This window comes from Salmo salar, chromosome ssa26 (genome assembly GCF_905237065.1).
Source record: "Salmo salar chromosome ssa26, Ssal_v3.1, whole genome shotgun sequence".
NCBI lineage: Eukaryota > Metazoa > Chordata > Actinopteri > Salmoniformes > Salmonidae > Salmo > Salmo salar.
Window position 1 is genome coordinate 15,551,585 of NC_059467.1, and position 72,089 is coordinate 15,623,673.

General features: G+C 48.8%; 1 pseudogene; it reads left to right on the forward strand.

The window, feature by feature from the left end:
* The first annotated feature begins 2,945 nt into the window (after positions 1-2,945).
* On the forward strand, positions 2,946-58,734 carry LOC106587161 (malonate--CoA ligase ACSF3, mitochondrial-like; annotated as a pseudogene).
* Positions 58,735-72,089: the final 13,355 nt, after the last annotated feature.

Sequence of the window (72,089 nt, forward strand, 5' to 3'; positions counted from 1 at the left end):
GATGCGGAACAGTTGGACGTGGCCGAGGGCTAAACTGGGTCAGAGCGACACAGATGGAGCCAAACTCCCAGTGGGTCACTATCAGCAGAACACGAAAAATAACTGCCTTTGAATCTTGACAGAAATTATCTGTTCGGCTACAAAGTATTTTTCGCTGTAATTTTTAAAATAAAAATCCAGAACGAAACAAGCACTTGAAATCCAAATAAGGTCACCTATCTTGCTAGGGGCGAACCCCAGGCTCCAAAGTCATGTGGATGTCTGGATCTGTTAAATATAATAGAAGATGTGCTTTTGTCAAAATCCTCTACCTGATGTCAGATCTCAAATACATGGTTAATGCAAAATCCTGAAGGAGAAAAAAAAGTTGTTTTGCACTACAGTCGAGACTCGAGAGGTTTCTTTTCATGTTACTTTGAAAGAACACGGCGAGTTATCCTGAGAAGAGACACTGTATTTCCTTACAACTGGTGTGAGTACTCTAATCACTGTAGGAGATGGAAGTGCTGACGTTTTGGAAAAGGGTACAGTAGTAAAGCTCAGGGAATTGCCCCAGAAAGCTAGCATGTGGGCCTTTCATAGTAGACATTTTAATTAACGGTTCAGCATAAACCAAACATGTTTTTGCACAGATGGGGAGCATTAGGCATCAGTGAGGTCCCAGTCAAGTTCCAAAGAGTGTATGGAGCACAGCTATCCAGTCATAGCAAAGAATGTGATACAATTCCTCTCCAGACAGCTCTGCAGGAAGATAAACACTGTGTTAACCAAAGAGAGTGTCTCTTGTTCTGTTATTTATTTCCTTTCTGAGTTGAAAATATTTCTAAGAGCTTTTCTAACAAATGACCTCGGTGCCTCCGCATCGATCATTTTGAAGACTCAAAAGAGAGTGGAAAGGTCATCCATTCACTCGTAATCATTCCATAGCAAAAGATTGAATGCATTTTGTTCGCTTTGTACAGCAAAATCCTCAGCTGGCTTTTGAAAGCATCAACAACTTCTCCCAACAAGAAAAAAAGCAGTATCTCCGTCTTTCGCCTAGAATAAACCATTGCCCAAGGAAACATATCCCAGTACGCTTGGGTACAGCCCAAACGCAGTGGTCCCGGCCGTGGTGGTTAGTATGTGGGTGGCGTGAGATAGTCATATGTTTACAGTGCTGCATCTCTTGGATGGAAGTCAAGTTTGCAGCTGCAGCACGGAATAATTCATCACCCCCTCCACGGCCGGGAGGATCCACAGGTAGTTGATGAAGTGGCAGTGCCAAGCGTCCCAACTGGCGAAGACAAAGCGCAGCTGCTGAGAGTCAACGCGGCCAGATGCCACTGCCGACGTACCATGTGTTCCAAGTGGGGCAAGAGGGGGAGAGTAGAGGCGCTTGCCAAGATCATTCTCACATGGTGCCAACCTGACACATGTTCTGGCACTCCCGAAGGTTTCTTCTCCCAGCTCGCTCCTCTCCTTCCCTCAGATATGAGGGGGGGGTCCTCTCTCGCTCTCATGCGCTCTCTCCTGTCTGAAGTCTTATATGTTTGTCCTGTGCCAACCGAAAGGGGAGTTGTCGCCCGCTGCCGGCCAAGTTGCACGCCCGCTCCGGAGCTCCGTCAAAATGGCAGGCGCTGGCTGGCATCCTGAGAGGAGAGCGGAGTGCCAAGCGTCTGTTCGCCAGGTCACCATGCCCCCCATTGTATCCATCCCAGTGCGTCTCTCCAGAGCAGCTCCATATCTAGTGCTGAGTGGCTGGAATTCCAGATCTGCCTTATGCTATGTGTCAGCAACATGGCTGACCTCGACAGCCGCAAATAAGCCGTTTTAATCCAAACAAACATGGTATTTGTGACCAAAGTACAAACGTAGAAAACAAAAATATGTATCCACATTCGACAGTTTAGGTAGTATCAGTATAGCGGTGTCATCTGTATGAATAATTACTGAGCCAATATTCTGATAAAGGGATGCTCTATGAAGATGATATAGCTGCTGGTGGCATCTTCTCGACTGACGTTTCCTCTGCGAATGGAATGGCTCTCCCTTTGACGATACTACTTCTGAAACTGGAGGGGAGTTTTTCTGAGACAAAGCCTCCAGTTTCATAGGAACATGCCATCCTCGTTTGTAATGTAGGGGTTCAGGGAAGTGAAAACTTTTTGAATGAGTGCCATCTCTGAACAATTCTTATCTGAGGCCCGCGACTGCCAGCTGGTGGCTGAATGTGCCCAGCTCTGTGAGATGATGCCAAGCTAGTTGGCACGCTGGAGAAGTGGCATAGAGTGATCTAATGCCAAAACAACTCTGTGTGGTGCATATCCCACTTTCTCTCCTCTCTCTTCCATCTCCCTCATGCCCCATGTCTCAGTTTGAATTGACACGTGTTCACAACAGAAGTCTTAGTGAGATTCTCAACAACAGATGCCACCAGGTTGAGGCAAGAGGAGGTGGAAAGAGATTCAAGTTTGCAAACTCCACACATTGAGATTTGACATAGTTTACATTAATGAATGGGTTACTCGCAGTCATAGAGGTTATATTAAGAGGTCTGTGAAGTCTTCTACCACTTGATTCCTCACCACTCTTGATCCAGGAAAATAGTAATAATAACATAATAATAGAATTATCATATTGCATAAACATAAATCAATTAAATGTACAACAATCTAGCAAGAGGTTATTGACTCTTTTGTAGCATCTCCTCCTCCTCCACATCTTTTCCTGGAAAGTATAGCCTAACATCATAATAAAGCACAGATACATCTGTGTTTTAAAGTAGTCAAGCATTGCAGTATGAAAATTACTTGTTTGTACTATTGTTTATATATCCTTCCAATTTAACAAAACTCACTCACCTGGATTTTCAGTCTCAGATTGCTTTGTTCCGTGTTTCACAACCAGAACCCTAAACTCTAGCTCCAGTTTCCATTCGGTAATTTTATTCTGACGCACCGTCACAAGAATGACCGGTGTTTGGGTAAGGTGAATATTTACATTAGCAGTAGGTTTGAATTACCAGGTTAGCAAACATTGCGCTCTTTGAGAAAACGGATATCGTTTAAGCATACTAACATCGCATGTTAGAATGTAAACCACAGTCGGCGTTTCTCGCTAAAATCAGTCTTCACCAGCATGAACTAGCTAGCTGCTATTTATGAGCATATTCATTGATTGGTGTTACGTTAGTTAGCCAGTTTGCTGCACCAAAACCCTCAAGTCCAAAGATCAAGTCAGGTGACAGACTGTTTGCTGAAGTTACAGAGCTACTTCACTGCATCTGTAAAAGCTTGACTATACCAAAGTGACTTGAAGCAAAAACCAACACTGCGCTCACACCACAAACTGATTATATTCTGTGCCACTGCCTGTCCCTGAATGATTTGTCCTTTCAAAATAAACAGTGTGGCATAGCAAAATATTTGCCAGCAGTCTAGCCTGCACAGTATTCATAGAGGTGTCACTGCAGATAAAGGCTAACTGCAAGCCTGTCAGAAATACAGTCTTATCACTATTCTTATAACAATTTAACTTAGCCTATGTTAATTATGAATCTCTCAAAATTAACAGGTACTCCAATGTGACCATTGTGTGGCTTGACATCATGAGGATGGACTTTTTATGAGGATAACATTGGTAGCTTTGAGCAGCATAGTCTCCCATCATGTTGTCAGGGGCAGTATGTCACTTGGTCCCTCTGGCTCTCTGCTTTGACTGCTGGCTGGTTACAGTGTGAGGCAGGGCCAGGGAAATGGCTGCTGGGCCAGGGAAATGGCTGCTGGGCCAGGGAAATAGCTGCTGGGCCAGGGGATTGGCTGCTGGGCCAGGGAAATGGCTTCTGGGCCGGGGAAATGGCTGCTGGGACAGGTCTTGAGGAGAGCCTACACCTCCACAAGAGCAAGGCAGGCTGCAGCATGGGACAGTGCCCCTGTGTTTTCCAGAGCCCGAGTGTACGGGGACAAGCTGGCCATTGTGGACGACAGTGGGAGCCACAGCTACAGGGTGTTGTATGGCAGTAGTAGGGGCCTGGCTGGGCATATCAAGGCAGTTCTGGACTGTCCCTCTGGGGACCTGCAGGGAAAGTGCATCTCCTTCCTGTGTGCCAACAATGCCTTGTACACGGTAGCCCAGTGGGCGTCCAGCTGCCCACCAACTCCAGCCTCAGCTGTCTGCTGGAAGCCCCAGAGACCCAGCCTGAGCCTGGCATCACAGACTGGGCCCAGCGTCCTGCCATGATCATTTACACCAGCGGCACCACAGACAGGCCCAAAGGGCTTCTCCATACTCACAGCAACATCCAGGCCATGGTAAATGGATTATTCAGTTGTTATATGCATGAATTGTGAGCATAAGATGAATACTGGTGTTATTCTGTACACTGCTATTTATCATAATGATGTACTGAGGCATGTTGAATATTTGATCAGTCTGAAGGTTGGACTGAATTTTGAAAGCTAAACTTCAGCTTTTTTTCATTACTGATACTAACCAGGTTTCCAGCCAACCTTTTTAGAGTAAAGTACATATCGGATAATAAAATGTCATGACAGTCCTGATGGAAACTATAATTTTACATTTCTTGCATAATTCATTTTACGACACCTTTACCGAAAATAAATTATGCAAGAAATGTAGGTGGAAACGCTTTTATAAGCAAATACTGATATAAATAATCATCATATCAAAGTAAACTTGGAGTCACGTGATGACATGTTGTGTGGTCATCCCACTACAACTCGTTGGGAAAGCATGCAGTTTATTAGGCTACAGATGAAATAAATGATGCTGAACTTCACAGGGTGGTGAAAGTCTTGATGCTGCTTTCCAATAAATATCGAGGATCTTATTCTGGTGACATGATCATCGATGCTTGGCTGCCGTTTGACAAATCCAAATAAATCTCGCTCTTTTTTCCATAATAATCTCATCGTGAAGGAAAATATTTTTGAGACGAACGTCAGTAGAGTTGAAAATGCGATGGAAACCCATTTAACTTAATTTTTTATTTGGTACATGGGAGTTTAACTGCAAAAAATATTTTTATATGCACTCCGTCCTCACGCACAGCCTTTTATCTGCAACAAGTCAATTAGATGGAAACACAACTCATTGTTTTTTATAAGGATTTTATAATACTCGCATGAAAACCTGTCGCCAATTGGATGGAAACATAGTTATTTTTTGATTTCCTGCTGTCGGTACTGTGAACTTCAGAAGTGTTTTTCTCTTGAGGTATTAATAGAGGTTCTGTTGAGACAGTTTTCTGTAGCCCAGTGGTAGTATGTAAGGGTTTGTTGGCGGGGGTTACACATACGACAGACAGAGTGTCGTTTTGCTTTTCTTCCGCGTGAGCTTTCTGAATAATCACCCAAATTATTTCATTACATGGGGCACTTCAGGCTATGGAGGATTTTTTTTGGGGGGGGCGGTACATTTTCAACCACAATTGACCTGCATGTCCAATAGAGTGGAAAATGAGATCACCCTCAATTAAGGAGATTAATTTGGAAACGACAAGCCCAGGGAGGGAGCTCGGTGAGGGAACACGGAAGAGATGGTTCCTGGAAGGTTGAGGGCTTGGGGACACTATCCATTCCCTCTGCTCTTTCCAGCTGTCTGGCCCTGCTCACTAAAGACAGGGGTTTACTCTCTTCTTGCACGGTGGTTACATTAAGTATGTTTGATAAGGAGTGGCAGAACGAAACCTTCAGGCAGGACCACCATGAACGCTTTTGAGTGAGCTACCCATCATTATATAGAAAGGAAATGTCCAAAGAATTGGTAGGAACACATTGTATGACCAAATAGCTCAGTGGATCTCTCATGGCCTGTCTCCCTCTCTCCCAGGTTCAGGTTCTGGTGTCAGAGTGGGGCTGGTCCAGAGATGATGTCATCCTTCACACCTTGCCCCTGCACCACGTCCATGGCATCGTCAACAAGCTGCTCTGACCTCTCTGGGTGGGTGCCACCACCGTCATGCTGCCTACCTTCCAGCCTCAGAAGGTACATTACAACTATCGTACACTACTACTGCTACTACTTGTAACATGCTGTTTCAGTTGACTCCCACCTCATGTCCTGTCTGTGTGCTGTCAGGTATTCTACTGCAGTCTGCCTTGTGTGTGTTAGCAGTAAGTAGTGCTCTGTAAGGGACTTCAGTGGAGGCTGTCTGTCCTCCTCTTGCGGGGATCCACTCCACAGACCTGAACAATGGAGACACACCGGGGCGGGAGGCTGGTGGTGAGTAGAAGGGGGCTGCTGTTCAACCTTATCGGCAAGTTGTCAGCCATCGGCGCTAATTGTGGCAGCGTTGCTGTGCTGAAAGCACCGGGCCGGGGGTGTCAATAACAGAGCCTGGAGCTGGGCTGACACGGACAGGTCCATGATGCCCCCTCTGTCTCATCCCGCCGGGCCGCTGGGGGTCATGGGTGTTGGCAGCCAGGCAGGCAGTGCTCCAGGTTGGCAGGCAGTGCTCCCCCCCAGACTGTCACACTAAGCGTTTGGAGCTGGGTGATGGATTGCCCTGTGTGGCTTTGTATCTGACCACGCCAACTCACAGCACAGGCTTTAGAGCCAGATCAATCGATGAGGTGACATTGAAGGATGATAGTGCTTGTTTGGAGAGGTGGTGGTGGAGTAGGTAAGGGGGGTGGTGTCAGAGGGGTTTTAAGGTCTAGGAGAACTTAATGGGAGTCAAGGGTATGATTGACAGGTAAGGGCTGTAGAGGACAACCAATAAAGAGGAGGTTTACTGTAGTATCAGAGCATTTCACTTTCTTTGTACCTAACCTGACCTTGTGTACCAAACAGACAGCATACGCTTTACTCTCACCCCTGAGAATGCCTTGTAGATTTATTTTCTCATTTTCTTGAAGTCATAATGAGAAATAAATCGATATACTGTAATATATTAATATAGCTCTAGGCTATTTCTGAGTGACTGTCTAATAGACCGGTTGGAAATTGTACTGAGAGTACACTATATATACAAAAGTATGTGGACACCCCTTCAAATTGTATAAAATCGAGCACACATCCATGCAATCTCCATAGACAAACATTGGCAGTAGAATGGCCTTACTGAAGAGCTCTGTGACTTTCAACGTGGCACCATCATAGGATGCCACCTTTCCAACAAGTCAGTTCGTCAAATTTCTGTCCTGCTAGAGCTTCCCCGGTCAACTATAAGTGCTGTTATTGTTAAGTGGCAACATCTAAGAGCAAAAATGGCTCAGCTGTGAAGTGGTAGGCCACACAAGCTCACAGAACAGAACCGCTGAAGCATGTAGCGCGTTAAAATCGTCTGTCCTTTGTTTCAACACTCACTACAGAGTTCCAAACTGCCTCTGGACGCAACATCCGCACAAGAAATGTTAGTATGGACCTTCATCAAATGGGTTTCCATGGCTGAGCAGCTGCACACAAGCCTAAGATCAACATGTGCAATGTCAAGCGTCAGCTGGAAAGGTGTAAAGCTCGCCGCCATTGGACTCTGGAGCAGTGGAAATGCGTTCTCTGCAGTGATGAATCACGCTTCACCATCTGGCAGTCCGACAGACGAATCTGGGTTTGGCGGATGCCAGGAGAACGTTACCTTCCCCAATGCATAGTGCCAAATGTAAAGTTTGGTGGAGGTGGTACATTATAATGGTCTGGGACTGTTTTTCATGATTCAGACTAGGCCCCTTAGTTCCAGTGAAGGGAAATCTTAATGCTACAGCATACAGTGACATTGTAGATGGTTCTGTGCTTCCAACTTTGTGGCAACAGTTTGGGGAAGGCCCTTTACTGTTTCAGCATGACAATACCCCCGTGTACAAAGCGAGGTCGATACAGAAATGGTTTATCGAGAACGGTGTGGAACAACTTTACTGGCCTGCACAGCCCTGACCTTACCCCATCGAACACCTTTGGGATGAATTGGAACGCTGATTGCGAGCCAGGCCTAATCGCCCAACATCAGTGCCCGACCTCACTAATGCTCTTGTGACTGAATGGAAGAAAGTTCCCGCAGCAATGTCTAGTGGAAAGCCTTCCCAGAAGAGTGGAGGCTGTTATAGCAGGAAAGGGGGGACCAACTCCATATTAATGCCCATGATTTTGGAGTGAGATGTTCGACAAGCAGGTGTCCACATACTTTCGGTCATGTAGTGTATGATGATAATTTTGAAAAATATGTTTATCATTGCCTCTAATGGACATACCTGTGGTTGGAATCCTCCAGTGAACTAGATGAAGGATAACCAGTACAGACAAGGAGACAGAAGGGAGGATAGACATGGAAATTGAGTGCTGACTGACTCTAGGTAGTGTGTGTTTGTGTGTGCAGGGTTTTTTCTGGATAATAATGGGGCTTAGGTGGAGGGTGTTGCGGGGCGTGGCCAATGGTGTGGTCACTGATCGGAAATTTTAGAGGCCCTCATGTAGGCCGCAGTGACAAAATGTATCTGTTTTAAATCACATTTTCTGAAATTCTACACGTTTTGCCATGAGGCTGAGAATTATTTTAGCATTTTTAAAGCACATTTCCAGAAATTCTACATATTTGGCCATGGCTTATGCTATCTGAGTGACTCAAACATTATAACAAAATCATTGGGGGCCCCATGCCATGACAAAAACACTCCTGAATGCACAATTGCATAACATTTTGGATTCTGTCCAGCTTTTATTTTGGTGATTGTTACTTCTCAAAGAGGATCTTATTTAAAAATATATATGCCCTTTATATTTTCACATTTTTTTTATATTTGGTTTTAGTTGTTTTAAGTTTAATCTGAAAGCATTTTCCCATCCCGAATATAAATATTTTTATTGGAGCTGGTGGGAGGAGTTATGGGAGGACACGCTCATTTTAATGGCTGGAATGGAATAAGTGGAACGGTATCAAACATATGAAAACCACATGTATTCCATTCCAGCCATTACAATGATATATACTGAACAAAAATATAAATGCAACAATTTCAATAATTTTGCTGAGTTACAGTTCATTTAAGGAAATCAGTAATTGAAATAAATAAATTAGGCTTTATCTATGGATTTCACATGACTGGGCAGGGGCGCAGCCATGGGTGGCCCTGGGAGGTCATAGGCCCATTCACTGGGTAGCTAGGCCCAGGGAATCAGAATGAGTTTTTCCCCACAAAAGGGCTTTATTACAGACAGAAATACTGCACATTTTATAGTGGCCTTTTATTGTCCTCAGCACAAGGTGCACCTGTCACATTTCAGGGAATATTCAGAGGTGGAACCGTTCCGTGAAAATTAACGGGAATATATGGGAATTAATGGGAATATATGGAAATATATGCAAATTAATATTAATAGCATTTAAATGTAGATGTTTTTTGCATTGGATATATTTACAATATCATGTGGAGACAGAAACATTAACATTTTATCTTATCATAAGTAGATTAAAAACATGAGCTGGTGCCCACCCAGAATAATAGCTTGTGTGGAGGTGCTGGCTAACGGCGAATAAACTATAAACTATTAAAATAAAGAAAGTCGCACACTCCAAGTATAATCTCCCAGCAATTTAATGGGTATTTACCAACGTTTTAGCATCACTGTGCCTTCCTCAGGATACTTGAACCAGGTTATGTAGACACACACCGCAATTAGTGTAACCAATGACAGTGGTGAGGGGTGTGTCATAATGATTAAGTTAATTAAAATTAATGAGTGAAACTGTTAAAAAATAGTATATTGCATATTAAATAGAGGTCGACCGATTAATCGGAATTGCCGATTAATTAGGGCCGATTTCACGTTTTCATAACTATCGGAAATCGGTATTTTTGGAGGCCGATTTGGCCGATTTTTAAAAAATGTTTAAATTTTTTCGACCTTTATTTAACTAGGCAAGTCAGTTAAGAACACATTCTTACTTTCAATGACGGCCTAGGAACGGTGGGTTAACTGCCTTGTTCAGGGGCAGAACGACCGATTTTTACCTTGTCAGCTCGGGGATTCAATCTTGCAACCTTACGGTTAACTAGTCCAACGCTCTAACCACCTGCTTTACATTGCACTCCACGAGGAGCCTGCCTGTTACGCGAATGCAGTAAGAAGCCAAGGTAAGTTGCTAGCTAGCATTAAACTTATCTTATAAAAAACAATCAATCAATCATAATCACTAGTTAACTACACATGGTTGATGATATTACTAGTTTATCTAGCCTGTCCTGCGTTGCATATAATAGCTTAGGTACACGTTGCTCCAACCATAAACATCAATGCCTTTCTTAAAATCAATACAAGTATATATTTTTAAACCTGCATATTTAGTTAATATTGCCTGCTAACATGAATTTCTTTTAACTAGGGAAAATGTGTCACTTCTCTTGCAAACAGAGTCAGGGTATATGCAGCAGTTTGGGCCGCCTGGCTCGTTGCGAACTGTGAAGACTATTTCTTCCTAACAAAGACAGCCGACTTCGCCAAACGGGGGATGATTTAACAAAAGTGCATTTGCGAAAAAAGCACAATCGTTGCATGACTGTACCTAACCATAAACATCAATGCCTTTCTTAAAATCAATACACAGAAGTATATATTTTTAAACCTGCATATTTAGCTAAAAGAAATCCAGGTTAGCAGGCAATATTAACCAGGTGAAATTGTGTCATTTTGCATTCATTGCACGCAGAGTCAGGGTATATGCAACAGTTTGGGCCGCCTGGCTCGTTGCGAACTAATTTGCCTGAATTTTACATAATTATGACATAACATTGAAGGTTGTGCAATGTAACAGGAATATTTAGACTTAGGGATGCCACCCGTTAGATAAAATACGGAACGGTTCCGTATTTCACTGACAGGAAAAACGTTTTGTTTTCGAGATGATAGTTTCTGGATTCGACCATATTAATGACCTAAGGCTCGTATTTCTGTGTGTTATTGTATTATAATTAAGTCTATGATTTGATAGAGCAGTCTGACTGAGCGATGGTAGGCAGCAGCAGGCTCGTAAGCGTTCATTGAAACAGCACTTTCGTGCGTTTGCCACCAGCCCTTCGCAATGCATTGCGCTGTTTATGACTTCAAGCCTGTCAACTCCCAAGATTAGGCTGGTGTAACCGATGTGAAATGGCTAGCTAATTAGCCGGGTGCGCGCTAATTGCGTTTCAAACGTCACTCGCTCTGAGACTTGGAGTAGTTGTATCCCTTGCTCTGCATGGGTAACGCTGCTTCGAGGGTGGCTGTTGTCGATGTGTTCCTGGTTCGAGCCCAGGTAGGAGCAAGGAGTGGGACGGAAGCTATACTGTTACACTGGCAATACTAAAGTGCCTATAAGAACATCCAATAGTTAAAGGTATATGAAATACAAATCGTATAGAGAGAAATAGTCCTATAATTCCTATAATAACAACAACCTAAAACTTCTTACCTGGGAATATTGAAGACTCATGTTAAAAGGAACCACCAGCTTTCATATGGTCTCATGTTCTAAGCAAGGAACTTAAACGTTAGCTTTTTTACATGGCACATATTGCACTTTTACTTTCTTCTCCAACACTTTGTTTTTGCATTATTTAAACCAAATTGAACATGTTTCATTATTTATTTGAGGCTAAATAGATTTTATTGATGTATTATATTAAGTTAAAATAAGTGTTCATTCAGTATTGTTGTAATTGTCATTATTACAAATAAAATAAAATAAAAATTTAATCGGCCAATTAATCGGTATCGACTTTTATTCGATCCTCCAATAATCGGTATCGGCGTTGAAAAAGCATAATCGGTCGACCTCTAATATTAAATATATTATGCTATTGTTATCATATAGAAACATAATGGAATATTGTACATCATATTAGTGTCAACATACAGTTGAAGTCGGAAGTTTACATACACCTTAGCCAAATACATTTCAACTCAGTTTTTCACAATTCCTGACATTTAATCCTAGTACAAATTCCCTGTCTTAGGTCAGTTAGGATCACCACCTTATTTTAAGAATGTGAAATGTCAGAATAATAGTAGAGAGTGATTTATTTCAGCTTTTATTTCTTTCATCACATTCCCAGTGGGTCAGAAGTTTACATACACTACAATTAGTATTTGGTAGCATTGCCTTGAAATTGTTTAACTTGGGTCAAACGTTTTGGGTAGCCTTCCACAAGCTTCCCACAATAAGTTGGGTGAATTGTGTCCCATTCCTCCTGACAGAGCTGGTGTAACTGAGACAGGTTTGTAGGCCTCCTTGCTCGCACATGCTTTTTCAGTTCTGCCCACAAATGTTCTATATGATTGAGGTCAGGACTTTGTGATGGCCACTCCAATACCTTGACTTTGTTGTCCTTAAGCCATTTTGCCACAACTCTCCAAGTATGCTTGGGGTCATTGTCCATTTGGAAGACCCATTTGCTACCAAGCTTTAACTTCCTGACTGATGTCTTGAGATGTTGCTTCAATATATCCACATAATTTTCCTCCCTCATGATGCTATCTATTTTGTGAAGTGTACCAGTCCCTCCTGCAGCAAAGCACCCCCACAACATGATGCCACCACCCCCGTGCTTCACGGTTGCGATGGTGTTCTTCGGCTTGCAAGCCTCCCCCTTTTTCCTCCAAACATAACTATGGTCATTATGGCCAAACAGTTCTATTTTTGTTTCATCAGAACAGGGGACATTTCTCCAAAATGTACTTTTTCTTTGTCCCCATGTGCAGTTGCAAACCGTAGTCTGTTTTTATTATGGAGGTTTTGGAGCAGTGGCTTCTTCCTTGCTGAGCGGCTTTTCATGTTATGTTGATATAGGACTCGTTTTACTGTGGATATAGATACTTTTGTACCTGTTTCCTCCAGCATCTTCACAAGGTCCTTTGCTGTTGTTCTGGGGGGGGGCCTCTTGGACCTAGACTTGGCGCTCTGGTACCGCTTGCTGTGCGGTAGCCGAGAGAACAGTCTATGACTAGGGTGGCTGGAGTCTTTGGCAATTTTTAGGGCCTTCCTCTGACACAACGCCTGGTATAGAGGTCCTGGATGGCAGGAAGCTTGGCCCCAGTGATATACTGGGCCGTACGCACTACCCTCTGTAGTGCCTTGCGGTCGGAGGCCGAGCAGTTGCCATACCAGGCAGTGATGCAACCAGTCAGGATGCTCTCGATGGTGCAGCTGTATAACCTTTTGAGGATCTGAGGACCAATGCCAAATCTTTTCAGTCTCCTGAGGGGGAATAGGTTTTGTCATGCCCTCTTCACGACTGTGTTGGTGTGCTTTGACCATGCTAGTTTGTTGGTGATGTGGACACCAAGGAACTTGAAGCTCTCAACCTGCTCCACTGCAACCCCGTTGATGAGAATGGGGGTGTGCCCGGTCCGCCTTTTCCTGTAGTCCACAATCATCTCCTTAGTCTTGATCACGTTGAAGGAGAGGTTGTTGTCCTGGCACCACACGGCCAGGAGGTCTCTGACCTGCCTATATGCTGTCTCGTTGTTGTCGGTGATCAGGCATACCACTGTTGTGTCATCGGCAAACTTAATGATGGTGTTGGAGTTGTGCCTGGCCGTGCTGTCATGAGTGAACAGGGAGTACAAGAGGGGACTGAGCACGCACCCCTGAGTGGCCCCCGTGTTAAGGATCAGCGTAGCGGATGTGTTGTTACCTAACCTGGGGGCGGCCCGTCAGGAAGTCCAGAATCCAGTGGCAGAGGGAGGTGTTTAGTCCCAGGGTCCTCAGCTTGTTGATAAGCTTTGAGGGCACTATGGTGTTGAATGCTGAGCTGTAGTCAATGAATAGCATTCTCACATAGGTGTTCCTTTTGTCCAGGTGTGAAAGGGCAGTGTGGAGTGCAATAGAGATTGCGTCATCTGTGGATCTGTTGAGGCTATATGCAAATTGGAGTGGGTCTAGGGTTTCTGGGATAATGGTGTTGATGTGAGCCATAACCAGCCTTTCAAAGCACTTCATGGCTACAGACGTGAGTGCTACGGGTCGGTAGTCATTAAGGCAGGTTAAGGCTTTTACAACTTGGTGAAAGAGCGCAACACATACACACTGAACATTACTCAAGCCTGCTCTGTGGTGTCCACACGGTCCGAAATCCAGTCGACCGCTGTGAGGCGTCCGCATGGTCCTGAAGCACACCTTTGCCACATTTTGTATCATATTGCATTGATAAAACTGGGGGGACAACAGTTGGGGAATGTTGAACTTTATACTAATACTCAGAGAAATCGCCTTGCTATTGACCAATCGAAGCTCACTATAGTTTCCAGAATACTGGATTGGCTGTTGATACCTAGCACTACCTAGCCTGCTCGCTAGCACCAACATGAGGGTGAAACAAGTGTGGCAATCCAAATGTACCTGTTAAAAGGATCTCGCCTATATCTTCACAACACACTTCTCCCTTCTTGTCTCAACATTTAAATTATACTCAAGACACATTATCTTCACACATATTTTAGATGATTTCACTGACAGCCGCAACTCATTTATCAAATTGGCCTATTGCCATGTGCGCTGCCCAAATTGCGGGCTTCTCAAATAGGCATAGTCTTATAAGCTTGTGATTTGAAACAATTCACATAAAAAATGTTTTTGAAAAAGCTAATGATTTTGAATGATTTTATTTATGTCTGTATAGACAGGAGTAATTAGGCCTATATAGCCTAATTTTGGCAAATGTATTTGTTTTCATATCAACCTTCTTTCCTTGTCCATGCAGAAGTCAAAGGTGCAATCCTAGTCATATTAGCAAACCATCCTAGTTGTTGCATCTTTAGATTCCCCCTCTTTCTAAGTTTCTAAGATATACGGAACAGCTCTCATCAGGTGAACTGTTTAGAATGGTGTTTTACGACGAATTGCATTGGCTGCTTCATTACAGGAGTTGCATGTTCTGTTTGGATTACCATAATCTAAATGTGATTTATTTCATTCTGCGCACCGTGGGTGGACGACCTAATGGGTTACGCAACAAATGCATATGGGTTTGGTAAATTTCTCAAATGGTGGGTAAATACAAATATTCCCAGTTACGTTGTCCTGCGCAGCATGTTCCTGACGGAAACCCTGGTGTGTCTGTGTGAGTTGATGGAGGGATGGTTGGAGGTCCCTGTACATGACTGTCTCTGACCCCAGATGAAGGAATGCTCTGTTCGGTCGATCAAGCAGAGGAGTGGGTGTGTGGCTCCAGCAGGCCCCCAGTGTCCAGTCTGGTGCGTGAAATCTCGAGATCTGCTGGTCGGCTACTGTGTAGCAACCTAGCAGTACCAAAAGCCCCGGTCTGCCTTAGACAACCTATGTAAATTACGATCGCCAGAACGGCCAAACAAAAACAATTCCGACCCCCACGGTGAATCATTTTTTTAATTCGCTACAAATCGAGATATATTTATATTCTGACGTCTACATTTGTCAGCACACAGGATCACGTTCTGACAGACCAATGGGCTGGCAGGCTATGAGGAGGCTCGCGCCCTCATGCCGTAGACATTATTAAGGTTGACTCTCTCGGGCAAGATGAAAACGATTACATCGGCCATGATCCTTTGCTAGTTATGGCCACTTTAACCATGATCCTTATCGATTTTTTGGTGGGTACCATTCAGTCTCATTCAGCAATAATGCGCGCTTCAAATACTTCCAGCTTCACGCGCCATCGGGAGTTTTCCATAGGAATACGTGGATGACGTCAACGCGATCACTATCTAATGGTTTTAATGTCCATGGGCTCCAGCCATGAGTACAGTAGGAGAGATAACGAAACATACCAGGACTGGAGTCACGGACCAAAGGCCAGGAGAGCAGAGGACCAGAGGTTAATGGCTGGGAGTTCATGATCCATCCTCACAAAACTGAACTGCATCATTGTGTGGTGGTGGAGAAAAGGTACTGGCTACAGGGCTAGTAGAGAGTAGCTGGATGCTGCTGGGTTAAGGGCTGTTTGGGATGCAGGCTGCAGCCGAGGGTCTCCAACATACACTCCCCCAGGTGGAGGGCAGCTCTTTGACGGACATAAATTGGCTTTTCCCCCCTCCTGAGTGGCTGCTGGGGGAAGCGCTCCACTGCGCTTGATAGACACGGCCCAGAATGCCCAGAACAGACACAGGAAATAATATTCCCCTCTGAACCCCGCTATCTAGTCTGTCCGTGTGTGCGCGCGGTTGTGGATGTGTGTGGCTGAGCAGATAGATAAAGTTTTGTGAGTTTGTGTGAATAGATGAGTCTCTGTGGGATAGTCCACGCTTCTGCCTGTTTATTTAATAGACACATCATTTTTAAACCTTAATCTATTTTGATATTGCAATATTTGGAGCTTGATGAAGGGAAGAGGAGCGAAAGGGCGGGGTTGATAAAATGACGAAGCAGGTAAATTGAGAATGGGAAGAAAGCTAAAGGGAGTAGGCAGTAAAAGAGGGTGATTTAAGAGGACAGGGAGGAGGGGAAGTTGAGGAATGGGTAGCAGATGAGGAGGGAATCGGTGTGGGGTGTGATGGAGAGAGGGACAGGCAGAGGAAGACTGATAAGAGTAGGGGCAGTGAAGCAGGAAATTATGAAATGGAGAGAGTGAGGGTGTGTGAGAGAGGATGAGGGAGAATAAAGGAGGAGGTTCTAGGAGGGAGAGACGTGCGCGTGCCTCCCAGGGGGGACGGAGCCAAGGAGAATCTGTCGTTCACCTTCAATTAATTCACACTGTCCTCCCACAGTGTGTTGGGGGTGCAGCCAGGCGTGCCGGGGGTGTGTATGAGGGACTCGTAATATGTGTGTGTGTGTGTGTGTGTGTGTGTGTGTGTGTGTGTGTGTGTGTGTGTGTGTGTGTGTGTGTGTGTGTGTGTGTGTGTGTGTGTGTGTGTGTTTGTATGTGTGGGTACTGTGAAAGTAGCTTTGTCCTTGCGTGAGTGTATGCGAAGCGCTTATGTATAAATGTGTAGCCATGTGTCAGTCTCTGTTTATGTGCATCCGTCTCTGTGTACGACTGAGAAAGAGGAGGAGGGCGACTGGCTTTTGGCTCCTTCACAAATGCTCTTGGAACACATTTTGTAAAAATAAAAAATATATTACAAAAAATAGCAGGCCAAAGGTATTTTTAAAAGGCAACGTGCCCCAGCATTATGACTGACCTCAATAACATTCCTGTTGAATTCCTCTTTAGGAAGCTGTTAGACAGACCTTTACCCGATCCTGTCAACGTTTTTGGAATAAACTAGCCTGTTGACAGTTTTCATCTTCAACCAGGCCCTCGCATCGCTCCTCATTCACTGTAAATAATGTACACACAATACCATGGCACCCTGTCCATCTGCTTTACATGTTGTGATCTCACAATACCATGGCACCCTGTCCATCTGCTTTACATATTGTGATCTCACAATACCATGGCACCCTATTCCATCTGCTTTACATATTGTGATCTCACAATACCATGGCACCCTATTCCATCTGCTTTACATATTGTGATCTCACAATACCATGGCACCCTATTCCATCTGCTTTACATATTGTGATCTCACAATACCATGGCACCCTATTCCATCTGCTTTACATATTGTGATCTCACAATACCATGGCACCCTATTCCATCTGCTTTACATATTGTGATCTGGATGTAATGATTTTGTTTGCATTAACATGGGGTAGATATTCCATCTACGTACAATGTAAAATACTGTTTCTGACTCCCTCCCCCTCAGGTATGGGAGGTCCTGCTCAGCTCCAAGGCTCTTATGGTGAATGTGTTCATGGCTGTTCCAACCATCTACTCCGAGCTGATCCAGCACTATGAGCAGCACTTCACCCAGCCACGCGACCAGGAGTTTGTCAGGGCTGTCTGCAAGGAGTAAATCAGGCAGCAAGAACCTTATAGTCTAATTATACAGGTATCAATACCACAGGAAATGAGTAGATCTCCATCATTAGCAGTATCATAATATTCATATAACTGGACGAATATCTTTAACAAGCTCATTGCTTATCTATTGTGATGAAATTTCTTTCTTAAAATCTCTGACAAGACATCTTCAGAGCGAATGGGTTCTCATGAATCTGGACAGTGGTTTCTCATTCCGTCAGAGAGTGAAGAGATAGTTTGAAGGGGAAGGGATATGTGTCAGATGAAAGGGATGGGTTTTAAAGAGAGACGGGGCTTTGTAGTGAGATGTGACAGATGCTTTCTCCAAATGTACCAGGGCTTATGCTCAAGAGAGAGTGAAGAAAGCAGTGGGACGCGACAGATGGAATAGAGTTATAAACTCTATGTAAAGCCTAGCACTTATGTTACCACAACCTACAGTTGCAAAGCTACCGGTAAATTACCAAAGTGACCTGAATCTTCGGTAATTTTGGTAATTAACAGGAAATGTATGGTAACTTTTATAATTTATAATTGAATAACTTTTAAAAACTGTTCATATAAAATATAAATGTTTTATGTTTCTAGTGGATAGACCATATGGCTCAAGAGAAAATTGCCTAATTAATGGAAAAAGCATCTAATCAACAATGGCATTGTTTTCATTTAACTCTGCGACTCTTCAAACTATTGACTTTTTTCACAGTTGCCACCAGTTTGGCGGCAAAACATTTACAACAAAGACATATTGAAGGTTTGACATTGGATAGACTATCTCTGAGGCTAGTTAGGGATCTTCAAATAAATTACACAATGTAAATAGGACAATATTATCATGTGGCACATTAAATGCTTTCAATATTGTAAATGTATTTCTACAATTTATAGTTGGTTTGAGGTTTTTAAGTAATTGAAATTTGGAGCTTTTGTCATTTTAAAATATTGTTCCATGTAATTTATTGATGCTCCTTCACTAGCCCCATAGGGATATTGAACGTCAAACCAAATTGGCCATGGGCGTTATGATTGGGTCGCGTGCAGCTGTTCTCTGAATTGATGATTACTTGGGTGCTGCCAGCTGTGGGCATGTGGGCAGGATTAAAATAAATCCAACCCACGGAAAACTCGTACAGTACCCTTCATTCTGTAACATACCATTTTATCCTATCATCTCGCAAATCTTCGTTTTAGATGAGACTGACTTTATGACCAAAATGATCCTATTTACACTTTGTAGTACATTTTGACACTAGAATAAATGTTTTTAACTCATATTGATGCCACATAGGCTGTTTTCAAAGCGAGAAGTTGCTTTTCAGGGGCAGTCGCTCTTCAAACACCAATGGTATTTACTAAGTTGATGGTTTATATTTAGGCCACAGGCTGTTATTTTTTTTTTTGTGGATGGTTGGGGGGCGGAAACATAATTACAAATCATTTGTAGACTGCAAATTGACCGCAAGTAACCCAAAAAGATATAATATTTCACTAAAACATAATAATTTTAAACCTTGGTTGTGGGGGGCAAATAAAACCACCCACGGGCCAAATTTGGCTCATGGGCCGCCAGTTGGGGAATCCTGATTTAGGATAATGTTTTACAGCTTTGTCATAATTTGATAAGGCCACACAGGGCCAGAGATAATTAGACACATGTAATAATCTGAAATACCCCAAAAGGCCACTAGATGTCATCTTGTAAAATTCACCCAAAAACCTGAAAGTCACCAAAATTCTGGTAGTTCACTGGTAAACTTAGAAAGTTTATAGTAATATACCCTCCCTTTGCAACCCTACTCCCACCTGAAGCCACTCAAGTCAATGCTAAGGGCATTGAAAAGAGATGACTTCATCAGAGCCTGGTCCTTTACTGAGTGTGACCCAGACTGCCCCCTCTAACCCCAGGCTGATGCTGTCTGGCTCGTCCGCCCTGCCTCAGCCTACCCTGCTACGCTGGGAGGAGATCACAGGACACACCCTGTTGGAGCGCTACGGCATGACAGAGATAGGCAGAGATAGTCATTAGGCTCTGTTGGAGCGCTATCTTTTTGCCCTGTCTGACAGTTGTCTCAGTTGTCTGAGGAACATGGTTGTGATCAGACTATTTCTGTCTGGTTTACCTATGTTCTTATTCCAGGTGGTTTAGTATCAAAGCTCTATGCTGTTGTTGTTGTTTCTGGTTCGATCCTCAGGTGACTGGGGGCTGTGTTCCTTTCTTTAGTCTTTCCATTCCCCTTCTAGTCTTTTGAGTGGAGGATCTTCAAAGCAGCGTTATGACAAGGCAGGGTAATTTGACTGTCAGTAGCCCAGCTAATGCGGTGTCTGTTGTTGTGAGCGCTTGTATTGAAATAAAGAGGCAGGTTCTATTTAATCCTGGGAGGTGGTTATTAAGACCAGCTCTGAGACGTTGCAGTCGTATCGACGTCTTTCCAGCAGCAGTCTATGAGACACTTGTGGAAAAGCGGGTGCGATGCCGTCTCCTTTTAAAGTAGGTAAAACAAATCAATAACAACCATAGAGCTCTCAGAAAAGAACACTCCTGCCCCCCCCCCTTCCTCCACGGCAGTCCACCCCTTCACCCCCCCTTCCTCCACGGCAGTCCACCCCTTCACCCCCCCCCTTCCTCCACGGCAGTCCACCCCTTCACCCCCCCCCGTCATCCTCCATGGCAGTCCACCCCTTCAAAACAACTGTCAACTGCTAACTAATCAACTTGTGTTTTATTATGACTTTATTTATGACAATCTATTAAAGACATGTATCGTTATTTTATGAGTGAGTATACACACAGTTGTGTAATAATACAAGAATAGTGGTCATATTTGTATCATGTTGGTGGTTGTAATTTGATTCATGTTTGGCTTCACACTGAGGAGTAGGCTATACCCTAAAGCTATGTCTCTCTCTTAATCTATTCATCTCCATCTCATTTGTATTTTTTTCTTTCATTCTGTTTTTTTCCCCCTCTTTTGTTTTCCCCCTCTAACACCAGCCCTGGCAGGAGACACATGTCCCCTTTCAGCAGAATGACTTTGAGCATCTCAACCCCCACCCTTTCACTTCACACCCTTTCACCCTCCCCCTTCTCTCCTCTCCCCTTTCCCCCTCTCTCTCCCCACTCCATCTCACTTTCTCCCTTCCCTGTGCTTTGTGTTGTGGGGAGGTTGTGGGGAGGTTGTTGGGGGGTTTGAGTAGCAGTGCTCCAGCAGGGCTCCAGGGGGCGCAGGGCTGTCAGCTCCCCAGGGCAGCCCAGAGAGAGCACAGCGTGAAGGAAGGCTGCTGAATTATGCATGTGGAAGGCAGGCTTGGAGCTGCACCGCACACGGCTCTCTGCTCCCCTCCCTCCCTCCCTCCCTCCCTCCCTCCCTCCCTCCCTCCCTCCCTCCCTCCTCGCCTCTCCTTTTCCTCCTCCTCTCTGCCTGGCTGGTCTCATTTGAAAACTCTAGCTGGCTGGTTGAGTGTGTGGCTGGCTGGCATGGCTGATGCTGCAGTCGTAATTAGAGGTTCAGATGGGCCCACTGATGGAGCCTTGTTAATGGGCCTCTGTGCAGTCAGGGGAGCCATTGTGTTTCTGACAGGGCTGTCGCCACAGGGCCGGCTACATTCCACTACACATACACACACACACACACACACACACTTACTGTATATCTATAAAGCTATATTAATTCAACTCTGCTTTAATAGGCATGAAGAAAAGGGCAGTAATGAGGACATCATCATAATAAGATGTTATCTTATTCCTAATACCACTGGAATGTTGTTGTTGTTATTGTTTGAATTGATTATTTCTGCTATTTTCGGCAGAGGGCTGATGTTGGCCGTATCAGTTCATTAGCCATTTCCAGCTGTCACTCAACGACCTTATGTCCCTCTCAATGCTGTCCTCATTCCCCTGCATGGTTAGTAATTGTTCCCTGTGTGGAATGTGGGTAGAACACGGCTCTGTAATCTCTATCTTCTATTTTGAGTTTCTAGTCACTCGTTTAGCCCTCGTCCCTTTTTTGTAATTCCCCTCCAGTCTTTCTGTTCTGCCTGTAGCCTTTGAAGTGGCAGTCAATCTCAATTCTCAGTAAAGTAACGGTGACTTGAATGTTACATGGCTCCAAAATATGTCTGGCCTCCTTCCTGAATGGAGAGAAAAAGCGAGGGAGACCAAGAGGGGAAGAGCAAGAGATTGCTCGGGCTCAAGTATAAATGGATTTTGGTTAGTTTTGTGATTGAGGGGAGAAAGCTCTTTTTATCACCCCGTCGTTGGCAGCTTTCTGCTGTGTTTGGAGGGTGAGGAGGAATGAGGACACGCTGACGATTACCCAGCTCACTGGGAAACAACCCTGGGAGAAAAACAAAAAGACAGGCACTGAGATGGACGTCATCCTCTCACACAAAAAAAAACCCTTGAATGAAGGGGACGGTGGCAGGAGGGATAGGACAGGAAGTGGCTTTAGAGAGAAGACTGACTTGACAGAGATAAACTAGGCTGGTCTGGTTTTGAAACGATGGGAAGAGAGTTTGTATCTCTGTGCTTCTCGCTCTGCTGATGAAGTGGAAACGGAGTGTGTTTGATTGGCATTGCCAATCAGGGCTAAAGTTGATTAGATCAATATGAAGCAGGGAGTTATTTTGTAATCATGGCCTGTCTGCCCTGCTCTTTATTGGGAGAGCAGTGGCCTGTGAAATGACATGGCGCACAGTGTCACACAGAGAGAGAGAGAGAGAGCAGGCTGCACAAAGGTTTCCTTCTCTTTTGGCGGAGGCAGTCATTAGAGCTTATCGCTCTATAGGTCAGACAGAAGGAGAAAATGCCTCAGGAGAGGGGAATGTGTGTGCATTCATATGTGTAGGAGAAGGATTGTCATTAAATCACTATATTTTCAGTTGTATTTGTTGATGCAAATATTTTGAGCGTGAAAATGGTTTTCTTTAAAACCATTTGCATTAATTGTGAGAGTGTAATTAGTTCCATTGTGTATGCATGATGTGAGTATTTAGCATTGTTTGTGTGTGTGCAGGTGCAGTCGGTGTCCCTCTTCCAGGAGTGGAGGTTTGCATCGTCATGACGAAAGCAGCCAGCAGCACCGTCGCCGAGGGAAACAGCAGAGAAACTCAGGTATTCAGCAGTCAGAAACACTCACATCCATAGATACAGTAGAACTTCCAGATTCGGTAGAAAAAAATATCTGTCTAAGGAGAATGTTCATGTTGTTAAAAAACATATACAGTTAGCATGTCCAGGACCCTGTCTGTCTTAGCCACCCACTGTTGTGTGTGTGTGTGTGTGTGTGTGTGTGTGTGTGTGTGTGTGTGTGTGTGTGTGTGTGTGTGTGTGTGTGTGTGTGTGTGTGAGGTGTGTGTGTGTGTGTGTGAGGTGTGTGTGTGTGTGAGGTGTGTGTGTGTGTGTGTGTGCGTGTTGTGTGTGTGTGTGTGTGTGTGTGGTGTGTGTGTGTGTGTGAGGTGTGTGTGTGTGTGTGTGTGTGTGTGTGTGTGTGTGTGTGTGTGTGTGTGTGTGTGTGTGTGTGTGTGTGTGTGAGGTGTGTGTGTGTGTGTGTGTGTGTGTGTGTGTGTGTGTGTGTGTGTGTGTGTGTGTGTGTGTGTGTGTGTGTGTGTGTGTGTGTGTGTGTGAGGTGTGTGTGTGTGGGTGTGTGTGTGTGTGAGGTGTGAGTGTGTGTGTGTGTGTGTGTGTGTGTGTGTGTGTGTGTGTGTGTGTGTGTGTGTGTGTGTGTGTGTGAGGTGTGTGTGTGTGTGTGTGTGTGTGTGTGTGTGTGTGTGTGTGTGTGTGTGTGTGTGTGTGTGTGTGTGTGTGTGTGTGTGTGTGTGTGTGTGTGTGTGTGTGTGTGTGTGTGTGTGTGTGTGTGTGTGTGTGTGTGTGTGTGTGTGTGAGGTGTGTGTGTGTGTGTGTGAGGTGTGTGTGTGTGAGGTGTGTGTGTGTGTGTGAGGTGTGTGAGTGTGAGTTGTGTGTGTGTGCGTGTTTGTGTGCGTGTGTGTGTGTGTGTGTGTGTGTGAGGTGTGTGTGTGTGTGTGTGAGGTGTGTGCGTGTGTGTGTGTGTGTGTGTGTGTGTGTGTGTGTGTGTGTGTGTGTGTGTGTGTGTGTGTGTGTGAGTGTGAGTTGTGTGTGTGTGTGTGTGCGTGTTTGTCTCTTTAGGTGCGTTGGAGGTGAAGGAGGGGTAGCTGATGGTGCGAGGAGACCAGGTCTTCACAGAGTACTGGAACAAACCAGAGGCCACCAGGGAGTCTTTCACTGAGGACTGCTGGTTCAAAACAGGTACAGTACAGTACACTGTCTGTCAGGAACACACTGTCATCTCATGATTTATTGACTGGTATGCAGCTACAGGACACAGGCTCATAACTTGAGGGACAGCCTGATGATACAATACTACAAGAGGGCTGTGAAAGACCACTAGCTCATGTGAAATATTGGCTAGGGTTCACCATGTTCTCTCTGCTTCACCAATCACACCCAGAACACTGGATGAGGCACATTGTCAGAACTACGCTTGTCATGACCTCTCTTTCTCCAGGAGCTGTATTTAAACATTTAGGAAGAAGGTGTCTCGCTCCCCTTCAGTGACTGGCTTGTGATAAATGGAGGATGTGTGTTTTTGGTGCTGGGAGGCATTTCTCCTCTCTAAGTGGTTGTGACTCCTCTGTGGGTTGGGGAGAAGAAGAGCAGAGCTGTCAGTGGTGCAGAGGCCGACTAGGCCCTCTCTGGCCCAGTGCATTCCCCCAAGGAGCCCTGCTTTAGAACAGGGCTACAGGGAGAGAGGAGCTGCTCAGAGAGAGAGAGAGAGAGATGGGCAGGGATAAAGGATGGAGAGAAGTGGGCAAGAAAGAGTGGGGGAGGTACAGATGGAGAGGGGGCTGCAGGGGCAGAGAGGGAGAGAGTCAGGGAGAGCTGGCAGGGAGGAAGGAGAGGGGGCTGCAGGGGCATAGAGGGAGAGAGTTAGGGAGAGCTGGCAGGGAGGAAGGAGAGGGGGCTGCAGGGGCATAGAGGGAGAGAGTTAGGGAGAGCTGGCAGGGAGGAAGGAGAGGGGGCTGCAGGGGCAGAGAGGGAGAGAGTTAGGGAGAGCTGGCAGGAAGGAAGGAGAGGGGGCTGCAGGGGCAGAGAGGGAGAGAGTTAGGGAGAGCTGGCAGGGAGGAAGGAGAGGGGGCTGCAGGAGCAGAGAGGGAGAGAGTTAGGGAGAGCTGGCAGGGAGGAAGGAGAGGGGGCTGCAGGGGCAGAGAGGGAGAGAGTTAGGGAGAGCTGGCAGGGAGGAAGGAGAGGGGGCTGCAGGGGAGAGAGGGAGAGAGTTAGGGAGAGCTGGCAGGGTGGAGTGGGTTTAATTGGCTTTTAGGGCTGGAAGGACAGAGTTCCAGTGCGCCGCACGCTGCTGTCACACTCCATTAGGCCCACTGGCCGGATAATGAGAGCCAGCACAATCAGCTCCCAGCAGACAGACCAGCCAGCCAGTCAGTCCCCTAGCCAGCCACTGCTACTGCCAAGCACCCTGCCTGCCTGCCTGCCCACCCGCCTGCCTGCTCCATCCTACATACACATGCACACACACACACACAGTCACACGCACCATCACCTCAGGCAGCCTGCTTGCCATGGCGACCCTGCATCCACCAGCTCCATTGGGAGCTATATCCTCACTACCAGCTGCGGTTGGTGGGAGGAGTTATAAGCACATTGTAATGGCTGGACTGGAATGAATGGAACGGAGTCCAACATTTGTTGGATTTGTTTGATACTGTTCCATTTATTCCATTCCAGACAATACAATGAGCCTGTCCTCCTATAGCTTGTCCCAGCAGCCTCCTCTGCTCACTACAGCACTACTTTACATTTACTTTGACATACCCTATATGCCCAGGCCTGTTCACTCTTTTCTGCTGCCCATCTAGGTGTTAGGAGTGTCAGATCTGATGTCACCTCCTCTGAAGGCTTGTGGCCAGTTCATGTATTTGAATAGGGAGGCTGGAGAATGTGCGCTGAGGGCCTTACTGTAATGTTAAACTCATGACACAGTGTCAGTTTTCACAATGCTATTCCCTGTCCAGTGCATGGTTCTTTGTTTGTCACTGTGTGTGATCTTGGCTCTGTTGGTAGGCAGGGTGAAAAGGTGTGAGTTTCAAGACGAGCACTACTTACACTCTCCCTCACTTCCACCGACGTCCTCTCACACTCATACCCTTTTCACCCTCACACCTACTCCCCCTCTTACACTCTCCCCCTCTCCGCCAGCTCGCTTCTCCATCTAACACTCCTCCATCCCTCCCTCCCTCCCTCCCTTTCTTTACCCTCACCTGAACTAGCTGTCTGTCTCTCACCATCTCAACTCTTAACCCTCTCATCCTCCTATTGGATTTGACCCGGTGTGCTCACCCTTTACCACACACACAGACTCCCTCAGACAGAGGGGGGGGGGGGGGGGAGAGGGAAGAAGGAGAGAGGAAGAGAGGGAGGAAGAGAAAAGAACAGGGAGAGCCAAGAGGTCAACATGGTTTCTGTTTGCCTGGCGGTGTCTTTAATTGGGTAAGTGTGGCCCTGCTGTAGCCTGACTGACACCTCTATGGATAAGCTGTCACCCTGTTGAGCGCTCACTTTGTTCCCATTGATTTTCCTCACTTCTCTTTGTGTCAACTCACTCACTCGGCCTCTCCTCTCCTCCAATCTGCCCTGCTTTCAAACGTACTCCTCAGTAGCTCCCTTTCAGCCGTCTGTGTCTGCTAGATTACCTACCAAGGAGAGGGACAGTGTGTGTCAGTCTCGTTAACTGGCCAGGGACTCCAGGCCACCTTTTGAGCAGATCATTCACACTGGTTTAGAGTTAGTGACTGTTTGACTGGGGTCTACCATGCCAATGGCCTCCCAAGTGTACAGCACTAATGATGAGCCAGTCTCTGGACGTAGTAAGTGGAACCTTGCCTCCACTAGTCTCATCCCTCTATCAGGATCTTAACATCATTTCAACCTGGTGACACACACGCACACAGCCGGCGTGAGGAATCCTGCCAAGGCCTAACGCCATCATGCATTCATAACCAATGTTGTGGATGGATCGTTATCTTCGACTCGCTCCATGAGATATTGACTGTTGTGGTCAGATTTCGTCTGCCTCTGGTGTTTGTGTGCAGGCTGCCTGCCTGCCTGTGTGGTTAGGCTCTTACTAATAAGGTTTTTCCATTGTGCCAGTGGAGTCCTTAAGACTGTCCCTCGTAAACAAGACCATTCATTTTATTAGCGGTAGCGCTACAGAGATAGAAATGGGGAGAGGGAGAGGCTGGGAGAAGTGGGGTTCAGCTGGTCTCCAGCGCTCTAGCAGGACAGCTCACTCTTTTTCCCCAGGAATGATTATGCGCTGAAAAACATTAAATAAATAAATATATCAATAAATAAAGATGGCTGGGAGGGAAAGCATTAGCAATTTTCCAAATGCTGCGTGCACATACTTATGAATAATGGAGGCGTCCTAAAAGTTGCCAGTGCTCGGGTAAGCACTGTTTGGGGACTGCACATTAGCCTTGCTGTGCTCGTAAATAACAGGCAGGCTTGGATGTGGGTGTGCAGGCCACTGGAGGGAGAGGGGAGAATGTTAACTAGGAGGAGAGGAGAGGAGTGGAGCTCATTCTCCCTCAGCTCATCTCAGGGCAGAGAGGAGAGCAGAACCTCTCACAGAGCCAGGCTCATTACCATTACTTTACCACACACACACACACACACACACACACACACACACACACACACACACACACACACACACACACACACACACACACACACACACACACACAAACACAAACACAAACAAAAACAAAAACAGTGCATTCGGAAAGTATTCAGACCCCTTTCCCACATTTTGTTACGTTACAGCCTTATGCTAAAATTGCTTTTATTCCTCAAACGGAAAACAGGTTTTTAGAAATGTTTGCAAATTTACTAAGAATAAAAAACAGATACCTTATTTACATAGGTATTCAGACCCTTTGCTATGGGACTCGAAATTGATCTCAGGTGCATCCTGTTTCCATTGATCATCATGCTGTTGGCATGTTTTTCAGCTGCAGGGACAGGGAGACTAGTCAGGATCGAGGTAAAGATGAACAGATCAAAGTACAGAGAGATCCTTGATGAAAACCTGCTCCAGAGCCCTCAGTACCTCAGACTGGGGCGAAGGTTCACCTTCCAACAGGACAATGACCCTAAGCATACAGCCAAGACAACGCAGGAGTGGCTTCGGGACAAGTCTTTGAGTGGCCCAGCCAGAACCCAGACATGAACCCGATCGAACGTATCTGGAGAGACCTAAAAATAGCTGTGCAGCAACGCTCCCCATCCAACCTGACAGAGCTTGAGAGGATCTGCAGAGAAGATTGGGAGAAAGAGTGGGTGTGCGAAGCTTGTAGCGTCATACCCAAGAAGTCTCGAAGTTGTAATCGCTGCCAAAGGTGCTTCAACAAAGTACTGATTAAAGGGTCTGACTACTTTTTTTTCATACATTTCCAAAAATTACTAAAAACCTGTTTTGCTTTGTCATTATGGGGTATTGTGTGTAGATTGATGAGGGGAAAAACTATTTAATACATTTTAGAATAAGGCTGTAAGGTAATAAAATGTGGGAAAAGTCAATGGGTCTGAATACTTTCCTCATATTATATATATGTATATTTGATTTTTATTTATGATACTTGGAGTTATAGAATCAATATAATATCGTCCCAAATAATATTGCGATACTCTCATTTATCGATTTCTTTCCACAATCAGTCTGTGGTCCGTTGATTTTGTGTGAAGTTTGTTCTATGGCCGGATTTGTCATTCAATCTGCAAATATTTTTAACATTTGTGTGTGTGTGCTCAGTGCGTGTTAGGTTTTAAAGTTTTGTCAGTCTTAACCTCTCAGCTGAGGTGAAACTAGAGTCTGCAGGACAGACAGACAGACAGTCAGCCAGCAGTGTGCCTTATTTTCCAGGCAGGCAGCCATCACTAGTGATTTAAGCATTCCTTCCCTCTCACCCTCCCCAATGTCACATTTCACCTCCGGTCACAATGCAGTGCCCCTCCCATGTCATGTTCCCCTCACGGCTCTACCATTCACCCTTCCCTTGTTCCATTTCCCCTATGGTACGGCTACACGTCCATTCTAATGATATGTCCCAATCAAGGTGTTGACATGTGGGACTCGTGTGCATCCAAATACTCTGGTACAGGTATTGCAATTCAACACAGTAAGCACTTGTGTCTGCAGGATATGTGGTAAACCACTAGTTCTACATTGAAATGCTATAAACATTCTGTGTGCCCAAAGAAGCAACAAAGACTCCAGGAGGACAGCCCACATTAGATGTATTGACCTACTCTACTTTTGTCTTGGCATTGATTTTCTCTTTTTAGTGGAAAGACTGATAGATAAATAGTGAGTATTTTCTGAGCTGGCTGTCAACTGTAGGCATGCTGTGGCTGATGGCAGATGGAAGGGGATGGAGGGACCTCTTTGTGTTGTTCTGATAGAGTTGGCCGTGAGAGGAGAGGATGGAGGTATAGGTAGGATGGAAGGAACAGGCTGTAAGTATTTTTAGACTCGCTGATAAGGCAGGGAAATGCCAACAGTACATTGATAGGCATACCAGCATTACCACCACAGTGTAGGCAGTGTGCTGCCATGTTGATCTCTGCTATGTCTTGGCATAAATGGTTTCGGTTTAGATCCTAGGGTGCTTGCTACTGCACTGGCTCTGCGTGTCAAACATGGCGAACAGTTGCATGCAAACTGTAGTCAAGTAGTTAGCTTAAGTACACGCCAGATCTCCCGGGAGAGGTTATCAATCGTAAAAGTTTGTTTGCTATCTCGCCAAGACGATAATCAACCGCGAGCAACATAGTCAGTAACATTAACATAAAGCAATTCTCTCCCTTTAATTGCATTGTATTAAACAAATTAGATCACTCATCCAAGTGCGAAGCCGCTTTCTTGTACGATATTAATTACGCAAAAAGGAGCTGTGACAAAAGTTAAGGATGATAAATAACATCAGAGCTGGTGATTTTTGTCAGCGGTTGTCTGTTATTCATCCTCATTAGCTGTTCCATTTAGCCGCCTGGGTTTTAATGTTGGCATTAATATTAATGTCTCCCTGCTTTGTGTTGACTGTTGTTCTTAAAGAGAGATGACTGTGAACAGAGTAGCAGACCCCCCTCCCCCCCATTCATCCAGCTCCGATAAGGCCTTCTCCTCTTACTGTGATGCTGAGTGTTCTCACTGAGAACATGGCTACTGGCTTATCTTCATCACTGCGTTACTTAGTTGGTTGATGGCGTCTTGTGTGAGGTGAAAATGCTGACTGACTGATACAGGACCGACTTGGATGTCCTTCAACTGGCACAGACGTTTTTCCATGTGTCCCTCTCTAACACCTAGAGCAGCGGCGCCTGGAGTTGACAGAAGTGCGTGTGACGTTGAGCGTGGCCTTTGTCATTTGTCTCACTCTGCCCTTTCTAGAGCCCCCCCACACACACACCAAAACCTCCTACGGTGTAACCTTACCAGAGCACCCAAAGACAAGTATGGGTGGATGTTTGTTCCTCTGTGTTTTTTCTGGATTTAGGCAGTACTGACTGTCACTTCCTTGCCCTTTTCCCTCTCAGACTTCCAGCCAGGTTTGAGATCATGGTGGCAGGCAGGGGGAGACAGACACTGGGAAGGTGCTGAGAGGAGTGGAGACATGCTACTGCAGACCAGGAACTTTCTCTGCACTCCATCTTCTATTCTATTCCACTGTTTTTCATTTCTTCCGTTCCATCCATCGCTCCCCCCCCCCCCCCCCATGCCTACGAAGGAGATGAAAGCCCAGCGCAATTAGGCTTCTTATCGTTTTAATTAAGAAAGCCACTCGTCCATATCTCCCTCCTCCTCCGCTTGTCCTCCACAACAGTACTGAGACTGGGATGCCAAATCACAAGTATTCTTCAGTGTGTCCTGGTAACACACTTCCAAAAGCCCCCCCTCTCCATTTTTATCGGTTTCTTCTCCAATCACTATTCCCAGTGGTCCCTCATTCCAAACAAGCGCTGTTTCTCTCTCCTTATTTTCCCCTTCCTCAAAGACGGAAGGTCACAACAGCCATCGTCAAGTGAGTACCAAGTGTCTCAAAGTCAGCTGAAGTGTGTTTGACTGTACTGTATGTTAGTAATATGTCTGTCTGCTGTGAGTGTAGACCGCTTTCCCCTCAGACATCATTGAGCAGTAAAGAGGGGTGAAGTGAAAAGCTATGCATATATTCCCCTCCAACCCCATGGCATTCCAGGCATCTGTAGTCATGTAAAACATGTTCTCATTCTACTTTCTATTTACATGAGAACGGGGCTACACGCCTGTGACTAAATTATTCCTGGCTTTTGGGGTTTTCTTCCTTAAAACCGAAGGGAAGGAAGGGGAAACTGTAAATACACTATTACTGATGTTAACACCCATCCAGTTCCTCTCCTCCCCCGTTGCCCCGGCCTATCAGTGCAGAGCAGTGGTCTGTGAAGAAATTCCCAATATCTAAATTTACACACTGTATCAATCTTGTTTAATAGACTGGAAAGCTTATTGCTCCGGCGCGGAGCCGGGAGAGAGGGCAGCGGTGATAAATTGCGGCGTCCCTGCGACAGCCGCCCGTGATGTATAATGAAATATTTATGATTTATCCCGGCTAATAAACTGAAATGAAGTGCGTGATGTATGGGAACAGATGGGCCCTCTATTGATGCTGTGCTCGGCGGAGGCAGGGAGGAGAGAGAGAGAGAGAGAGGAGGAGAGAGAGAGAGGGAGGGAGGGAGGCAATGGGAGAGGAAGAGACACTGTAGAAAGGAGAGGGGAGGGGGGAGAGAGAGAGCAAGAAAGGGGAGATAGAGAGGAGGGGATGGAGGAGTCGCAGTACTGAAAGAGGAGCGTGCTGAAAGAGGCAGGATGGATAGAGGGATGTAGAGAAGAGTTAAGAGGAAAGATGAATGTATTTTGGGAGGTTGAGATGATTAAGTGCGCGAATGATAGAGAGGAGATGAGAGACTGTAACTAAACTGGTTTTGATTTATGCTCAAGTCTTTATCTAGTATTTCCTTACCTTGATACCATATACGATGGCAAGTGTGTACTATGCATATGATAATGTACACTGATATGATCTGAGTCATAGAAGGTAGAGGTGACTATATCGTCTGGTAGAAGTGAGACTGAATAGAAGGTCATGTCGTAGTTCTCTTCTGATGCTGGATCTCTAATGAAGGCAGTCAGAGAGAGACAGAGAGAGAGAGAGAAGCTGAATGACCTTGTGGATCTGTCACCTGCTGCACCTTCCACTTGTCCTCCACCAGTCACCACCCACCAGCCCTGGGCCAGGGCCCGTTCTTCAACACCTGCTTAACCCCCTCACAAATCCTAATACAACCCCACACCTCTCACACAGCCCAATCCATCCCCACCACTCTCACACAGCCCAATCCATCCCCACCACTCTCACGCTGCCCAATACATCCCCACACCTCTCACGCTGCTCACACAGCCCAATCCATCCCCACCACTCTCACGCTGCCCAATACATCCCCACACCTCTCACGCTGCTCACACAGCCCAATCCATCCACACCACTCTCACGCTGCCCAATACATCCCCACACCTCTCACGCTGCTCACGCTGCCCAATACATCCCCACACCTCTCACGCTGCTCACACAGCCCAATACATCCCCACACCTCTCACGCTGCCCAATACATCCCCACACCTCTCACGCTGCCCAATACATCCCCACACCTCTCACACTGCTCACGCTGCCCAATACATCCCCACACCTCTCACGCTGCTCACGCTGCCCAATACATCCCCACACCTCTCACGCTGCCCAATACATCCCCACACCTCTCACGCTGCCCAATACATCCCCACACCTCTCACACGGCCCAATACATCCCCACACCTCTCACACAGCCCAATACATCCCCACACCTCTCACACAGCCCAATACATCCCCACACCTCTCACACGGCCCAATACATCCCCACACCTCTCACACGGCCCAATACATCCCCACACCTCTCACTCTGCCCAATACATCACCACACCTCTCACGCTGCCCAATATATCCCCACACCTCTCACGCTGCCCAATACATCCCCATACCTCTCACACTGCTCACGCTGCCCAATACATCCCCACACCTCTCACGCTGCTCACGCTGCCCAATACATCCCCACACCTCTCACGCTACCCAATACATCTCCACACCTCTCACTCTGCCCAATACATCCCCACACCTCTCACGCTGCTCACGCTGCCCAATACATCCCCACACCTCTCACGCTGCTCACGCTGCCCAATACATCCCCACACCTCTCACACTGCCCAATACATCTCCACACCTCTCTCGCTGCCCAATACATCCCCACACCTCTCACGCTGCCCAATACATCCCCACACCTCTCACTCTGCCCAATACATCCCCACACCTCTCACGCTGCCCAATACATCCCCACACCTCTCACGCTGCCCAATACATCCCCACACCTCTCACGCTGCTCACGCTGCCCAATATATCCCCACACCTCTCACACAGCCCAATACATCCCCACACATCTCACACTGCCCAATACATCCCCACACCTCTCACACAGCCCAATACATCCCCACACCTCTCACGCTGCTCACGCTGCCCAATACATCCCCACACCTCTCACACTGCCCAATACATCTCCACACCTCTCTCGCTGCCCAATACATCCCCACACCTCTCACGCTGCCCAATACATCCCCACACCTCTCACTCTGCCCAATACATCCCCACACCTTCACGATGCCCAATACATCCCCACACCTCTCACGCTGCACAATACATCCCCACACCTTCACGCTGCCCAATACATCCCCACACCTCTCACGCTGCCCACTACATCCCCACACATCTCACGCTGCCCAATTCATCCCCACACCTCTCACGCTGCCCAATACATCCCCACACCTTCACGCTGCCCAATACATCTCCACACCTCTCACTCTGCACAATACATCCCCACACCTCACACGCTGCCCAATACATCCCCACACCTCTCACGCTTCCCAATACATCCCCACACCTCTCACGCTACTCACGCTGCCCAATACATCCCCACACCTCTCACGCTGCTCAATACATCCCCAATCCTCTCACGCTGCCCAATACATCCCCACACCTCTCACGCTGCTCAATACATCCCCACACCTCTCACGCTGCTCAATACATCCCCACACCTCTCACGCTGCCCAATACATCCCCACACCTCTCACGCTGCTCAATACATCCCCACACCTCTCACGCTGCTCACACAGCCCAATACATCCCCACACATCTCACGCTGCCCAATTCATCCCCACACCTCTCACGCTGCCCAATACATCCCCACACCTTCACGCTGCCCAATATATCCCCACACCTCTCACACCTCTCACTCTGCCCAATACATCCCCACACCTCTCACGCTGCCCAATACATCCCCACACCTCTCACGCTTCCCAATACATCCCCACACCTCTCACGCTGCTCACGCTGCCCAATACATCCCCACACCTCTCACGCTGCTCAATACATCCCCACACCTCTCACGCTGCTCAATACATCCCCACACCTCTCACGCTGCCCAATACATCCCCACACCTCTCACGCTTCTCAATACATCCCCACACCTCTCACGCTGCTCAATACATCCCCACACCTCTCACGCTGCCCAATACATCCCCACACCTCTCACGCTGCTCACGCTGCCCAATACATCCCCACACCTCTCACACAGCCCAATACATCCCCACACCTCTCACGCTGCCCAATACATCCCCACACCTCTCACACAGCCCAATACATCCCCACACCTCTCACGCTTCCCAATACATCCCCACACCTCTCACGCTGCCCAATACATCCCCACACCTCTCACGCTGCCCAATACATCACCACACCTCTCACGCTGCCCAATACATCCCCACAACTCTCACGCTGCCCAATACATCCCCACACCTCTCACACAGCCCAATACATCCCCACACCTCTCACACGGCCCAATACATCCCCACACCTCTCACGCTGCCCAATATATCCCCACACCTCTCACGCTGCCCAATACATCCCCATACCTCTCACACTGCTCACGCTGCCCAATACATCCCCACACCTCTCACGCTGCTCACGCTGCCCAATACATCCCCACACCTCTCACGCTACCCAATACATCTCCATACCTCTCACTCTGCCCAATACATCCCCACACCTCTCACGCTGCTCACGCTGCCCAATACATCCCCACACCTCTCACGCTGCTCACGCTGCCCAATACATCCCCACACCTCTCACGCTGCCCAATACATCCCCACACCTCTCACACAGCCCAATACATCCCCACACCTCTCACGCTGCCCAATACATCCCCACACCTCTCACACAGCCCAATACATCCCCACACATCTCACGCTGCCCAATATATCCCCACACCTCTCACACCTCTCACTCTGCCCAATACATCCCCACACCTCTCACGCTGCCCAATACATCCCCACACCTCTCACGCTTCCCAATACATCCCCACACCTCTCACGCTGCTCACGCTGCCCAATACATCCCCACACCTCTCACGCTGCTCAATACATCCCCACACCTCTCACGCTGCCCAATACATCCCCACACCTCTCACGCTGCTCAATACATCCCCACACCTCTCACGCTGCTCAATACATCCCCACACCTCTCACGCTGCCCAATACATCCCCACACCTCTCACGCTGCTCACGCTGCCCAATACATCCCCACACCTCTCACGCTGCCCAATACATCCCCACACCTCTCACTCTGCCCAATACATCCCCACACCTCTCACGCTGCCCAATACATCCCCACACCTCTCACGCCGCTCACGCTGCCCAATATATCCCCACACCTCTCACACAGCCCAATACATCCCCACACATCTCACACTGCACAATACATCCCCACACCTCTCACACAGCCCAATACATCCCCACACATCTCACGCTGCCCAATACATCCCCACACCTTCACGCTGCCCAATACATCTCCACACCTCTCACGCTGCCCAATACATCCCCACACCTTCACGCTGCCCAATACATCCCCACACCTCTCACGCTGCCCACTACATACCCACACATCTCACGCTGCCCAATTCATCCCCACACCTCTCACGCTGCCCAATACATCCCCACACCTTCACGCTGCCCAATACATCCCCACACCTCTCACGCTGCCCAATACATCTCCACACCTCTCACTCTGCACAATACATCCCCACACCTCACACGCTGCCCAATACATCCCCACACCTCTCACGCTGCCCAATACATCCCCACACCTCTCACGCTGCTCACACAGCCCAATACATCCCCACACATCTCACGCTGCCCAATTCATCCCCACACCTCTCACGCTGCCCAATACATCCCCACACCTTCACGCTGCCCAATATATCCCCACACCTCTCACACCTCTCACTCTGCCCAATACATCCCCACACCTCTCACGCTGCCCAATACATCCCCACACCTCTCACGCTTCCCAATACATCCCCACACCTCTCACGCTGCTCACGCTGCCCAATACATCCCCACACCTCTCACGCTGCTCAATACATCCCCACACCTCTCACGCTGCCCAATACTACCCCACACATCTCACGCTGCTCAATACATCCTCTCACGCTGCTCAATACATCCCCACACCTCTCACGCTGCCCAATACATCCCCACACCTCTCACGCTGCTCACGCTGCCCAATACATCCCCACACCTCTCACACAGCCCAATACATCCCCACACCTCTCACGCTTCCCAATACATCCCCACACCTCTCACGCTGCCCAATACATCCCCACACCTCTCACGCTGCCCAATACATCCCCACACCTCTCACGCTGCCCAATATATCCCCACACCTCTCACGCTGCTCACACAGCCCAATACATCCCCACACCTCTCACACTGCTCACGCTGCCCAATACATCCCCACACCTCTCACGCTGCTCACGCTGCCCAATACATCCCCACACCTCTCACGCTACCCAATACATCTCCACACCTCTCACTCTGCCCAATACATCCCCACACCGCTCACGCTGCTCACGCTGCCCAATACATCCCCACACCTCTCACACTGCTCTTGCTGCCCAATACATCCCCACACCTCTCACACGGCCCAATACATCCCCACACCTCTCACGCTGCCCAATACTTCCCCACACCTCTCACGCTGCCCAATACATCCCAACACCTCTCACACAGCCCAATACATCCCCACACCCCTCACGCTGACCAATATATCCCCACACCTCTCACGCTGCTCACGCTGCCCAATACATCCCCATACCTCTCACACAGCCCAATACATCCCCACACCTCTCACACAGCCCAATACATCCCCACACCTCTCACGCTGCCCAATACATCCCCACACCTCTCACACGGCCCAATACATCCCCACACTTCTCACGCTGCCCAATACATCCCCACACCTCTCACGCTGCCCAATACATCCCCACACCTCTCACGCTGCCCAATATATCCCCACACCTCTCACGCTGCTCACACAGCCCAATACATCCCCACTCCTCTCACACTGCTCACGCTGCCCAATACATCCCCACACCTCTCACGCTGCTCACGCTGCCCAATACATCCCCACACCTCTCACGCTACCCAATACATCTCCACACCTCTCACTCTGCCCAATACATCCCCACACCGCTCACGCTGCTCACGCTGCCCAATACATCCCCACACCTCTCACACTGCTCTTGCTGCCCAATACATCCCCACACCTCTCACACGGCCCAATACATCCCCACACCTCTCACGCTGCCCAATACATCCCCACACCTCTCACGCTGCCCAATACATCCCCACACCTCTCACACAGCCCAATACATCCCCACACCTCTCACGCTGCCCAATATATCCCCACACCTCTCACGCTGCCCAATACATCCCCACACCTCTCACACAGCCCAATACATCCCCACACCTCTCACGCTGCCCAATACATCCCCACACCTCTCACACGGCCCAATACATCCCCACACCTCTCACGCTGCCCAATACATCACCACACCTCTCACACTGCCCAATACATCCCCACACCTCTCACGCTGCCCAATATATCCCCACACCTCTCACGCTGCTCACACACCCCAATACATCCCCACACCTCTCACTCTGCCCAATACATCCCCACTCCTCTCACGCTGCTCACGCTGCCCAAAACATCCCCACACCTCTCACGCTGCTCACGCTGCCCAATACATCCCCACACCTCTCACTCTGCCTAATACATCCCCACACCTCTCTCGCTGCCCAATACATCCCCACACCTCTCACGCTGCTCACGCTGCCCAATACATCCCCACACCTCTCACGCTGCTCAATACATCCCCACACCTCTCACGCTGCTCAATACATCCCCACACCTCTCACGCTGCCCAATACATCCCCACACCTCTCACGCTGCTCAATACATCCCCACACCTCTCACGCTGCTCAATACATCCCCACACCTCTCACGCTGCCCAATACATCCCCACACCTCTCACGCTGCTCACGCTGCCCAATACATCCCCACACCTCTCACACAGCCCAATACATCCCCACACCTCTCACGCTGCCCAATACATCCCCACACCTCTCACACAGCCCAATACATCCCCACACCTCTCACGCTTCCCAATACATCCCCACACCTCTCACGCTGCCCAATACATCCCCACACCTCTCACGCTGCCCAATACATCACCACACCTCTCACGCTGCCCAATACATCCCCACACCTCTCACGCTGCCCAATACATCCCCACACCTCTCACACAGCCCAATACATCCCCACACCTCTCACACGGCCCAATACATCCCCACACCTCTCACTCTGCCCAATACATCCCCACACCTCTCACGCTGCCCAATATATCCCCACACCTCTCACGCTGCCCAATACATCCCCATACCTCTCACACTGCTCACGCTGCCCAATACATCCCCACACCTCTCACGCTGCTCACGCTGCCCAATACATCCCCACACCTCTCACGCTACCCAATACATCTCCATACCTCTCACTCTGCCCAATACATCCCCACACCTCTCACGCTGCTCACGCTGCCCAATACATCCCCACACCTCTCACGCTGCTCACGCTGCCCAATACATCCCCACACCTCTCACGCTGCCCAATACATCCCCACACCTCTCACACAGCCCAATACATCCCCACACCTCTCACGCTGCCCAATACATCCCCACACCTCTCACACAGCCCAATACATCCCCACACCTCTCACGCTTCCCAATACATCCCCACATCTCTCACGCTGCCCAATACATCCCCACACATCTCACGCTGCCCAATATATCCCCACACCTCTCACACCTCTCACTCTGCCCAATACATCCCCACACCTCTCACGCTGCCCAATACATCCCCACACCTCTCACTCTTCCCAATACATCCCCACACCTCTCACGCTGCTCACGCTGCCCAATACATCCCCACACCTCTCACGCTGCTCAATACATCCCCACACCTCTCACGCTGCCCAATACATCCCCACACCTCTCACGCTGCTCAATACATCCCCACACCTCTCACGCTGCTCAATACATCCCCACACCTCTCACGCTGCCCAATACATCCCCACACCTCTCACGCTGCTCACGCTGCCCAATACATCCCCACACCTCTCACGCTGCCCAATACATCCCCACACCTCTCACTCTGCCCAATACATCCCCACACCTCTCACGCTGCCCAATACATCCCCACACCTCTCACGCCGCTCACGCTGCCCAATATATCCCCACACCTCTCACACAGCCCAATACATCCCCACACATCTCACACTGCCCAATACATCCCCACACCTCTCACACAGCCCAATACATCCCCACACATCTCACGCTGCCCAATACATCCCCACACCTTCACGCTGCCCAATACATCTCCACACCTCTCACGCTGCCCAATACATCCCCACACCTTCACGCTGCCCAATACATCCCCACACCTCTCACGCTGCCCACTACATCCCCACACATCTCACGCTGCCCAATTCATCCCCACACCTCTCACGCTGCCCAATACATCCCCACACCTTCACGCTGCCCAATACATCCCCACACCTCTCACGCTGCCCAATACATCTCCACACCTCTCACTCTGCACAATACATCCCCACACCTCACACGCTGCCCAATACATCCCCACACCTCCACGCTGCCCAATACATCCCCACACCTCTCACGCTGCTCACACAGCCCAATACATCCCCACACATCTCACGCTGCCCAATTCATCCCCACACCTCTCACGCTGCCCAATACATCCCCACACCTTCACGCTGCCCAATATATCCCCACACCTCTCACACCTCTCACTCTACCCAATACATCCCCACACCTCTCACGCTGCCCAATACATCCCCACACCTCTCACGCTTCCCAATACATCCCCACACCTCTCACGCTGCTCAATACATCCCCACACCTCTCACGCTGCCCAATACATCCCCACACATCTCACGCTGCTCAATACATCCCCACACCTCTCACGCTGCCCAATACATCCCCACACCTCTCACGCTGCTCACGCTGCCCAATACATCCCCACACCTCTCACACAGCCCAATACATCCCCACACCTCTCACGCTTCCCAATACATCCCCACACCTCTCACGCTGCCCAATACATCCCCACACCTCTCACGCTGCCCAATACATCCCCACACCTCTTACGCTGCCCAATACATCCCCACACCTCTCACGCTGCCCAATATATCCCCACACCTCTCACGCTGCTCACACAGCCCAATACATCCCCACACCTCTCACACTGCTCACGCTGCCCAATACAACCCCACACCTCTCACGCTGCTCACGCTGCCCAATACATCCCCACACCTCTCACGCTACCCAATACATCTCCACACCTCTCACTCTGCCCAATACATCCCCACACCGCTCACGCTGCTCACGCTGCCCAATACATCCCCACACCTCTCACACTGCTCTTGCTGCCCAATACATCCCCACACCTCTCACACGGCCCAATACATCCCCACACCTCTCACGCTGCCCAATACTTCCCCACACCTCTCACGCTGCCCAATACATCCCAACACCTCTCACACAGCCCAATACATCCCCACACCCCTCACGCTGACCAATATATCCCCACACCTCTCACGCTGCTCACGCTGCCCAATACATCCCCATACCTCTCACACAGCCCAATACATCCCCACACCTCTCACACAGCCCAATACATCCCCACACCTCTCACGCTGCCCAATACATCCCCACACCTCTCACACGGCCCAATACATCCCCACACTTCTCACGCTGCCCAATACATCCCCACACCTCTCACGCTGCCCAATACATCCCCACACCTCTCACGCTGCCCAATATATCCCCACACCTCTCACGCTGCTCACACAGCCCAATACATCCCCACTCCTCTCACACTGCTCACGCTGCCCAATACATCCCCACACCTCTCACGCTGCTCACGCTGCCCAATACATCCCCACACCTCTCACGCTACCCAATACATCTCCACACCTCTCACTCTGCCCAATACATCCCCACACCGGCTCACGCTGCTCACGCTGCCCAATACATCCCCACACCTCTCACACTGCTCTTGCTGCCCAATACATCCCCACACCTCTCACACGGCCCAATACATCCCCACACCTCTCACGCTGCCCAATACATCCCCACACCTCTCACGCTGCCCAATACATCCCCACACCTCTCACACAGCCCAATACATCCCCACACCTCTCACGCTGCCCAATATATCCCCACACCTCTCACGCTGCCCAATACATCCCCACACCTCTCACACAGCCCAATACATCCCCACACCTCTCACGCTGCCCAATACATCCCCACACCTCTCACACGGCCCAATACATCCCCACACCTCTCACGCTGCCCAATACATCACCACACCTCTCACACTGCCCAATACATCCCCACACCTCTCACGCTGCCCAATATATCCCCACACCTCTCACGCTGCTCACACACCCCAATACATCCCCACACCTCTCACTCTGCCCAATACATCCCCACTCCTCTCACGCTGCTCACGCTGCCCAAAACATCCCCACACCTCTCACGCTGCTCACGCTGCCCAATACATCCCCACACCTCTCACTCTGCCTAATACATCCCCACACCTCTCTCGCTGCCCAATACATCCCCACACCTCTCACGCTGCCCTATACATCCCCACACCTCTCACACTGCCCAAAAAATCCACCCACCTCTCACGCTGCCGAATACATCCCCACACCTCTCACGCTGCCCAATACATCCCCACACCTCTCACGCTGCTCACGCTGCCCAATATATCCCCACACCTCTCACACTGCCCAATACATCCCCACACCTCTCACGCTGCCCAATACATCCCCACACCTCTCACGCTGCCCAATACATCCCCACACCTCTCACGCTGCCCAATACATCCCCACACCTCTCACGCTGCCCAATACATCCCCACACCTCTCACGCTGCCCAATACATCCCCACACCTCTCACGCTGCCCAATACATCCCCACACCTCTCACGCAGCCCAATACATCCCCACACCTCTCACGCTGCCCAATACATCCCCACACCTCTCACGCTGCCCTATACATCCCCACACCTCTCACACTGCCCAAAAATCCACCCACCTCTCACGCTGCCGAATACATCCCCACACCTCTCACGCTGCCCAATACATCCCCACACCTCTCACGCTGCTCACGCTGCCCAATATATCCCCACACCTCTCACACTGCCCAATACATCCCCACACCTCTCACGCTGCCCAATACATCCCCACACCTCTCACGCTGCCCAATACATCCCCACACCTCTCACGCTGCCCAATACATCCCCACACCTCTCACGCTGCCCAATACATCCCCACACCTCTCACGCTGCCCAATACATCCCCACACCTCTCACGCTGCCCAATACATCCCCACACCTCTCACGCAGCCCAATACATCCCCACACCTCTCACGCTGCCCAATACATCCCCATACCTCTCACGCTGCTCACGCTGCCCAATACATCCCCACACCTCTCACGCTGCCCAATACATCCCCACACATCTCACGCTGCCCAATTCATCCCCACACCTCTCACGCTGCCCAATACATCCCCACACCTTCACGTTGCCCAATACATCCCCACACCTCTCACGCTGCCCACTACATCCCCACACCTCTCACGCTGCCCACTACATCCCCACACCTCTCTCGCTGCCCACTACATCCCCACACCTCTCACGTTGCCCAATACATCTCCACACCTCTCACGCTGGCCAATACATCCCCACACCTCTCACACGACCCAATACATCCCCACACATCTCACGCTGCCCAATGCATCCCCACACCTCTCACGCTGCCCAATACATCCCCACACCTTCACGCTGCCCAATATATCCCCACACCTCTCACGCTGCTCACGCTGCCCAATACATCCCCACACCTCTCACGCTGCTCACGCTGCCCAATACATCCCCACACCTCTCACGCTGCCCAATACATCCCCACACCTCTCACGCTGCCCAATACATCCCAACACCTCTCACACAGCCCAATACATACCCACACCTCTCACGCTGCCCAACATATCCCCACACCTCTCACGCTGCTCACGCTGCCCAATACATCCCCACACCTCTCACACAGCCCAATGCCTCCCCACACCTCTCACGCTGCCTAATACATCCCCACACCTCTCACGCTGCCCAATACATCCCCACACCTCTCACGCTGCCCAATACATCCCCACACATCTCACTCTGCCCAATACATCCTCACACATCTCAAGCTGCCCAATACATCCCCACACCTCTCACGCTGCCCAATACATCCCCACACCTCTCACACAGCCCAATACATCCCCACACCTCTCACGCTGCCCAATACATCCCCACACCTCTCACTCTGCCCAATACATCACCACACCTCTCACGCTGCCCAAGACATCCCCACACCTCTCACGCTGCTCACGCTGCCCAATACATCCCCACACCTCTCACGCTGCCCAATACATCCCCACACCTCTCACGCTGCCCAATACATCCCCACACCTCTCACGCTGCTCACGCTGCCCAATACATCCCCACACCTCTCACGCTGCCCAATACATCCCCACACCTCTCACGCTGCCCAATATATCCCCACACCTCTCACGCTGCCCAATACATCCCCACACCTCTCACGCAGCCCAATACATCCCCACACCTCTCACGCTGCCCAATACATCCCCACACCTCTCACACTGCCCAATACATCCCCACACCTCTCACGCTGCCCAATACATCACCACACCTCTCACACTGCCCAATACATCCCCACACCTCTCACGCTGCCCAATATATCCCCACACCTCTCACGCTGCTCACACACCCCAATACATCCCCACACCTCTCACTCTGCCCAATACATCCCCACACCTCTCACGCTGCTCACGCTGCCCAAACCATCCCCACACCTCTCACGCTGCTCACGCTGCCCAATACATCCCCACATCTCTCACTCTGCCTAATACATCCCCACACCTCTCTCGCTGCCCAATACATCCCCACACCTCTCACGCTGCCCTATACATCCCCACACCTCTCACACTGCCCAAAAAATCCACCCACCTCTCACGCTGCCGAATACATCCCCACACCTCTCACGCTGCCCAATACATCCCCACACCTCTCACGCTGCTCACGCTGCCCAATATATCCCCACACCTCTCACACTGCCCAATACATCCCCACACCTCTCACGCTGCCCAATACATCCCCACACCTCTCACGCTGCCCAATACATCCCCACACCTCTCACGCTGCCCAATACATCCCCACACCTCTCACGCTGCCCAATACATCCCCATACCTCTCACGCTGCTCACGCTGCCCAATACATCCCCACACCTCTCACGCTGCCCAATACATCCCCACACATCTCACGCTGCCCAATTCATCCCCACACCTCTCACGCTGCCCAATACATCCCCACACCTTCACGTTGCCCAATACATCCCCACACCTCTCACGCTGCCCACTACATCCCCACACCTCTCACGCTGCCCACTACATCCCCACACCTCTCTCGCTGCCCACTACATCCCCACACCTCTCACGTTGCCCAATACATCTCCACACCTCTCACGCTGGCCAATACATCCCCACACCTCTCACACGACCCAATACATCCCCACACATCTCACGCTGCCCAATGCATCCCCACACCTCTCACGCTGCCCAATACATCCCCACACCTTCACGCTGCCCAATATATCCCCACACCTCTCACGCTGCTCACGCTGCCCAATACATCCCCACACCTCTCACGCTGCTCACGCTGCCCAATACATCCCCACACCTCTCACGCTGCCCAATACATCCCCACACCTCTCACGCTGCCCAATACATCCCAACACCTCTCACACAGCCCAATACATACCCACACCTCTCACGCTGCCCAACATATCCCCACACCTCTCACGCTGCTCACGCTGCCCAATACATCCCCACACCTCTCACACAGCCCAATACCTCCCCACACCTCTCATGCTGCCCAATACATCCCCACACATCTCACTCTGCCCAATACATCCTCACACATCTCAAGCTGCCCAATACATCCCCACACCTCTCACGCTGCCCAATACATCCCCACACCTCTCACACAGCCCAATACATCCCCACACCTCTCACGCTGCCCAATACATCCCCACACCTCTCACTCTGCCCAATACATCACCACACCTCTCACGCTGCCCAAGACATCCCCACACCTCTCACGCTGCTCACGCTGCCCAATACATCCCCACACCTCTCACGCTGCCCAATACATCCCCACACCTCTCACGCTGCCCAATACATCCCCACACCTCTCACGCTGCTCACGCTGCCCAATACATCCCCACACCTCTCACGCTGCCCAATACATCCCCACACCTCTCACACGGCCCTATACATCCCCACACCTCTCACGCTGCCCAATACATCCCCACACCTCTCACGCTGCCCAATACATCCCCACACCTCTCACGCTGCCCAATACATCCCCACACCTCTCACACAGCCCAATACATCCCCACACCTCTCACGCTGCCCAATACATCCCCACACCTCTCACACTGCTCTCGCTGCCCAATACATCCCCACACCTCTCACTCTGCTCAATACATCCCCACACCTCTCACACAGCCTAATACATCCCACACCTCTCACTCTGCCCAATACATCCCCACACCTCTCTCTCTGCCCAATACATCCCCACACCTCTCACGCTGCCCAATACATCCCCACACCTGTCACGCTGCCCAATACATCCCCACACCTCTCACGCTGCTCACGCTGCCCAATATATCCCCACACCTCTCACACTGCCCAATACATCCCCACACCTCTCACTCTGCCCAATACATCCCCACACCTCTCACGCTGCCCAATACATCCCCACACCTCTCACGCTGCCCAATACATCCCCACACCTCTCACACAGCCCAATACATCCCCACACCTCTCACACAGCCCAATACATCCCCACACCTCTCACGCTGCCCAATACATCCCCATACCTCTCACGCTGCCCAATACATCCCCACACCTCTCACACTGCCCAATACATCCCCACACCTCTCACGCTGCCCAATACATCCCCACACATCTCACGCTGCCCAATTCATCCCCACACCTCTCACGCTGCCCAATACATCCCCACACCTTCACGTTGCCCAATACATCCCCACACCTCTCACGCTGCCCACTACATCCCCACACCTCTCACGCTGCCCACTACATCCCCACACCTCTCTCGCTGCCCACTACATCCCCACACCTCTCACGTTGCCCAATACATCTCCACACCTCTCACTCTGCACAATACATCCCCACACCTCTCACGCTGCCCAATACATCCCCACACCTCTCACGCTTCCCAATACATCCCCACACCTCTCACGCTGCTCACGCTGCCCAATACATCCCCACACCTCTCACGCTGGCCAATACATCCCCACACCTCTCACGCTACCCAATACATCCCCACACATCTCACGCTGCCCAATGCATCCCCACACCTCTCACGCTGCCCAATACATCCCCACACCTTCACGCTGCCCAATACATCCCCACACCTCTCACGCTGCTCACGCTGCCCAATACATCCCCACACCTCTCACGCTGCCCAATACATCCCCACACCTCTCACGCTGCCCAATACATCCCAACACCTCTCACACAGCCCAATACATACCCACACCTCTCACGCTGCCCAACATATCCCCACACCTCTCACGCTGCTCACGCTGCCCAATACATCCCCACACCTCTCACACAGCCCAATACATCCCCACACCTCTCACGCTGCCTAATACATCCCCACACCTCTCACGCTGCCCAATACATCCCCACACATCTCACTCTGCCCAATACATCCCCACACATCTCAAGCTGCCCAATACATCCCCACACCTCTCACGCTGCCCAATACATCCCCACACCTCTCACACAGCCCAATACATCCCCACACCTCTCACACAGTCCAATACATCCCCACACCTCTCACGCTGCCCAATACATCCCCATACCTCTCACGCTGCCCAATACATCCCCACACCTCTCACACTGCCCAATACATCCCCACACCTCTCACGCTGCCCAATACATCCCCACACATCTCACGCTGCCCAATTCATCCCCACACCTCTCACGCTGCCCAATACATCCCCACACCTTCACGTTGCCCAATACATCCCCACACCTCTCACGCTGCCCACTACATCCCCACACCTCTCACGCTGCCCACTACATCCCCACACCTCTCTCGCTGCCCACTACATCCCCACACCTCTCACGTTGCCCAATACATCTCCACACCTCTCACTCTGCACAATACATCCCCACACCTCTCACGCTGCCCAATACATCCCCACACCTCTCACGCTTCCCAATACATCCCCACACCTCTCACGCTGCTCACGCTGCCCAATACATCCCCACACCTCTCACGCTGGCCAATACATCCCCACACCTCTCACGCTACCCAATACATCCCCACACATCTCACGCTGCCCAATGCATCCCCACACCTCTCACGCTGCCCAATACATCCCCACACCTTCACGCTGCCCAATACATCCCCACACCTCTCACGCTGCTCACGCTGCCCAATACATCCCCACACCTCTCACGCTGCCCAATACATCCCCACACCTCTCACGCTGCCCAATACATCCCAACACCTCTCACACAGCCCAATACATACCCACACCTCTCACGCTGCCCAACATATCCCCACACCTCTCACGCTGCTCACGCTGCCCAATACATCCCCACACCTCTCACACAGCCCAATACATCCCCACACCTCTCACGCTGCCTAATACATCCCCACACCTCTCACGCTGCCCAATACATCCCCACACATCTCACTCTGCCCAATACATCCCCACACATCTCAAGCTGCCCAATACATCCCCACACCTCTCACGCTGCCCAATACATCCCCACACCTCTCACACAGCCCAATACATCCCCACACCTCTCACACAGTCCAATACATCCCCACACCTCTCACGCTGCCCAATACATCCCCATACCTCTCACGCTGCCCAATACATCCCCACACCTCTCACACTGCCCAATACATCCCCACACCTCTCACGCTGCCCAATACATCCCCACACATCTCACGCTGCCCAATTCATCCCCACACCTCTCACGGTGCCCAATACAGCCCCACACCTTCACGTTGCCCAATACATCCCCACACCTCTCACGCTGCCCACTACATCCCCACACCTCTCACGCTGCCCACTACATCCCCACACCTCTCCCGCTGCCCACTACATCCCCACACCTCTCACGTTGCCCAATACATCTCCACACCTCTCACTCTGCACAATACATCCCCACACCTCTCACGCTGCCCAATACATCCCCACACCTCTCACGCTGCCCAATACATCCCCACACCTCTCACGCTGCTCACGCTGCCCAATACATCCCCACACCTCTCACGCTGGCCAATACATCCCCACACCTCTCACGCTACCCAATACATCCCCACACATCTCACGCTGCCCAATGCATCCCCACACCTCTCACGCTGCCCAATACATCCCCACACCTTCACGCTGCCCAATACATCCCCACACCTCTCACGCTGCTCACGCTGCCCAATACACCCCCACACCTCTCACGCTGCCCAATACATCCCCACACCTCTCACGCTGCCCAATACATCCCAACACCTCTCACACAGCCCAATACATACCCACACCTCTCACGCTGCCCAACATATCCCCACACCTCTCACGCTGCTCACGCTGCCCAATACATCCCCACACCTCTCACACAGCCCAATACATCCCCACACCTCTCACGCTGCCTAATACATCCCCACACCTCTCACGCTGCCCAATACATCCCCACACATCTCACTCTGCCCAATACATCCCCACACATCTCAAGCTGCCCAATACATCCCCACACCTCTCACGCTGCCCAATACATCCCCACACCTCTCACACAGCCCAATACATCCCCACACCTCTCACGCTGCCCAATACATCCCCACACCTCTCACACGGCCCTATACATCCCCACACCTCTCACGCTGCCCAATACATCCCCACACCTCTCACGCTGCCCAATACATCCCCACACCTATCACGCTGCCCAATACATCCCCACACCTCTCACACAGCCCAATACATCCCCACACCTCTCACGCTGCCCAATACATCCCCACACCTCTCACACTGCTCTCGCTGCCCAATACATCCCCACACCTCTCACTCTGCCCAATACATCCCCACACCTCTCACGCTGCCCAATACATCCCCACACCTCTCACGCTGCCCAATACATCCCCACACCTCTCACGCTGCTCACGCTGCCCAATACATCCCCACACCTCTCACGCTGCCCAATACATCCCCACACCTCTCATGCTGCCCAATACATCCCCACACCTCTCACGCTGCTCACGCTGCCCAATAAATCCCCACACCTCTCACGCTGCCCAATACATCCCCACACCTCTCACACTGCTCTCGCTGCCCAATACATCCCCACACCTCTCACTCTGCTCAATACATCCCCACACCTCTCACACAGCCTAATACATCCCACACCTCTCACTCTGCCCAATACATCCCCACACCTCTCTCTGCCCAATACATCCCCACACCTCTCACGCTGCCCAATACATCCCCACACCTGTCACGCTGCCCAATACATCCCCACACCTCTCACGCTGCTCACGCTGCCCAATATATCCCCACACCTCTCACACTGCCCAATACATCCCCACACCTCTCACTCTGCCCAATACATCCCCACACCTCTCACGCTGCCCAATACATCCCCACACCTCTCACGCTGCCCAATACATCCCCACACCTCTCACGCTGCCCAATACATCCCCACACCTCTCACACAGCCCAATACATCCCCACACCTCTCACACAGCCCAATACATCCCCCACACCTCTCACGCTGCCCAATACATCCCCATACCTCTCACGCTGCCCAATACATCCCCACACCTCTCACGCTGCCCAATACATCCCCACACCTCTCACGCTGCCCAATACATCCCCACACATCTCACGCTGCCCAATTCATCCCCACACCTCTCACGCTGCCCAATACATCCCCACACCTTCACGTTGCCCAATACATCCCCACACCTCTCACGCTGCCCACTACATCCCCACACCTCTCACGCTGCCCACTACATCCCCACACCTCTCTCGCTGCCCACTACATCCCCACACCTCTCACGTTGCCCAATACATCTCCACACCTCTCACTCTGCACAATACATCCCCACACCTCTCACGCTGCCCAATACATCCCCACACCTCTCACGCTTCCCAATACATCCCCACACCTCTCACGCTGCTCACGCTGCCCAATACATCCCCACACCTCTCACGCTGGCCAATACATCCCCACACCTCTCACGCTACCCAATACATCCCCACACATCTCACGCTGCCCAATGCATCCCCACACCTCTCACGCTGCCCAATACATCCCCACACCTTCACGCTGCCCAATATATCCCCACACCTCTCACGCTGCTCACGCTGCCCAATACATCCCCACACCTCTCACGCTGCTCACGCTGCCCAATACATCCCCACACCTCTCACGCTGCCCAATACATCCCCACACCTCTCACGCTGCCCAATACATCCCAACACCTCTCACACAGCCCAATACATACCCACACCTCTCACGCTGCCCAACATATCCCCACACCTCTCACGCTGCTCACGCTGCCCAATACATCCCCACACCTCTCACACAGCCCAATACATCCCCACACCTCTCACGCTGCCTAATACATCCCCACACCTCTCACGCTGCCCAATACATCCCCACACATCTCACTCTGCCCAATACATCCCCACACATCTCAAGCTGCCCAATACATCCCCACACCTCTCACGCTGCCCAATACATCCCCACACCTCTCACACGGCCCTATACATCCCCACACCTCTCACGCTGCCCAATACATCCCCACACCTCTCACGCTGCCCAATACATCCCCACACCTATCACGCTGCCCAATACATCCCCACACCTCTCACACAGCCCAATACATCCCCACACCTCTCACGCTGCCCAATACATCCCCACACCTCTCACACTGCTCTCGCTGCCCAATACATCCCCACACCTCTCACTCTGCCCAATACATCCCCACACCTCTCACGCTGCCCAATACATCCCCACACCTCTCACGCTGCCCAATACATCCCCACACCTCTCACTCTGCTCACGCTGCCCAATACATCCCCACACCTCTCACGCTGCCCAATACATCCCCACACCTCTCACGCTGCTCACGCTGCCCAATAAATCCCCACACCTCTCACGCTGCCCAATACATCCCCACACCTCTCACGCTGCTCAATACATCCCCACACCTCTCACGCTGCCCAATACATCCCCACACCTCTCACGCTGCTCACGCTGTCCAATACATCCCCACACCTCTCACGCTGCCCAATACATCCCCACACCTCTCACGTTGCCCAATACATCCCCACACCTTCACGCTGCCCAATATATCCCCACACCTCTCACGCTGCTCACGCTGCCTAATACATACCCACACCTCTCACGCTGCTCACGCTGCCCAATTCATCCCCACACCTCTCACGCTGCTCACGCTGCCCAATACATCCCCACACCTCTCACGCTGCTCACGCTGCCCAATATATCCCACACCTCTCACACGCCCAATACATCCCCACACCTCTCACGCTGCCCAATACATCCCCACACCTCTCACGCTGCCCAATACATCCCCACACCTCTCACGCTGCCCAATACATCCCCACACCTCTCACGCTGCCCAATACATCCCCACACCTCTCACACAGCCCAATACATCCCCACACCTCTCACACAGCCCAATACATCCCCACACCTCTCACGCTGCCCAATACATCCCCACACCTCTCACGCTGCCCAATACATCCCCACACCTCTCACACAGCCCAATACATCCCCACACCTCTCACACAGCCCAATACATTCCCACACCTCTCACACTGCTCACGCTGCCCAATATATCCCCACACCTCTCATGCTGCTCACGCTGCCCAATACATCCCAAAATAAACCCCCACACCTCTCACATATCCCAATACATCCCCACACCTCTCACGCTGCCCAATACATCCCCACACCTCTCACGCTGCTCACACTGCCCAATACATCCCCACACCTCTCACGCTGCCCAATACATCCCCAAACCTCTCACGCTGCTCACACTGCCCAATTCATCCCAAAATAAACCCCCACACCTCTCACACAGCCTTCATTTCCCTTTCCCTGCCTCAGCTGGGGACTCTAATGATCCACCAGGACTCTCGCCTTCTCTCCACACCTCCCCCTCGCCCTCTCTACCTCTCTCAGTCCCACACTCATCCACCACAATGACCCACTTCCCCTCCTCATCATCCCCCAGCCCCAGCTGAGCCCTCACACTCAATAACCAGCACCTTATCACACTCAATAACCAGCCCCCCACACACACACACACACACACACACACACACACACACACACACACACACACACACACACACACACACACACACACACACACACACACACACCTCCAGTACTCCCCTGGGGTAACACCAGTAGGTGTCTAGCATGGCTCTTCTGTCTGAGGTCACAGTATGCCAGTCAGTCAGTGTTCCTCTCCTCAGCCTCTCTCTGAGCCCTGGCTGGTAGGTGTGGTGTTTCCACTGAGAGAAGGTGTTACCTAGTGATGAGGTGTCAGGTGGCCTGGATGTCAGCCAGCTCCCAGATATGGTCCACGGTTGTTTGTGTTTTTATATATTATATAGGCTGTTGTTCTTACAGTGCCACTGAGACAGCTCAGCACACCTGAGTCTTGGCGTTGTGCTGCTAATCAGTGGTGGGCATGGGGGAGGTAATTAAGGGGAACTCCAGCTGAGCTGCTCTCTCTCTCTCTCTCTCTTTCTCTCTCTCTCTCTCTCTCTTCCCTCTCTTCCCTCTCTTCCCTCTCTTCTCTCTCAGCTATTTGCCCAAGAGATAGAGGCAAAGCAGGTTGAATGCATCAGCAGCCTGGGTGTGTGTGTGTTTTCATGCCTGTGTGTAGCGTCCAGGATATTGCCATTCACCTGCTGATTGATGGAGCTCTCAGTCTCAGCTGTTCTGCTGTGGTCTGTGGACTGTGCTGGCCATGTTTACTGGGGTTCCTCTGACTCTCTGACACACTAATCAAGCAGGCCTGTGTTGTGGTACTGTGAGTCTCAAACACACTGAGCAGGCCTGCTTTATTATGCCACCCACCCTCTCTCCCTCCTCCACACACAAGCCTATATTACACACAATATGCCAAGTCATGTGACAACCTGGTGGGAGTAGGGGTTGAATGATGGAGTGTGTGCGTTTTTCCGTACATGGTAGATGTGCATGCCTTTGATAAATGAGGACTGTTAAGCAATTTTTATTTAGCGTGGGCTTGTTTTTCTGTGTTTCTCCTATCTAAGCCCAGTATCCCTTGTTTGTATGGTGTCCTGCAGGGGACACAGCAGTCTATAAGGATGGAGTGTCCTGGATCATGGGCCGCACCTCTGTGGACATCATAAAGAGTGGAGGCTATACGATCAGTGCTCTGGAGGTGGAGCAACACCTGCTAGCCCACCCTGATACCACAGGTAAACTCCCCCTCCATTGGCTCCTTCATGGTGCTTTTCCACTGCAGGGACATACACTGGTGCTTGGCCTAAAGACTCCATGGCTGGCACCATTAGATTAGCACCATTTTTATATTGGTTGGGTTTAAACAACATCCATAATTTTACTCGTTGACATATTACAGTAGCTTTCAGGGTGTATCTTATTTCAGGGTGTTGTCCATGTGTGTTGACCCCTGACCTCTCAGATGTGGCTGTGATTGGCGCTCGGGACGCCACCTGGGAACAGAAGGTGACAGCGGTGGTGCAGCTGAAGAGGGGATGGAGCATGACCCTGTCAGAGCTGAAGACCTGGGGCAGGTAAGAGGCAACACAAAGGACATTATTGTCACACTAGTTATACAGTGGGGGAAAAAAGTATTTGATCCCCTGCTGATTTTGTACGTTTGCCCACTTACAAAGAAATGAGCAGTCAATAATTTTAATAGTAGGTTTATTTGAACAGTGAGAGACAGAATAACAACAAAAAAATCCAGAAAAACGCATGTCAAAAATGTTATAAAATGATTTGCATTTTAATGAGGGGGGGGGAATGCATGAAATGAAATGTATGCATTCACTACTGTAAGTCTGCTAAATGACTAAAATGTAAATGTAAATAAGTATTTGACCCCTCTGCAAAACATGACTTAGTACTTGGTGGCAAAACCCTTGTTGGCAATCACAGAGTCAGACGTTTCTTGTAGTTGGCCACCAGGTTTGCACACATCTCAGGAGGGATTTTGTCCCACTCCTCTTTGCAGATCTTCTCCAAGTCATTAAGGTTTCGAGGCTGACGTTTGGCAACTCGAACTTTCAGCTCCCTCCACAGATTTTCTATGGGATTAAGGTCTGGAGACTGGCTAGGACACTCCAGGACCCACTCCTTTGTTGCCTTGGCCGTGTGTTTTGGGTCATTGTCATGCTGGAATACCCATCCACGACCCATTTTCAATGCCCTGGCTGAGGGAAGGAGGTTCTCACCCAAGATTTGACGGTACATGGCCCCGTCCATCATCCCTTTGATGCGGTGAAGTTGTCCTGTCCCCTTAGCAGAAAAACACCCCCAAAGCATAATGTTTCCACCTCCATGTTTGACGGTGGAGATGGTGTTCTTGGGGTCATAGGCAGCATTCCTCCTCCTCCAAACACGGCGAGTTGAGTTGATGCCAAAGAGCTCCATTTTGGTCTCATCTGACCACAACACTTTCACCCAGTTGTCCTCTGAGTCATTCAGATGTTCATTGGCAAACTTCAGATGGGCATGTATATGTATTCTTGAGCAGGGGGACCTTGCGGGCGCTGCAAGATTTCAGTCCTTCACGGCGTAGTGTGTTACCAATTGTTTTCTTGGTGACTATGGTCCCAGCTGCCTTGAGATCATTGACAAGATCCTCCCGTGTAGTTCTGGGCTGATTCTTCACTGTTCTCATGATCATTGCAATTCCACGAGGTGAGATCTTGCATGGAGCCCCAGGCCGAGGGATATTGACAGTTCTTTTGTGTTTCTTCCATTTGCGAATAATCGCACTAAATGTTGTCACCTTCTCACCAAGCTGCTTGGCGCTGGTCTTGTAGCCCATTCCAGCCTTGTGTAGGTCTACAATCTTGTCCCTGACATCCTTGGAGAGCTCTTTGGTCTTGGCCATGATGGAGAGTTTGGAATCTGATTGATTGATTGCTTCTGTGGACAGGTGTCTTTTTTACAGGTAACAAGCTGCGGTTAGGAGCACTCCCTTTAAGAGTGTGTTCCTAATCTCAGCTCGTTACCTGTATAAAAGACACCTGGGAGCCAGAAATCTTTCTGATTGGGGGGTCAAATACTTATTTCCCTCATTAAAATGCAAATTATTTTATTACATTTTTTACATGCGTTTTTCAGGATTTTTTTGTCTCTCACTGTTCAAATAAACCTACCATTAAAATTATAGACTGATCCTTTCTTTGTCAGTGGGCAAACAAAATCAGCAGGGGATCAAATACTTTTTCCCCCCACTGTATAGTGCCAGGAAGCAGCATTAGTAAAAAAAATATATATATAAACATTAAAACTCCCAATAAATGTTGAGGTATTTATTTCAAAACCACTCCATAAAGGTGCTTATAAATCATAGATCTAATGTATATTAGATTTGTTGGTATGTCTGCTAGCTAGCTATGCTTTGTCATGCTACTCCATTCCATCAACCAGTTGGTGTTCATGGTTCAGTGGCTTTACTATTTGGGAACATGCGAAAACCTTATATTGTGTGTTTTTGAAAATAGAATTTTGTCCACCGCATTTATTGAATTTGAGGAAGACTTCACTGTTCAGTCCCCCGGGGAGTCATCCAGACTTGTTTATAGTAACTGCTGCTGAAGCCTCAAAATCAATAGCAACCTAACTACTGGAGATAGAGAGAGGCCACTCTCATTTAACTGAAGGGGCCAAGGGCAGATGTGGACTGATGAAGGGAGCTGAGGAGAGGATAGAGAGAGAGGGAGGATGAGGAAATGAGGGATGATGATGGAGGTCTGTCAGGCAGGCAAGCCGTTGCTGTTTTGGTGTTTTGGTCTTGGCTTCTTTTTTTCTCTAAATGTCACTGTGGTTTTATTTGCCCCCCAACAATGGCAGAAGACACATGTCCATTTCTATGGAATTGCTCAGGCCATGTCTCTCCCCTTCTCTCTCTCCCTCCTTGTGCCCCCCCCCTCTCTCTTACTCGCTGTCTGTATTCTATATTTCTGTCTCCCTCTCAGTCTCTCTCCCTCCATCTGTCTTTGTCTTTCTCTCTATCACTCTCTGCCCACCCTGTGTGTGCGTGTGCGTATGTGTGTGTGTGTGCTGTGGGCTCCATATGGTGTGGGGGTGTGCAGGCCCTACTGCTGTGCCCTGCTGGTCCTGCATGGTGGATTAGCAGCGCTGCCTGTCTGCCAATGACCCTGTCACCCCCCACCCACAGGTGCTGCCTGCGGACAGGCAAGCACGGGGCCAAGGCAGGGCCAGCCAGGGTGAAGGAGATGGAGAGGATGAACAGAAAGGGAGGCAGAGGAGGAGGGGGGGAAAACAAGTGCATGGATGCTCACTCCTCAGTGCCCTGGCTTCAGCTGTCACCCTGTATCTGTGTCAAGCGCTGTGTTCCTCACTAGCTAGTGCATACAAACACTAACACACACATACATACATACATACATACACACATACATACCATACATACATACATACATACATACATACATACATACATACATACATACATACATACATACATACATACATACACACACAACAGGCAGAGCCTCCGAGAGATGGGTGTGTGAACAAGCCCCATTAGACATACACACACACACACACACACACACACACACACACACACACACACACACACACACACACACACATAGTTGTCTGACACAGTCATGCAGCCACATGTATAGAGAGCAATGCAGAGAGAGAGAGAGACAGACCCATCTGCTACGAGGGACAGAAGTACGCTATGCTACAATATGATTTGTTGATTTACTATTCTCTGTCTATCGCCACAACACAGCCATTAGATAATAAAAAACGCTGCAGGCTTCACGACTCCACATAACAACCATGCATTCAAAATGGCAGACATTTAATTAGCTCAGCCTTGTGTTTTTGCCTTGACTATTTGTTTTTACTTCATGCTGATTGTGTTGTTTTGTATTAACCAAATAGGAAATGTCTTGAAGCAGTCTGGGGGATATTACCGAGGGAGAGAGACGCTCTAGTGCGTATGAAGGACGTTCTCTTATCTCTCAAACTGACACCAGGGGCTCAGCCTTTGTTCCACTGTAATTGTTATTGTGTGTACGCTCAAGTAGTGTCTCGTGGCTTTGTGCCTGTGTGTGCCTGTGTGTGTGTTAAGCAGTAGAAGAGTTAATATGCGCGTGCCTTTATAGGGTGTTTCAGTCCTGTGTGTTAATTGTCATGTGTTGTGTTTTGAGAGCACATGGCCTGGTCCTTGTGGAGGAGATGCCCAGGAACCAGATGGGGAAGGTCAACAAGAAGGACCGAGTCAAGCACTTCTTCCCCAGCTAACTAGTAGAGAAGCCTGCACCTCCTTTCACGGCCCACCTCCTCCATGACACCTCTCCTCCAACAGGAGCAGAGACCCTCCTCATACTACAGTGAACCATCGAGATGAGCTCCAAGTGACTGACTCACCAGACAGTGGTCTGGGGAAGAATGAAGAGACCTCACTGAGGACCCCACTAACTACACCACTGACCCCACTCAGCTCTGAGTTACCGTCGGACTGTTCACTGCTGGGCCTGGAGGCACTGAGCTCAGTGCTGTCTTACACGTGATTCAACTGCTGTGGAGATATATTTAGTTTGGCTGCTATGACAGAGAAGTGATTTAATACGATAAGGCTGCGGTGCCTTCTTTAAAGACTGAGTGCTGCCATCATTAGCATGACTGGGGATCAGGACATGAATAATTATGCCAACACACAAGTACATTAAGAATCCTTGAAAATGATAAGAGCAGCAAGAGATCCTTGACATTATACACAGAAGAAGAAGAAGGGAATACAGGGCATTGTTAAATTGTTCATAATTACAATCCAGATGGATGCCCTTGAATTGGCAATGAAGTTTATTTTAATGTAATAAAATGGGTGATGTATGGACATGCCGTTTTTGGTGTTTGGTTTATTGATTGCAGCCTTGCTTAATATTCAGCTACCTTGTAAGGTTGACATATCGTGTGTGTGTGTGTGTGTGTGTGTGTGTGTGTGTGTGTGTGTGTGTGTGTGTGTGTGTGTGTGTGTGTGAGGTGTGTGTAGGTGTGTGTAGGTAGGTGTGTGCAGCTGTGGGTACACAGGTGTGATGAGAGCCTAGAGGCAGAGAGGAAGGAGTCTAGATAGAGAAGTCTCCCACAGCTGGAAATCCTCCACCCTCCTCCTCCTCTCTTTTCCATCATCCTCCTCTCTTTTCATCTCTCCTCCCACGGGCTACTGTGAGAGACAGTGACTACATCATTCGTTGTTTGACACCATCATCATGGGTCAAGAACGGATAACATGAGCATTCCCCCTTAGCAGAATGGTGACATTTCATATACTATACTGAACAAAAATATAAACGCAACATGTAAAGTGTTGGTCCCATGTTTCATGAGCTGAAATAAAATATCTCAGAAGTGTTCCATACGCACAAAAATGTCTCTCAGATTTTGTGCATAAATTTGGTTACATCCCTGTTAGTGAGCATTTCTCCTTTGCCATGATAATCCATCCACTTGACAGGTGTGGCATATCAAGAAGCTGATTAAACAGCATGATCATTACACAGGTGCATCTTGTGCTGGGGACAATAAAAGGCCGCTCTAAAATGTGCACGTTTTGAGGACTCGTTAATTTGGCATGCTCTCTGCAGGAATGTCCACCAGAGCTGTTGCCAGAGAATGTAATGTTCATTTCTCTACCATAAACCGCCTCCAACGTCGTTTTAGAGAATTTGGCAGTACGTCCAACAGGCCGCACAACCGCAGACCACATGTATCTACGCCGGCCCAGGACCTTCACATCCATCTTCTTCACCTGCGGGATCGTCTGAGACCAGCCACCCGGACAGCTGATGAAACTGGGTTTGCACAACCAAATAATTTCAACACACTGTCAGAAACCGTCTCAGGGTAGCTCATCTGCGTGCTCTTCGTCCTCACCAGGGTCTTGACCTGATTGCAGTTTGGTGTCGTAAACGACTTCAGTGGGCAAATGCTCACCTACGAGGGCCACTGGCATGCTGGAGAAGTGCTCTACAGGGATGCATCCCGGTTTCAACTCTACTGGGCAGACAGCATGTATCATCGTGTGGGCAAGCGGTTTGCTGATGTCAATGTTGTGAACAGAGTGCCCCATGGTGGCGGTGGGGTTATGGTATGGGCAGGCATAAGCTACGGACAAGGAACAGATTTTTTGTTATCTATGGTAATTTGAATGCACAGAGATACCGTGACGAGATCCTGAGGCCCATTGTCGTGCCATTCATCCGCTGCCATCACTTCATGTTTCAGCATGATAATGCACGGAACCATGTTACATGGACCCAATCTGTACAAAATTCCTGGAAGCTGAAAATGTCCCAGTTCTTCCATGGCCTGCATACTCACCAGACATCACCCATTGAGCATGTTTGGGATGCTCTGGATCAACGTGTATGACGGCGTGTTCCAGTTCCAGTTCCCGCCAATATCCAGCAACTTTGCACAGCCATTGAAGAGGAGTGGGACAACATTCCACAGGCCACAAACAGCCTGATCAACTCTATGTGAAGGAGATGTGTAGCGCTGCATGAGGCAAATGATGGTCACACCAGATACTGACTGGTTTTCTGATCCACGCCCCTACCTTTTCTTTAAGGTGTCTGTGACCAACAGATGCATATCTGTATTCCCAGTCATGTGAAATCCATAGATTAGGGCCTAATTCATTTATTTCAATTGACTCATTTCCTTCTATGAACTGTAACTTAACATTTTTTAAATTGTTGCATGTTATATTTTTGTACGCGAAGACTCCATGGGTTCCGAGGAAGACAGACTCAATAGTTCTCCTACCGTTGATGTGTTGGCTTGTTAAGGGCAGCCAGAGGCAACATCCTGTTCAATTTGAATATAGTTTGTATATCATTTAATATACAATTTGATAGTCTGTACACACCCTTGAAAATTCAGTTGGAGGTGTCGGAGGCAGGGGGGATCCGTGTAGTTAGCCGATGTATGAGAGCCCCAACGTTCCTTCTCTTTGTGTTTGCATCTTTGGGAATGATCTTGTATAAATTATGTTACGGTATGGCGCAGCTCCAAATCAATAAATCAGCACAATTACGGTGTGTGTGCCAAGCAGCAGGCAGGCAGGGCTGGAGCATGGCAGCATCAGGCTGGGAGCCAGTGGTGCTGCTGGACAAACCTGGGATACTGGCTCCCTGAAACCTGGCAACCTGCTAACACAGACACACACTACAGTACAGCATGGAGAGAGAGGTACAATACAGAGAGGAAGACAACAGACACCTACAGTACAGCATGGAGAGAGAGGTACAGTACAGAGAGGAAGACAACAGACACCTACAGTACAGCATGGAGAGAGAGGTACAGTACAGAGAGGAAGACAACAGACACCTACAGTACAGCATGGAGAGAGAGGTACAATACAGAGAGGAAGACAACAGACACCTACAGTACAGCATGGAGAGAGAGGTCCAGTACAGAGAGGAAGACAACAGACACCTACAGTACAGCATGGAGAGAGAGGTCCAGTACAGAGAGGAAGACAACAGACACCTACAGTACAGCATGGAGAGAGAGGTCCAGTACAGAGAGGAAGACAACAGACACCTACAGTACAGCATGGAGAGAGAGGTACAGTACAGAGAGGAAGACAACAGACACCTACAGTACAGCATGGAGAGAGAGGTACAATACAGAGAGGAAGACAACAGACACCTACAGTACAGCATGGAGAGAGAGGTCCAGTACAGAGAGGAAGACAACAGACACCTACAGTACAGCATGGAGAGAGAGGTCCAGTACAGAGAGGAAGACAACAGACACCTACAGTACAGCATGGAGAGAGAGGTACAATACAGAGAGGAAGACAACAGACACCTACAGTACAGCATGGAGAGAGAGGTACAGTACAGAGAGGAAGACAACAGACACCTACAGTACAGCATGGAGAGAGAGGTACAGTACAGAGAGGAAGACAACAGACACCTACAGTACAGCATGGAGAGAGAGGTCCAGTACAGAGAGGAAGACAACAGACACCTACAGTACAGCATGGAGAGAGAGGTCCAGTACAGTGTGGAGAGGGTGGACGAGAAGGAGAGAAATAGGAATATAACAAGTATGGAGTAAATGGACAGGAAGGGAGGAAAAAAATAGGAAAACAAGAGAGTGGTAAAGAGGTGGGGAGAGAGAGTGGAAGGAATTAGCCTTCCTCCTCTACCCGCAGTCACCAGAGACCTGATTAAAAGAGCAGGTCTATCGATCTGTGGGCTGGCAGGGCAGGATGGATGTGCTGGGAGGATTGCTGGGGCACCAGTGGACAGGCTCTATGCTCGCAGCGCCCACACCGTGGTTGGGCCTGGCCAGCATGGCAGTCACTCAGGGTGGGCCCAACACTCAGGTGGTGGGAGGTCACTCCCAGGACTCTGGCGTGATGGAGTGCTTGTGCCCTTGGACTACTTCCTCCTCTTTTCCCCCCTCCTCTCCCAAACACACACACAGATACACACACCCACCCCACTGGCTGTGTGGCCGCTGGAGCGTGGTGGTGGAGGTTGTCTGCAGATGGCTGCTTATTGGGCTCCAGGGCCCGGAGGGGCCACCAGGGAGAGAAGGCGGAGAGAATGGCAAGCGCCGCCCGCCTCTGCCGCGTTTCACTGGGCTCATCTCGTCTCCTGCACGCCTGCCTGCCTGCGATGAATACTGCTATAGCTGCATGCAGAAAGACAGACAACCTTTCCCCTAACACACGGGGAGAAGAAAGAGAGGGAGGAGACTAGAGCAAGCCAAATGCCATCGCAATCTAACACTGAATTGAAATGAGCGAGGGGGGTTTAATATTTGAAAGAGTGTGGGCTTTCAAAGAGAATGCCCTGCTGCTTTGTATTGATACCTGGCTAATTGAGAGCTTTTGTATTTCCACTCAGTTGTTGAGCTCAAGGTGTTTCTTCATTTTCCCCTCCATGTTTCTTTTTTCAAACTTCTCTCTTTTGAGTCTTCTAAGTCACTCGGCACATAAAAGGGATCCATCATAAATGATTCAGAGAGAGAGAGAGGTTCATGCTGGATCTTCTTTGAACAGTCCTACTGCAGAGTAAACAGGTCTGACTGTTTGAAGTAATTGTGAGATACAGAAAACAACAAAGAATAAGTCGGGGAATGAAATGTATTAAAAACATAGTACATAGACGGTATGTACTGGGAGAGAGGGAGGGAGAGGAGGAGAAAAAAACAGCCTGCAAACATATATAGTCAAACGTGCACACGTACACACTTTTGACAATAACAAAAGGCTGTGTTCAAAAGAACATTGCAGTGCCCGAGTGCCAAGCTGGTGGCTAATTGATTAATGTGACAGAGCTAATATAATGTAGCGGAGTGAGGGATAGAAGGATGACAGGCCTCATGTTGTCCCTCAGCCTCGTTCCAGCCACGGGACACGGTGGGGGGCACACACCCCTCACCTCCCCGCTCACCCCCCAGTGTCTGCTTGGGCTATGTGCTGTGGAAGCCAGCTCAGTCAGGCAGTACAGTGCTGCTGTTTGCATGCTAATGTTTATTCTGTTCTACCTCTGTGGCTCTGCCCAAGGCTTGGTTTTCATTAAACTCTTGCTGACTTGGGATCTCTTTTAAAGGGACAGAGAGCGATCGACTCTTCGTCACCACTGACACAATGTTACAACTGGCTCAGCTCTCATGGGGATTGGATGTGAAGTATACTTTATTACAATAATAAAGTGTCCTAACTGATTTAAGAATGTCTTGAAATTGTCTATCAATTCTATAAGGGATTGAAAATGATAGAGAAAAAGACATACTGTAAAGAAAAATACATACTGTGAAGAAAAATACATACTGTGAAGAAAATACATACTGTGATTGTATTATCTTGTTTTTGATGTTTTCTTCATTGTCCATTCCTAGAGGTTAATTGTTTCCATTTCCATATTTCTCCTTTCTGCATACGTGAGAATTCAAGTGGGTGTGTGTGTGTGTCTGTCTGTATGTCTGTGTGTGTGCGTATGCAAGTGCCTCTGTGCCCGAATGTGTCTGTGTGTGTCGTTGCAGTTTTTTATCTGTAATGGACAGAGGATCTGGGCTGCAAACTTTTTGAGGAGCAAAACGGATCAATATTGAATTATCATGTTCCAGCACTCATAACTCGGTCTTCTCAACAATGGGGAGAGACAAGGTCATGGGAGAATAAATAGCAGGCAGACTAGCTAATGATCTATCATTCTGGACAAGCGCAGGCACCCAGGAGCTGGGCGGCTGACAAGATCATTAATAAAAGCTGCTGGGAGCGTGATCGATCGCTCTGATGGATGATCACAGCCACAAATACTATAAAACACCTGGCCGTCCCGTCATCCCCAGCCCCAACCGCAGCCCCAAGGTGAGTTATCCTGGTCAGAGATGCTCCTCTCCTCTCAGTATCCTCTTCAGTCCAATCAAAACTCCTCACAAACAAACAGGCGTCTCTATCAGACCAACCTGCTGGGCAGATGGCTGTGGTGTGGAATCCCTTTAGCGTGTGAAAGAAACGGTCATTTTGTTTCTCTCTCTAGTGGTTAAGCTAGACTGCTGTGTGGCTGGGTCTCTGAGTGTGCTGCTGTGTAGCAGAGAGGCCCACTGTGAGGATCATTGTTGGCTGATGAATAGATACAGGACAAATCTGCTGGTAAATCTGGGAGTCAGCAGGTGCTGGAGTAACGCCGCACACACTGACTGGAGAAATGGGAGGGAGCTATTCATTATTGACCCGTTTGCTCTGACACTAAACTCTGGGTTGGTAACATCTATCTCCCACGAGTCTCTCTCTCTCTCTACTTCTCTCACACCCGTTCCTCCCTTACTCAGCAGTTAATCTAGATTCACAATCTGTATTTGAGGGAGGGAGAATGAGTACAGGGGATGTAGGTAGCAGCTCCTTGCATGGGTGCGTGAATCAATATCTGTACATTGATCTGGCCTCTCGTCCTCATCCATCCAGATATGGATTGATTTTCTGTGCAGCTATCTGTGCGGGGTATCTGACTGATGAGTCCTGCTCTCAGAGCATGATGCACGGTCGTGTTCTGTTCCTCAGACATACAGCCAGTAAGGCCAGGGGCAGGACAGTCTCTTCAGTAAGGTGCTCAGGCAGGCCTGGGGTAAGGGATACATGGAGGATTGGTGCATGTGGATGAGTAGTATTATCTCCCCCCAAAAATTGCAAGGATATTATGGGGGTCTCACAATGTCAAAGGCCTTAGTGCAGATTGGCTGTTTGACTGTCCATGATTATGAGTCATGGGCTGTGCCTCTTAATGTGTAATGTCATGCCTGTTCTCTCCACTAAGGCTGAGCTGAGTGTCTGTGCCGAGCCGGGTGGGTTGTCGTTTAGTTCTGATCATAAATCAGAGGGGGCATTGAGATCGCCACACTGGGGCTCTATGTGTAATTACAAAGCTGACATTTAAACAGGACCAGCCATATTTCAACCCTCTCCAGCCCAGCACCAGACCCAAAGTGTACCACGAACCACGTCAACGTTTTTTTAGTTTTCAATAAGAAGAGGAAAATCAATAAGAGGTAAAATGCATTCTAATGCCTCGTTAATGGGTCTGGGTATTAATTATTCAGCGGCGCCCATTTTATCTGCTCATTAAAGTGGCAGCTGGGAGGAGAAATATGCAGCATTGTGCTGCAATGGCCAGGGTCATTACCACAATCTCCTCCACAATGCAGGACGAGCACACAGACAGACAGAGACAGAGACAGACACAGACAGACAGACAGACAGACAGACAGACAGACAGACAGACAGACAGACAGACAGACAGACAGACAGACAGACAGACAGACAGACAGACAGACAGACAGACAGACAGACAGACAGACAGACAGACAGACAGACAGACAGACAGACAGACAGACAGACAGACAGACAGACAGAGTACCAGAGCACTGATGGAACAAAGGTTTTGGTAAATCTCATCTCCTGTGTTTCGGTACTGTTCGTGTGTATGTGCATTCCTGTATCTGTGTATGTTGGTTTTTGTACGTACGCGTTATATATAATAGATCAATCTTTGATATATAGATGCATATCTCTGAATAACACTGTCTCCACAACCCCATCCATCTAGCCCATGACATCTTTAATGCAGAGGAATGGCAGTGTTGGAGGGGAAATTAAAATTCCTCTTTGGCCCACTGTCGACCTGCGTAAGCAGCGTGATCTGTCAGTAAGGCTGCATGACAGGATTTCTAATGACACTGCAGCCGTCCTGGGCACAAATTGCTTTGACTTGATTTATTTCTCCTGCTTATACCACCACCATCCCCCTTCACCACACTGCCATTCAAGCACAAAGCCAAGCAACACAGACATGTACACACACACTCACACATGCTGAAATCTCCTCTCCAGTACCATGCCAGTGGCAGAGAACATCTGTCTTTCGGTCCCCCTGCCACACAGTGTTAGAGTCAGGGTAGGTCGCTCACTCGAGTGGGCTGTCTGGGAAGGCCTCTGGGTAGAGCTGGCTGTGGTGGGGCGTCCAAGCGGAAACTTGTCTTGTGGTCCATCCTGCCTGCCCCTCTCCCTTTGTGTGTTTGGGCATGGGGGTGGTGGACATGGACAGGCATGGGGGTGGTGGACAAGGACAGGCATGGGGATGAAGTGGAGTGGACCCGGATCAGGGGGCACTAGGGCTTCAAAAATATCCAAGGTCTCCCAGGCTATTCTGGTTTTGGTTCTGTCAGAGTGTATCTATGTTTGTGTTTCTCTCGGGCAATGCTGCAACCGCCCTGAAAATGATGCTGCCGTGTGCTCAGTCACTGTTTGACCAGTTTTAATCTCTGCATTTAGACTGTTTAAATTGTTTCAGTTCAGTTAAATTCCTATTTATCTAACCAAAGTGGAATCCTATCAGAGCAAGCAGCCAGGCGTCTGTCAGTCAGGCTGCAGATAGCTCGCTCATGCAGGAACAGCGACAGATAAGGAGGGAGAAAATGCTATTTAATCAAAAGGGGGAGGAGGGGGAGGAAGAGGGAGGCTGAGCGCTGGGGAGGCAGGTGTGCTTTAAGGACATTTTAGTTCCACTTTCAGGGTCTCTCTCTATCTCCATTTCTCTTTCCCTCCCACTCTCCTTCTCTCCCTCCATCTCTCCTTGCCCTTTACCTCTGTACAGGCAGAAGTGGGTGAGGTATTTATCATCTTTATTCCTGGAAGTTTGAGGGCCCTGCGTGGACCTGATAAATGGGGCAGGCAGTGATGTGCAGCCACCTCAGGGGGGGGGGAACGAGACAGCTATTTAGTGGCTGAACAAGACACATCACTTTTCTTTTATTGTTTTCAAACCGCATGGAGGAGGATAAAACAGAGCCGAGGCAATCTAAGAGAGGGGGGAGAAATCAACAGGAGTACTATCTTTTCCCAGAAAGGAAACCACAAATAGGCCCAGGATGGGCCAATATCCATATATACTGGAAAATTGCCTTGGGTATCACCATGTTGACAAATCTTTTTCTATTTGACAATGATTACTCTGTTATAGCACACATAAAGCATTTAGACAGCCTCCCTACCAAAGAGACCACTATCTCTGGGAGCAGAAGGGCTGCAGGAGGTAGCAGGGAGTGTTTTCAGGCCCAGGGCAAGGGCACTCATAGTCAGGGCCCATCCATGTGTGTGTGCACGTTTCTGTCTGCGTGTTAAGGTTATTATAGTAAACGAAAACTGAAACAAAAACGAATCATGACAATTTAGTAAACTGAAATAAAATAATGAACAAACCCATTGGAAAAACTATACTGAAACTATGAACGTTGACTCCATAACTAACTAAAATAAAAACCATCATGAATTATGTTTAGTTTTAATTTTGGGGGGGGGGGCAAAAATCAAATTGGGTATTTCAATGGGGTTTTCAAGCTTCTGAATCTGGCGGGTCACATTGAGATTTACTTAATCTATAGGTAGACTCAGCGAGATGACGACGCCACGGGCTGCCCTGTAGATATTGTGCGCGTTTCAGTGGAAAGGCTAAAGCCACCGACTGTAGACGAAAGTCAAAGTCGAGGAATGAAGTTGGAACGAAAGTCGGAAACCAATGTGGTTTTCCAACAGCAAGACTCAGATCAACATGGCAGTGTTGCCATTGTTTATATAATTTTGAAATAAACATGTATCTAACCCCCATATTACACACTCACAAACTGAAATCATAATATAATATGTGTGTACATTGTAAAATGAATTAGTGATAGAGCACACATAAACAGGGGTGAAAGTAAGGCGGTATGGCCCGGTACGGCGTCCCGGCAAAATAAATAGTGGGGGTACACTGTATCGGTAAAAGTGGAATCCTATCACAATAATTAAAACAAAATGTCACGAAAACTAGCCTATTACACCACTTTTTTATCATTGCCACATGTCAGAGGCATGAAAAATGTGGGAATGGACTTGAACAGGTGATATAGCCTACGCTCCAAAATGAGATGTGGTTCCGCGAGAACACTGACATTTTTCCAAGGCAGAGATGCGTGACGACACCGAGACAGCAGTGAACGCATACATTATGGCCTAATGACAATAGCCAAATGTCATTGCACTTGTTTTGTGTATGTCTCTTTCCATTCACCACAGTTTGGAGGCTGGAAATATGTTGCGAGTGGATAAATGTTAATGAGTAGCCTAGTAAATGAGCCCTTTGAAGTGAATGTTTGAGAATCAGATGAAAACATTATGACTGGGTGTGTTTATGCCACAATAAAAGGTAATACATTTTAAAAGTTAAATGACAAGTCTTTAGGACTAGGCCCACGGAGATCCTATTGAATTCATAGGGATTCTATATGTAATTCTATGATTAGGCCCATAAAAAATACATATAGGAGGTCCCTTAAATGAATTCTACTTTCACCCCTGCACATAAATCTCGACAACCTGCACACATAAACAGTAGTGTAAAGTACTTAAGTAAAAATATTTTCAAGTACTACTTAAGTAGTTTTGGGGGGTATCTGTACTTTACTTGACTATTTATATTTTTGACTACTTTTACTTTTACTTCACTACATTCCTAAAGAAAATGGTGTACTTTTTACTCCATACATTTTGACACCCAAAAGTACTCTTTACATTTTGAATGCTTAGCAGGACAGAAAATGGTCCAAATCACACATTTTCAAGAGAACATCCCTGATCATCCCTACTGCCTCTGATCTGGCGGACCCACTAAACAAAATAAAATTGTGTTGTCTGATTTACTTAATATAAGGAATTTTAAATGATTCATATTTTTACTTTTGATAACTAAGTATATTTTAGCAACTACATTTACTTTTGATACTTAAGTATATTTAAAACCAAATACTTTAAGACTTTTACTCAAGTAGTATTTTACTGGGTGACTTTCACTTTTACTTGAGTCATTTATGAGAATTGAGTACTTTTTCCACCACTGCACATAAATCACAACAGTTCCTGTTTCTGTCATCTCTTTGGTCACGTTCACATAGGTCAAAACACCCTCATGATTGGTTGACAATAGAGCCTCCCACAATGCAGGAGATGGCTGCAGGATGAATGCGTGTTCAAAACAACTGATGTAGAAAATAGTAAAAATAAAGAAAAACCCCTGAATGAGTAGGTGTGTCCAAACTTTTGACTGGTATTGTAGATATTCCAAACAAAGAGTTTTAATAACTTTCAAATGTAGTAACAGGTCCATATAAAATAAACAACCCTTTTCATAACACCAAAGAAGCAATGTTCTGCTAATATAACAATGTGCACCGTTCATCTTTCATTGTCATTCCCAGCCGATACAGGTACTGTGCCTATCTGCATTTTGTCTGGTGGTAATGGGGCTACCTTGGCAAACCAACTTGGTCTTAAAACATTTCGTATTATTCTGTACGTATATCCTAGATACCTCATTTAGTATGTATTAATTTGTGGATGTCCAACATCCATTTTGTATAATATGTTACTAATTACAATGCGTATGATATGTTATGAATTGCAATTTGGACAATATGTTACGATTTTGCAAAACGAATGATATGTTACGAATTCCAATTTGTTGTTCTTAATGCTAGCTAGGTAGCTAACATTAGCTAGGCTAGGGGTTAGGGTTAATGTTAGGAGTTAGGTTAAAGTTACAGTTAATGTTAGGGGAAGGGTAGTTGCAAAGTAGATAATTATCTAAAATGCTCAGGTTGTCCGCAATGAGATTGTAACATGCAACCTTTGGGTTGCTAAACGTTCGCTTTATACTCCCACCCATCATGACCAACCAACCTCCTTTCGTTTTTGCCTAAAATTAAATAAACATAACATATAATTTGAGCGTCCCGGATTTACATTTACTATGTTATGTCTAGTCTATGAGACCAGGCTGGCCAAAATGTCAGAGTGGTCATACCTACATGTGTGGAGTCCCATATACAACAGCAGTTCCCTGATCCAGAATACACAGGGTTTCTCCCTCCCCGTATTGACTGATACCATTCAATAATAAAAGTTGTGTCTAGTAAAAATTTAATGCCGAGTGCGAGCTCTCTCTCCATTCCGAGACATCAGTATCAAGCCTGTCTGTCAGTCTGGACATCATCTTGCAAGTTTGGCTGTGCTGGCTCTATACATGTTTCTGTGAACCCATAGTCACTGTTTTATTACCATTGGCAGTTAGGATAGGTACAGTAATATCTGACACACAAACAGGTACTATATTGAAGTTGGAACAGGTCAGAGTAAACCTACCTAATTCTGTTCTCCCCATCAACAATCGTTGGTAAGCAGGCAATAGGTGAGGCTGGAGGGGAGGTCTTTGCCAGAGCCATGGGCATAGAAGCGCAAATCAGCTCCTGGCCCCTCAAAGATACCGGTCAGTCTCTCGCACGCACACACACACACACGCACACGCACACACACACACACACACACACACACACACACACACACACACACACACACACACACACACACACACACACACACACACACACACACACACACACACAGAGAGAGAGAGATCACTGATTACATTATCAAAGGTGGTTATGATTGCCTGATGGAACCAACCTGATCACCTTTTTACTTTACTTCAGATATCATAAAATGTGAAGTGAAATAGAATGGTGAAAACAGCGATCAGGCTGGTTCCACCAGGCTAAGATATGCCCTGGACATTATATGCAACTAAGAAGTAGAAAATAAGCAACAAATAACGTCAGGTTACATAATTTATGTTTCACAATTGGGTTATCAAATGTATCAAAGTAATGAAGAGGGTTACCTTCTGTATTTGTACAAATGATGAGCCTGTGAAAGCTGTTGCCGCTGACAGGTGAAGGTTGCTGGCCGGATACTTGCCAACATGTGGCTGACTGTTCTATTCATAGGAATACTCACAGCAAGGGCCTGTCTGCATGATGCTGAACAGGGCTATCTTGCTGGTCTTCTTTATAATGCATGTTCGGCTTCAAACTGGTCATATCTCAAAACACCTTCAACAGGCAATCTTTTATTATGTCATTTTTATACCCCTTTTCCTCCCCAATTTTCATTAAATCCAATTTGTAGTTACAGTCTTGTCCCATCGCTGCAACTCCCGTACGGACTCGGGAGAGGCGAAGTTCGAGAGCCATGCGTCCTCCGAAACACAACCCTGCCAAGCCGCACTGCTTTTTGACGCACTGCCCATCCAACACCGTCCAACTGGCGACCATGTGCATGCACCCAGCCCACCACAGTAGTCACTTGAGCAAGATGAGACAAGGACATCCCGGCCAGCCAAACCCTCCACTAACCCGGACGATGCTGGGCCAATTATACGCCGCCTCAGGTCTCCCGGTCGCAAATGGCTGCGACACAGCCCGGGATCAAACCCGGCTCTGTAGTGACACCTCTAGCACTGCGATGCAGTGCCTTAGACCACTGTGCCACTTGGGAATCTTACGAGGTGGTGTTGACTGGGAGGGCCTGTAACAGGGTGATATAATAGGCAGCCAAGTGGTAAATTGCATTTTGTTCTAAAGAAAAGACAAAGCTTTTTGCTAATGCACTTCCCAACCAATATGACTCTACTAGTTGTATCTGCTTAGCTGGGGAATTAGCCTACTAGTTTATGAACCAGGTTTTTTTTAAATATCTTTTCACATAACACACATTACCTGTCATTGTTGATGAAGCCATCAGGGCATTAACTCGGGTCACTATCAGAGGCCTCATGATTGCATGTCCTTTTAATAGAA